Source organism: Mixophyes fleayi, chromosome 2, assembly GCF_038048845.1.
Source record: "Mixophyes fleayi isolate aMixFle1 chromosome 2, aMixFle1.hap1, whole genome shotgun sequence".
NCBI lineage: Eukaryota > Metazoa > Chordata > Amphibia > Anura > Limnodynastidae > Mixophyes > Mixophyes fleayi.
The window spans coordinates 47,660,010-47,732,098 of NC_134403.1; the positions used below are offsets into that span (position 1 = coordinate 47,660,010).

A 72,089-nucleotide genomic window follows, 5' to 3' on the forward strand; every position below is an offset into this window, starting at 1 on the left:
TATATAGCACCAGCAGATTCTGTAATTGTTTGAAAAATGGCCTTATAACGTTCAGACTCATGAGCAGCAGCAATTGCTTCTCTGAAATTTTAGCAGATGACTATTCTCCTTGGCTCGGTGTTGACACAAACCTGAATACTCCAGAACAAATTGCCAAAGCTTCTGCTATATAGGGGTAGTAACAGGAAGTGCATTTGATTAGCTACATTTGGCTTAAATTACCTTATTTATTGATTTGGAAGCAGTAAGAGTGTATATAGCTTCTTCATGTTAAATATGTCAGATGTATTATGGATTATTTGCTGCAATCGATAGATTTATACAATTCTGCATGTATGTGTTATAAAGTGCCACCATATGGTGAAGCAATGTACATTGAAGTTGCATTTAAGGTCTTATTTAGATCTACTGGAATACCATCTCTGTTCAGCTGCTGGCCAAGTGAATTCAACGGCCATCTCTATAACCCATCTCCGTTCCTCCTTTGGTGATCTCCACTGCCGCCTCGGTGCCAACTGCAGTCACCGTACTTTGGGGACATAAGTCATGGCTCTATTTCCTACAGCAAGCATGATATTAAAGAAAGACATGGACTACTCCAAACCGGCAAATGATTACAAGAGTCCCCGATCAGCATGAAGTCAAGCTTGCAAAACCCGAAGAGGAAGGAAGCTCATTTATGGTTAATGCTGAAGGACTGTATGGTTGTTAGGAGCTGACTATTCTAAGATGGCTACAATGACTTTCATCTTTCATGTCTTCACCTTTCACTGTCCCTCTTTATTCCATCCATACCTCACCATCAGTAGCTGCACAGAAATGCCAATTACCAATGGCTGCTTTATTATTGGTGGTGATAATGCTGTTCCTTACAATAGCCACACACAGTTTCTCCACCAGCAGCCACAATTGTTATTCTACTACTTTATGTATCAAGTGTTCCCCACACTTATTGAATTGTAAGCTCCTCTGGGAAGGGCAATCTTTAACTTCTGTTACTTGTCATTGTATGAATTTGTATGTCATGATCCCCTCCATGTACAGACATTTGTAGTATGTCACTGTTTTATAAATGAAGATAATTCAGGGGCTAATGCTGCAAGCAGATGATGTGAAACATTTGATATGTATTGATAAATGTTCAGGTATACAGCCACTGTGCTACTTCTTGGCTCGGGGCAGTTGGCGGATACGGGTACTGCGCCAGTTCCCGTCACTTGGTAGTTTGCAGGTACTGAGTTTTGTTTATTGGGCAGAACTACTCTTTGTACATGCGGTTATTTTAAATGACTCTTATGCCTTTACACTTTTATGATTATATTTTAGAGTACATAATACCGGGTAAAACAATTGCAGGGTTAGATGGATTAGGGACAAAAAAAAAAAGAAAAGCAGCACTGAATAGTGATTATATAGGTGTGACCTTAACTAGAAAAATCAAAGAAAACCATGTACGGATACATAAAACCAGAGATAATAGTATATAAAAAATATATTTTTAAGTCTCAATAAATATAATAAATACATAGGCCTCATAAATTGGTGATTGAAACCAAACATTTAAAAACACTGACAAAAAGCTGTATAAATGAAATCACAAATGGTGTCAATAAATGGATTAAATTGATGAGTATGTCCATGTAACTAGTAAATATATGGTAGTTCATATAAAGATATAATCACAATAAAAATAACAATAACATCCCTCCCAAGATATCCAGCAAATCGGCCCATAATTTGGAAGCTATATAGCAATCAAAGTAATGCTGGTATATTAATGGTATTCCACGTCCAGATCCTGATGGAATGTTAGTGGCAAAGTACTTGCATAGAAAATAAATTTTATAACTTACTTAATTGTATCAGTGGTTCCAAAGGTCAGTAGGTCTTTTAAAAAAAACAAAAAAAACACAAAACAATACATTTATTTTTGCTGCCGTCTCAAATTATTTTATACACTTGTACAAATTTCATTAATTTAAAGAAGCGTTTGGTTTTTGGGAGTTGACCACTCCCTACAGGTGCTGCAGGCTTTATAAGATGGATGTACAGGGAAAGGTTTTAAATGGAACGCCCTGAATGTAAATTTGTATCACTAGCTTCGGCACTCCCCTACAGGAGATGCCTTATTGTGCACAAAATTCTCCTTTATGTATATGCACAGTGATTTTTATATTTTGTTTGTTTCTGAGCGCTGGACAACATTTTTATTTTATTTAAATTTTAAATTTATTTTGTGTGTCTCACAGAATCAGCCCCTGCATGTGGTGGGGTTTTTTTTTTTAATGAAAACTTCAAAAATGTAACCATCATCATCATCATTTATTTATATAGCGCCACTAATTCCGCAGCGCTGTACAGAGAACTCATTGACAGCAGTCCCTCAAGGCATTATATGTTTAGATAGCATTGATTCATACTCAATACACCGGCAGTGCAAAGATTGTCAAACTAAACCCATTTTTATTAGATGGTTTTTATGTTGGTGGACAGCTAGAAAAGAAGACTATGGAATAGCGTTCATTATTGGAGTAGCGGTAAGGAATCGCATTGTATTGTGGTAGGAAATAGATAATGTACAAAACATCTGACTGCACATCTCGCTGCATTGCTGAAGCTCATACCGTGCATACTTCTGTCTGGTCACCTGCAATGCATCTAATTGAGGGAATTCACTAAAATGTATCTCAGAAAAATGTCTGCCTCAGTTACTATGAGACTTAATGTATTACCAGGGCTGCCGAGAGGAATTCTGGGCCCCGGTACAACAAATTCATGGGGCCCCCCTTAGAGTCGAGTATGATTAAAAAAAAAAAAAGGGAGGTGTGGTCATGCATTTGGGGGCGTGGAAAATGTGCCATTGGGGCATGGCTAACACATCAAAATCACTAGGCTCTTAATTCGCCCGAGCGTCACATATGTCCAAGCATTCCTGACTTTCAGGACATCTAGCACCACAGTGTAGTATAGAAAAAATGCAGTGTGTACACAAAGAGTTCAGTCTTGGCCTGCACCTTACATTGGGCACAACACTCACCAAAAATTGACATTGTCCCTACTAGAATCACAACATTTCACATACTGTCCTGCTCTCTCCTACCTGTTCTTCTCACTTTCATCCCCTGTGGCTGCATGTTTCTTTAGTTGCGGCTTTTCTGGATCCTGGAATGCTGGGGGCCCTATTTGGGAAAAAATAGCTACAATAATTCCAAACAACCCTGGCGTTAAATCAATACCATCTACGATTAATAATTAGGCCTTCCTCCAGCTCCAATATTACAATAATGTGCCCCTTCATCATCGCCATGCCTTATGATCACACTGTGCCCTCCATGCTGCTTTTGCCCCCTTCACCTGGCTCCCCTTCATCACACTATACTATGCTGCTCCCCCCCCTTTTTCAATCCCACTGTGCCATGCCTCCCCCTTTTTAACCCCACTGTGCCATGCTGCCCACCATTTTTTAACCCCACTGTGCCATGCTGACCCGTTTTTTAACCCCTCTGTGGCCCCCTCATTGTTTAACCCCTCTGTCATGCTGCCCCCCCGTTTTTAACCCCTTTGTGCCCCCCTAATTTTTATAACCACTGTCATGCTGCCCTTCCCCCCCGTTTTTTATCCCCTCTGTGCCCCCCTCATTTTTTAACCCCTCTGTCATGCTGCCTCCCCGTTTTTAACTCCTCTGTGCCCCCTCATTTTTTAACCCTTCTGTCATGCTGCCTCCCCGTTTTTTAACCCCTCTGTCATGCTGCCCCCACGTTTTTAACCCCTCTGTGCCCCCCATTGTCTTTTAACCCCTCTGTCATGCTGCCCCCCCCTGTTTTTTAACCCCTCTGTCATGCTGCCTCCTCCCCCCCACCGTTTTTTAACCCCTCTGTGCCCCCCTTGTTTTTTAACCCCTCTGTCATGCTGCCCCCCCTTTTTTAACCCCTACTGTGCCCCCCCATTTTTTAACCCCTATGTCATGCTGCCCTCACCGTTTTTTAACCCCTCTGTGCCCCCCTCGTTTTTTAACCCCTCTGTCATGCTGCCCCCCCTTTTTTAACCCCTACTGTGCCCCCCATTTTTTAACCCCTCTGTCATGCTGCCCCCTCCATTTTTTAACCCCTCTGTCATGCTGCCTCCCCGTTTTTAACCCCTATGTCATGCTGCCCCCTCATTTTTTAACCCCTCTGTGCCCCCCCCTCGTTTTTTAACCCCTATGTCATGCTGCCCCCTCCGTTTTTTAACCCCTCTGTGCCCCCCTTATTTTTTAACCCCTATGTCATGCTGCCACCTCCGTTTTTTAACCCCTCTGTGCCCCCCCTCATTTTTTAACCCCTCTGTCATGCTGCCCCCCCCCCCCCCCCGTTTTTTAACCCCTCTGTGCCCCCCCCTCGGTTTCCTCCCTTCACTTACATTTCCTTCTTTCCTGGTCTTCTCTGCTGCTCTGTGCTCCATTGCTCCAGACAGACAATGCTGGGCGTGACATGATGACGTCACACCCGGCATTCAGACAGTCTGAATGGAGCACAGAGCAGCAGAGAGGAGGGACGCCGGCTCCGCGATCACGTGAGTATGTTTTGATGGGTTTTTTTTAACTACCCTGCTTCCCCCACCAACGACTGAAACCCCCCCCCCCCTCAGCAAAAAAAGAAGAAAGAAAAAAAAATAGTTTTGAAAAAAAAAAAACGGCAGCGCAAGGGCCCCCTGACTTGCCCGGGTAATTAGTACCCCCCCCCCCCCCCCCTCTCGGCGGCCCTGTGTATTACCACTAGCTAAACCAAAAAACTAAGATTATTATTATTATTATTATCCTTTATTTGTTAGGCGCCACAAGGTTTCCGCGGCGCCGTACACAGTACAAAACAGTCGACTATACAGGGTGAAGCAGTACAAAACAATAAACAAAATACCAATACTTCAGAAACTCCAGGCAGATTTATGCAAAAAACGGAGCAGAAGAACAGGTAGGGAGACATGAGTGAAGAGGGCCCTGCTCAAGTGAGCTTACATCCTAAGGGAGGGAGAACAGAACAGGCACAGGGGGAGCCAGAAAGGTAAGGGGGAGAGCGAGTTGAGAGCGGGTGGCGGGGTTATGTGGATGGTTGGTATGCTTTGAGGAAGAGGTGGGTTTTCAGCGCACGTTTGAAGGAGCACAGAGTAGGAGAGAGACGGATGGAACGAGGGAGTTCATTCCAGTGAAGGGGGGCAGCGCGGGAAAAGTCTTGGATTCTGGAGTGGGAAGAGGTGATAAGAGTTGAGGAGAGGCGTCGATCATTGGCTGAGCGCAGGGAGCGGGCAGGAGTGTGAATGGAGAGGAGACTAGAGATATAAGGGGCAGTAGAGTTGGAGAGAGCCTTGTAAGTGGTGGTGAGGAGTTTGAAAAGGATTCTGTAGGGGAAGGGGAGCCAGTGTAAAGCGAGGCAGAGAGGGGAGGCCGAGGAGGAGCGGCGTAAGAGGAAGATGAGTCTCGCGGCCGCATTGCGTATAGAGCGGAGGGGGGAGAGATGGGAGTGGGGGAGGCCAGTGAGGAGGAGGTTGCAGTAATCCAGGCGGGAGATGATGAGTGCGTGGATGATAGTCTTGGTGGCATCCTGAGAGAGAAAGGGACGGATGCGGGCGATGTTGCGTAGTTGGAAACGACAGGCTTGGGCAAGGGCATGAATATGGGGGGCAAAAGAGAGAGAGGGGTCGAGGGTGACACCCAGGCAGCGGAGTTGGGTGACAGAGGAGATGGTGGTGTTGTTGACGACAATAGAGAGGTTGTGGTGGGATGGGAGTCTGGATGGAGGAAAGACAATGAGTTCCGTCTTTGAGATATTAATTTTGAGAAAACGCTCAGACATCCAGGAGGAGATGGGGGAGAGGCAGTCAGATATACGAGAGAGGAGGGTAGAAGAAAGATCAGGAGAAGAGGTGTAGAGTTGAATGTCGTCAGCATACAGGTGATATTGAAGACCGAAGGAGGAGATGAGAGCACCAAGGGAGGAAGTGTAGAGCGAGAAGAGAAGAGGGCCGAGGACAGAGCCCTGCGGGACTCCTACAGGGAGAGTGCAGGGCTACGATTACATTAATGTTTTGCCTGTAACCTAAAGGAATGACAGTGTTAATCTCATGTATGAGATATTGAACGGCCATCACCATATTATAACTGGATTCCTGTAACCAAATTGCCAGTGACATTTTATAGTGATAAGGGTAAGGTGGTAACTAAGGGTGCTGCTACTTCTTGGATATGCTCTGCATGTCACCTTAAGGACGGAACTAGCAGTCAATGGTTCCAAATGATCAATAAATAAAAAATATGATTTAATATAATATGCATTATCCACAGATACAAATGTCTATATATGACATGCTGTGCAAGCTATTATCCTTTATCTGCATATATTTTAGGCTCTTTAATTCTCTCAATACCACCCTTTATTTTAGGGTTTGTGCCCCTACAATGGTGTTTTGCCCCTTCATAAGCAGACCTGTTTTTTAGCTTTTTGGCAATGCACCGGTCCCCTTCCCCATCTCAAATTATGTCATGATATAGACTAAAATCAGACTTTACTTTATTCCAAATGTTTTCTAGTAACTCACTGGGGCATATTCAAATGTCGGCAGAAACAGCGAAAATCTCGCGGTCCGCGCATTATTACGGTAATGCGCAGAAAAACCGTTATTACGGTAGTTTTCTCGCTGGATTTCAGATCGCAGCTCCCTGAGCCGCGAGCTGAAATCCAGCTATTACCGTAATAATGGTAATAGTTTTAACACCCCGCGGAAACAGGACAATTGAATATGCCCCACTGTGTACCCTATAAGCAAACAAGGAGTTACTGCATCTTGCTGGAGGAAAGAGATGTTACTTTGTGTCAACATGCTTTGATTGTTTATTCAAGAGGTGCCCAGTTATAGGAGAGGATCTATCGACCCTTTCTTATTACCCAGAGGAAGCTAACACTGGCTAAAATGCCTTAGGCCAGAAATAACAATATGGGTCAAACAAGGTTCAAGCTCTGTGGATAATAGGAAATTATGATCGCTCAAAAGAATACATCACATAATAAATATTTCAAGACTCTTGTATAAATTTGTATCTCCTGAAAGTAATGGGATATAATGTGTTATTGAGATACATTGGCCCATAGGCAACCTGGAGGAATAACACATGCATAGGTGGCGCTGAGGAATTAGTGGCGCTATATAAATAACTGATGATTAAACCTGGTTTAGTGAAATTAATGCCATACTGGATGTGTCAGATGAAGTTGTAATATATTTTGGGGCAATGAATAAAAATTATAAGCATGCCAGCCAATCTTTCAGTGAAGTCAGAGGTGTTTGGGTAAAGAAGGATCAGCCTGCTGCTGAGAAATTACCCAATTCATCTAGACCCAAGGCCACAAATTCTATCCAATTCTGCGTTTCCAGTGTTTGGGTTTTTTTTACAGATATTTATTGAGGAAGACTGTTAATGAGTTCCAAAACCACAGGCTCTAAACAATGGCTTTTTATATAGTGGCAAATTCCCTTCTACAAATCAAAGGCTATAGTTACTTAGGTTGAGTTAGGATGTGTCGTAAGAGAACACCTCCACCTTAAGAGTTAGGATTCCAGACATCGGATTCTTATCTGGGTGAGGGGCAATTGGTTTCTTGTAATATGATGAATTCTTACATATATATAACAATTTACAGCTTCAGGAGTGGTCAGCAGTACGTGATATGGACTTTCTACATACGTTCCAAAGAGAACTTTCCCTGGTGCATCTTCACCCAATCACCTGGCTGTATCGAATTACACTGTTGATATGGTTCTTTAGGCAGTACAGTATCGTTTTATTAGCGTTTTGCAATAGTTTTGAATTAATCGTTCGGTTGAAAGTAAAGGCTGGATAATGGGGGCACCATGGGACTCTGGTCTTCCCATTAATATTTTATGTGGACAAAGTCCAATCTCTGTTGGTGGATCTCAGCCTCATGAGTGCAAAAGGTCACTTACTTGCTTTTGCACAAATTTTAGCAACCTTGTTTTACAAGACAATATTCTGTTTCTTGATCTTACCCTAAGCCTGTAAATAGTAAGGACAATTTGAGGATCAGACTATGATACACAACCATAAGACCTCCATGTAGCTTTTTCAGACCTCTGTTTCTAAAGTGGCAAGAGGAGAGGATGGTTGTTCCAACAAAATTAAATGTGGATTACTTGGCTTGCTATAAGACAGGAGTTTGAGCAGTGGAGTCAACATTGTGTGTATATATTTTATTTTTTTAAATTTGAAATGACAAAGACATGAAGTACAAAAGAAAAAGGTTTTCTTCAATACAAAATAAAAACATCAGTAAAAGAAAATAACGGAGAAGCACAATATAAGGGTATAAGGGAAAAATGGAAAACTGAGGAAGAAGGGGAGTGGAAGGGTAGAAAGACAGCAAATCGCCTGTTTGGAGGGAGTCAAAACCATGAAAAGAGCAAATGCACAAATAGGCAATGGGTACAAACATGTCAACCATACTGTATTTTATATAGGGTCAGTCAGATCTGGAGCATGGGATTGTCATTAAGCGTAAGAGGAGGAGAGGGAAAATGAAACGTAAACCAGGGCTCCCAAACAGGGTTATACCCTGAAGGAGACAATTGATGCGCTCCATGGTGGCAATTAACAAAATTTGGTTCTTCACAAGCTGCAGGGGAGGTTGGGAAGGGTTCTTCCAGAATTTGGCTAAGGAAGATTTAGCAGCATTAAGAATGTGGGAAATAAGTTTATTAGTCTTGTTCCCATTCCAGGAACAGGGAGGCACAATAGAGCATTCCAAGGGAAGAGTTGAAATTTAACATCTAAGATATTTTCCATCATCGAATACTATAGCACTTTACAATTGGGAACAAACACAGTAATGAAACAATACTGGGTAATACAGACAGACAGATGTAAGAAGGCCCTGCTCACAAGCTTACAATGTATGGGACAATGGGAGTTTGATACATGAGGTTAAGTGCTGCATATTGCATATTTGTTCAGACATTGTGCAAAAGTAAAAAGTACTTAGTGGGCTATATGAGCCAGTCACACAGCAATGTTGGTCAAAGGGTTGTTGTTTTGTGTTAACTGTGTAGAAGGAAGTAATAGGGTAACCTAGGGAAGATAAGACGGTGGTTGAGAAATATTATAAGCTTGTCTGAAAAAGTGGATTTCCAGAGAACACGTGAAGGTTTTAAGACTAGAGGAAAGTCTTATTGTGCTGGGAGGGAATTCCACAAAGTGGGTGCAGCCCAAAAAAAGTCCTGTTACTGTGAATGGGAGGATGTAATGAGACTGGATGAGATACACAGATCTTGTGCAGATGGAGGTGTCTAGTTGGGAGATGTATGTTGGTGCAGTTATGTTAATGGCCTTGTATGTTAGAAGAACTTTATATTGGATTTGGTGAAAACAGGCAATCAATGTAGTGACTGACAGAGTGGTTCAGCAGAGAAAGAATGATTTGCAAGGAAAATCAATCTAGCCGTTGGGTGCAAAAAAGATTGAAGGGGCGAGAATCTGATTCAGAGTCGATGTGTGGAACAAAGGAGAAGTCTGAGTTAAGGATCCCACCTAGGTAGTGAGCTTGCGATGTGGGATTTATCAGGTAGGTAGCTTCCGTTGGCAGGTGGCAATATTATTAAAGAAACGAACAGAACAAAAGAGGCACTCCAGTCTCTAAAGAGTATTAGTTTAGTAAAGGAACCATATCCTGAATCTTAATCAAAGCAAAATTAAAACATAACTTTTATGAAGTTGTTTTTTTAAAAAAGCAGCAAAATATTTTAAAAATTATTATGTATGTTGTGAATTAAAACAAAAAGTACCCAAAAGACGGTCGGCATATAAAGTATCATATAATAGTGATACACAAAATATCGTTATGGCAGATCATGTTCCCTGGGGCTATAAATCATAAAGAGGGGAAATATCTTGAAGGATATAGTTTTATCATATATTATCCTATAAATTCCTTCAGATAAATAAACTTCCAAAGAGAGATGTCTAATTCACAGGGACATTTGCGCACTCTCAATATGATGGTTCTTTATAATGGACTATCCCTATTGTGTGAAAGAATATATTGGTCAATATTAACCCATAAAGATTTTTGAATAGTATGTTGGGTTCCACAATGCACACCAGAATCCAAAATGATTATCAGAATCCCACTGTCGACCTTCTTACATATAAATTATTAATCCCATTCACCCAATATGGCAAAACGGTTGTAAATTATCACTCATATATTTAAAGTGTACTGCTACTTAATAGGTTTTCACGAGGCTAATTTAATTATAATCTTGCCTCTATCAGTACCAGTATCTAATGTGAGGAAAAGGGGTTCTACATTGAGTTTCCTGGGTCCAATGCCCCAACTATGCCTTGTTCACACATGAGATCTCATAGATATATGTAATTGCCCAATATCAATCTTCAATATCTAGTCCATGTGTAAAGAATTTTGATTCTTCCATTACATCTCTAAATGTCCATACATGCCTCTTATTAGTATCTTGGTGTGTATATGGGCATAGAGGAGGTCATAATTCCTCCATGGCTATTAGATCATATATAGATGTCATGAGCCCTTCCCTATGCACAGATGAATCCCCTATTGAAACATAATCTCCACATAGTAACTAACAATCAGATACCTTCAGCGCATATCTGATAGTTCCAAACACCGTCCCCGGCAAGGAACGCCGAGTCGGATGCCGCCGTCGGGTACTAGCGACGTCACTGCTGACGTCACTTCCCCTAACGTACGTTTCGCAAATAAGCTTTCTCTATGAGAAAGAGAGGACATCCAAGAAGAAATAGTAGAAAGACAGTCAGTAATGCAGACCAACACAGATGGTGAGAGAACAGGAGAGGATAGATAAATTTGGGTATCATCCACATAGAGATGATACTGAAATCCAAAGAAGCTTATTAGTTTTCCAAGAGAAGGACCTAGTATTGAGCCTTGTGGTACTCCAACTGATAAAGAAAGCAGAGCAGAGGTGGAGCCAGAGAAATTAACACTGAAAGAGCGACCAGATAGGATGATGTGGCTGGATCAGAGATAACTTATTGTATAACTTTATTTCAATTAGTGGCATAGTGTGCCAAGGTATATTATTGCAAATGTACAGATTTTTTGTATTGGAAATGTATTGATTTTGAGACACTATTTCAAGTTTGAGGAAATTAGTTTTTGTAACTTTTCTAAAGGAAGACCCATGCTAATTAGATCTTTTCATCTGCGTAACCAAAACATGTTTTTGGCTTGAATACAAAGGAGGGGGTCGTTAACCTTTCATCCTATGTCTTCGAGAGATATGAAACCTATCTGAATAATGTAACAGCAAGTACTTTAGGAAATCACAGATTAATATGAATTTTGTTAAGTTTAAATTGTGCTAAATCCAAATTTAGAGAATATATTACATCTTAATGCTAAACATTACATATAATATCTCAGACTTTGTGGTGCCAGGTAGGGAAGAGGACCGATAGTGTGTCAGGTCCCTTGAGCAATAAACATAACTGCTTGAAGATTCCGCCTGATGCCTATTGCCTGCTGTATCCTGTGACCAACAGATAAGAGCTTACACTCTAATCCATTCCCTGGCTGTCCTGTGTTGAACTCAGCATCTCTGTGTCAATGTTCTGCCCGCTACTCAGCAGTCCTGATCCATAGTAAGTGGTCAGGGGGTACCAGCCAGCCCACAGCAAAGAGGCGCTGTAGCAGCTATACCAGTAACCCAGAGGTAATTGGTTCTAGGTGCTGTGAAGAAGGCTAGTTCTGGTAGCAAGATTCTCCTACAAATATTGTGCAGTTGGCATTTGCATTCGGTGAGTGTCAGGTGGCAAGGTGACACCAGTAGGAGTGGTCAGTAACAGTCAGTTACTGATGGTGAGAAAGAAACCCAGATAAACTGTGCAAGAAGAACATCCCTTCATCCTCTCCACAGACTGAGTGGTGAAGTAAATTCAAAAAGAAATGTTGGTCTGGTGGATGTGCTATTCTGTCCCAGAAAAGAGGTTCTGGCATATTCATATGTATCAAATCTTGAAGGCATGTGGTGAGAACTGAAGCGTAACCCAGAATATACTGGCAGCTAAAGCTGGCCATACCTAAGGTTCTTAACCAGGAGACAGTGGTGAGGCTTAGCACCTTAATAATGACGTCTGTTCTTTCAGCAGAGCGGTAGCATTGTCCTGCTGAAATATCATGTCCAAAAAAGTGCATTTTAGGTTAACAAAGCTAAGGTTTTCCCTAGAGATGCTGTGCACCTTCTGAGCAAGACCGTAAAAAGAAATGAAACATCTTTTTGCAAGTTTCCAAAGATGCTGAGGCTAGTAACAAAGTATCTACATACTGGAGAAAGACTGAACCTGCTGGAAAAAAACCAATATTTATCTTATCTTTAAGATTTGTGAGAGTAAGTCTGGTATAGTTATGCTAGTGCCCCTGATAGGTAACTGCAGACAGGAAGAGGTTGCCAGAGTGAACTGGTATAGAAAAGAAAGCAGAGCACAGGTAAATCACCATGAAATAAGTATACTTGGGTCACATACAAGTTTGGATAGTTGCTGGATTGGAAACATCAGGAAAAACTGGTATCTACTTTGTTTACTGGTCTGTTCTAGAAAACAACCTATTATTGCCTGATTTCTTTAAAGGAAAAGCAGTTATGTTACAAGTTGATACTGTAGGATTAATGACACCTTGTTGTCCAAGGGCACGGAGGATACAGAGGTTCTTAGTTAGTGACTTATGGTGATTCAACCAAACTTGAACAGGTTGTTGTTGTTACGAGTCACTGCTGCGGCGACTCATCTATTGCTATTAGAGGCCGTGTCCCAGCTGTTGCCCTGACAGTCAGGACATCACTTCCGGGTTCCACGTCCCAGGTGTTACCAGGGGAGCAGCCAGGATGCTTTATCCCTCACTGCCGTGTACTGGCTAATTGACAGCGGGGCGCGTGCCCGGCTCCGATAATTAACATCAGACTGGGGAAGCTGATTATGTCTCCTGTGTGCCTCCTCTTTCATTGGCCAATCCATGTATTTAAGGCATTCTAGTGTTCACTGTGCTGCACAAATTGCTGACCTGCTTTCGTGTTTCTGTGACTTGATATCCTGCTATACTTGACTTGATTACCTGTTGTGACCTGTTGGCTTGTTTCTTGGACCCTGCTTGAACTCCTGTGCCCCTTGACCTCTGCCTGTTTCTTGGAATTTCCATCTTGCAACCTGCCCAGACCTTTTTGCCTGTTCTTCGGCTGTCCTGCTCGCTACTGATCCACAACCTTTGGCCTGTTTCCGGTATCTGCCTCCAGTATTCTTATTTCCTCCTCCCTGCGCTACGGTTATACTGATAAGCTTCTACTACCCTAGAGTTTAATTCCTGGGGGCATCCAAGTACCTCCAAACAATATCAGTTCTACGGAAAAGGCAGCCTCTAAGGGTGAAGACCTCTATTAGTCTGGTTCTAAAAGCTTTTCTAATAGCTGTAGTCCTAACAGTTGTGTAATGAAAATTTGACTACTTCATGTGCATATTATGACCACAAACAAGGTGGTTAATCTGTAAGAATCTCTTTCTATATTCCAGATGACTGTTGTACAGATGGGACAGCTTGGTCCTCAGAAAAGCCAGCACCTTATGTTGACTGGACCCAGCTACATATAATTAAATTACATGCATGGAGCAGAAAATAGTACAGCCTACTGTAGTGTGCCCAGTAAATCTCTTCCTAAGAGGTTTAACAGGAGAAGTATGACTTGGCGTAAAGAGCAGGATGATGAGAGATTGTCCAGTGGTCACAGAGAGTGGTTGAGAGACAGAATGGATGATAAGAAACCCCTACAGCAGTGATGGTTTCATAGCAGAATGGAACAGAGGACAAGATTTCATTACAGACTTGTTGATCTATTTGGATGTTGTGGTTACAAATTCCAGTAGTGGCAGTTAAGGCAGAAATCCTCATTCATTTCGCCAACCTCTGTTACTCTACCATGCCCTATATTGTCCTCTTTCTCTGCTCCCTCATGAAAGATTTTGCAATTGTAAGGCCATTAATTTGTTTTCTGAATCCACTTTTTCTTATCCTGATTAGTGATATTAATATTGTATGTGGTTTTGTCTGCCACCCACTGCAGTTATATGCACTTGGTTTTGGATGTCGAGGTCCCAATACAAAACATTGGCCACTCCCTGTTGCCAACAAGAATAAGAATAAAGAATAAATCATTGAGTTGAGGTATCAAATTTTTTTTTTTTTCAGTGACTCTGCAAATGATTCTTTAATCTGCTCAAATCAATGGTACCTTCTGGTAAAATATATATCTTTGATTATCTTTTTTGTTAAATCAGCTGATGTGACTGATGTGTGACATTTACTATTTGTCTCCATTTCATAGAGTCTCAATTCATGCCTTTCAATCACAAAAAGAATAGAAATTTCTGCAGTTATTACTGATGCACAAAATAATAAATCCAGATGTTATCCAATTTTTAATGCAAGCAGGAAGATGGAATGAAAAGTAAAACTACATAGTATTCCTCAGTTTAGGTCCCAGACATGCTCATTGAGAAAACATATTTCACTCAGCACATTCAAGGACTCTTCTCAATGCATACATCCATGTATTTGCCCCCACCACTTCTGTTTCACTGTAGTACTAAGCTGTCCTGTATAACAATATTTAACGCAACAATATGTGTCTGCAGGCAGCAGTGAAGCATGGTGGAGAGGTTCCTTGCAAATTTGGGGCTGCATTTCCGCAAATGGAGTTACGGATCTGGTCAGGATTAATGGTGTCCTCAATGCTGAGAAATACAGGCAGGTACCTATCCATCATGCAATACCATCAAAGAGGCATCTGATTGGCTTGAAATTTATTCTGCAGCAGGACAATGACCCCAAACATAGAGCCAATGTCATTAAGAACTATCTTCAGCGTAAAGAAGAACAAGGAATCCTGGAAGTAATGATATGGCCCCCACAGAGCCATGATCTCCACATCATTGACTCTGTCTGGGATTACATGAAGAAAAAGAAGAATTTGAGCAAGCCTACATCCACAGAAAATCTGTGGTTAGTTCTCCAAGATGTTTCTTCCAAAACTAGGCGCAAGTCTACCTAGAGGAATTGATATATTGAAGGCAAAGGGTGGTCACACCAAATATTGATTTGACTTAGCTTTCTCTTCTGTTCATTCACTTTGCATTTTGTTAATTGATAAAAATAAATTAACACTCATTTTTGAAAGCATACTTACTTTGCACCTTTTTTTCCCACACCTGCCTAAAACTTTTGCACATTACTGTAATTCTCACCATCACCATTGTAGGCACAAGAGAAAAAAAGCCTATAGCGCCTGATATTCTCAGGTGGTCTCCCATCCAAGTACTAACCAAGACCTACCCTGCATAGCTTCCAAGATCACATGAGAATGGGCATTTTCAGGGTGGTGTGGCTGTAGGCAGTGGTTCCATCCTGACATACACCTCTTCTACTTCTCACCACCACCATTATAGGAGAAAAAAAGCCTAAAGCTTCAGGTATTCCCAGATGAATCATTCACAAGAGAAAAAAAACTACAGCTCTTGGTATTCCGAGGTGGTCTCCCATCCAAGCACTAACCAGGCGTGTCCTGCATGGATTCCTTGAGAAGGTTTGTTCAGTGTGGTGTGGCTGTAGACAGTGATTACATCCTAAATTAAACCTCTTCTACTTCTCACCACCGTTGAAGGAGAGAGAAAAGCCTATAAAAGCTAATATTCCCAGGTGGTCTGCCATCTAAGTACTAACCAGGCCTGGCTCTGCAGGGCTTCAAAGATCAGACTAGAATAGGCTTGTTCAAGGTGGTGTAGCTGAAGGCGGTGGGTACATCCTGACTTACACCTCTTCTACTTCTCACCACCACCATTGTAGGAGAGAAAAAAGCCTACAGCACAAAGTCTGAGATACTACATCCGATTCGCACCAGAATATCCACGCCAGCACCTGTCTGAGGAGTCGGGCAACATCTTGTAAAGACGGGTCAGGACACAATATCATCTATACAAAAGTTTATATATGTTTTCTTTGATCTTAACACATATGGAACTAGAGGCAGCATTATTTCATTATTTTGTATATTTTAGTTCAGTTGTCATCGTCCATCGGATCACCCTGGTCACGTTCCTATGCTAATTCATGGGACTCCTGATTGGATTCAGTTGGGAGAGTGAGTTAGGAGTACATAGTGTAAAATAAACCAGACGGGGATGCTCTGCACATCGCTTCAATCGTGGTGAGGGGGTGAGCCAAGATAGGCAATTTAACAGAGGTATAGAGATTGCATATCTGCAAATATTTTTAGAAGTACCTAGTTGGTATATCTATTGCCGTTTGAATATCAGTGAATTGAGGGAAGAGGGTGGAGAGGGAGATATCATTTAGGTAGCGAACTCCTCGGGTATGTCAGGGGGAGAACGCGGAGGGTAATAGACCTGGTGGGAACTCCAGAGAATTGAACAGGGGAATTATTGGTGAGGGGTGCATGGAGAAGCCGCATCACAGAGATGAAGAATTCCAGATTGCTAAGGAGTGTGCGACTGTTGGATCAGCCTGTGGGAGCCAGAGGAGCGTAGCAGGAGTGAGTAAACCCAGACCTTCAGCTTCAACAGACACCCAGACACTAGAGGCTGTATGACTACACCATATGACACATGGAGCAAGATGGACAGATAGGTAATAACATTTAAAATTTGGGATACCAAGGTCACCACACAGAGAGTATCTCTGAAGGACACACAGCCTCACTCGCGGAGTATATTCATTTTCACAGCGTTGATGCCACCTATCCAGGGGATGAAATGATGAGACCAGGACTGGAGATCTGATTTAATTTAGGAAAGGGTGCGAGGGAAATTGGCTTGGAAAAGCTAGTGATGGCGCTTAGTCAAAAAGACACCTACAAATTTGAGTTTCTGTAGCTGCCAATTAAAAGGAAATTGATATTCTAGAAGGGATTTGTCCAGTTGCGGGATGTAAAAGTCCAGAGTCAGTTTTGACAGGATTAATTTTTATACACCGTGAAGTGCCCATAGGTGTCTAGCTCAGAGAGGAGGGGAGGAAGGGACGTGATGGGTTGAGAAATAATCAATAGGAAATCGTCCATATATAGGGACATTTTGTGGTCTGTCTTGCCAACTCAAATACCAGGGATAGTCTTATTGGCTCATATCCTTGCGACAAGGGGTTCGATCACTAAAGCAAAGATAAGTGGTGAGAGGGGACATCCTTTATGTATGCTGTTAGAGAAAGTGAAGGGAGGTGAGTAAAGCTCATTAGCTGAGACCGTGGCAGAAGGAGAGCAATATAGGGCGGAAACTCCCCTCAAAAACTTACCAGAGAAGCCCATCGTACCGAGCACCCCATACATGAACGGCCAGGAGATGCAGGCGAACACTTATTTGGCATCTATTAATTCTAAGCATCTAGGGAAGGGGTTTTACCACCATGGATGGAATGAATCAGATCGACTGCCCTCCTGGCATTATCTGGTGCCTGTCTCCCTGTGATAAATCTGACTTGATCAGGGTGGAGCAATATCAGGAGAAGAGAATTCAACCTAGTGGCTAATATCTTAACATAAAGATTTTGGTCAACATTAAGTAAAGAGATAGGTCTGTATCACGAACATTGAGTAAGATCTTTCCCAGGTTTTGGTATCACTGTTATGTTGGCCAGGGTGGTGGATGGGTCTAAGGATGCCCCCTCTAAAATTTGATAGAACAGAGACGTCAAATGTGGGGAAAGGGTCCCGGCAAATTTCTTGAAATACTGGGCAGTGAATCAGTCAGGTCCAGGGGCAGATGAGGGTTTGAGAGTTTTTATAGCTGCCAAGACTTCTCAGAAGTGATGTAAGCGTTTAGAGCAGCAAGTTGGGAAAGAGTGAATTTAGGTAGGGGTGTCAGCCAAGTATGAGTCAAGGGAGTCCGACATGAGGTTCCACCCGAGGCTGGGAAGCTAGGAGATTATAAAGGGAAGTATAAAAGTCCCTAAACTCGTTGACAATCTTTAAGGGGTCATAGGAAATGGAATTAGATGATTTCTTGTGTAGTTTATAATTAGGTGTACAAGCGCGTTTCTTTCGGAGCTTTCTGCCAGCATTGAATCTGCTTTGTCAAAGAAGCATTTTTGAAGCTTCTGCAACAGTGAAGCTGCTCTGTGCGACAATAACATGTTCAATTGGCCTTTCAATGAGTTAATCTGTGGTATGAGAGCGGCGCAGGAATTCCGTTTGTGTTCAGTTAAGAGGTCTGAAACACTTTGTTCAAGGGAGGATATTTCTAAAGCAGAAAGCTTTTTAATTTGAGAGGCTGTACTAATAAGTTGACATTGAATAGTCGCTTTGTGGGCTTCCCATATATAACACCTGGCACTACCTCTGGGGATGAATTCTCTTGAAAGTAGCTAGAGATTGCTGTTTTGATGTGAGAGAGAGCGGTAGAGTTTATTAGCAATGAGTCATCCAAGTGCCAATGTAATGAGCATGGATATTGTAGCATATGGAGAAGAACATATACACCCACATGGTCAGTCCAAGAAAACTGAGTGATTCCAGTTTGAGGCGACCATGGTCGACAATGAATGAGAGACGTGAAGCATGTCAATGCGGGGTACAGTTGGTGAGGGGCCGAAAAATGAGTGTAGTCCCTTGCAGTGAAATTTTTGAGGCTACAAGTGTCATAAAGGGTGTGTTGTTTCATTAGCATTGACAAAGTCAGAGAGTTCCTGGAGGGAGGGGCTGGTAGGGTTTGTGAGGAAGAGGAGGTTCCTAACTGTTGGTCCAGTACACCATTAAAGTAACCCCCCACTATAATATGACCCTAGACATCTAGACATAATCTACATCTGTTGCAGCTCTGCTACTTCTGATTGCACAGGACTTTACAACTAGGTAATTCTTTTAATTCCCAAATTTGTTGCTATTTTCCTTCTAAATACCAAAGTTTGCAAAATAATTTTACTTGCTTTGCTTTCATGGCATTATCTTTAGAATTATATCCTCATTCACCATTCCTGCAAGACACACCTATGTCCAAATTGCCCCATTCATTACTTCACTCACCTCTAGTTAACACTCATGAACTGTTAAATTCAATAGTTATAACAGCCTCACCTTGTCGCCATAAAACTAAAAGGAAACACATCTTACAATCATGTTTCCTATTTTTCTTGCTCCCTGCTTCTATTAGCTGGTGAAATATCACCTATTCCAGGTCCCCCACATTTCTCCCACACACATATATCTGAATGCTACCGAAATCCAGCAAACCTCAAATGCATCACCTGTCTCTCCTCTCTTCCAAAGTCCTTTAAATGTGTCCTTTGAAATGCACGCTCTGTGTGTTACCTCCCTACACAATCTCTTCCTCTCAAACAACCTAATACTTCTAGCAATAACAGAAACATGGCTCATGCAATCAGACACTGCCTCACCTGCAGCCCTTTCACATGGTGGTCTCCATTTCACCCACACCCCCAGACCAGGAGGGAGACAAGGAGGTGCAGCTAGATTACTTCTTTCCCCACAGTGCACATTCACAGTTCTACCAAATTTCCCATCACTCACGTTCACATCCTTTGAAGTACATACAGCGTAGCGCTGTGATCTATCGCCCTCCTGGACTCCACCAACAATTTCTTGAACATTTCTCTGCATGGCTCCCTTACTTCTTATCTTCTGACATCCCCACCATCATCATGGGTGATTTCAACATTCCTATTGCTAATTCACATTCTAATTCAAAACTCTCTAACCTCCTCACTTGACCTTTCCCAGTGGATTGAATCCGCTACTCATCAGGATGGCCACTGTCTTGATCTTGTTTTCACTAGACTATGGTCCGTTTCTGATTTCCTTAACATTCCTTTCCCCCTCTCTGATCATCACCTTATTAGTTACTCGCTCACACCTAGTTCTTTAACCTCCCTGCTGTCAAACTCTTCCAAGCCTCCTCATACCAGCAGGAATATTAACTCTATTGATTTTCAACAGTTTTACACCTCTCTCCAACACCTTCTCTCCCCAATTTCTACAGTCTCCTTCCCTGATATGGCAGTTCCTCATTTTCACTATACCCTAGCAACTGCCCTTGATCAAGTGGCTCCAGCGACTCTTTATACTCTGCATAGACTTCGTTGTCAACCGTGACACACTAAAGTAACATGAAATCTACAAAAACTCTCGTAAAGCTGAACGTCACTGGCGTAAATCTTGTACCTCTAATGATTTCAGAGCATATACTGCTATCTACCACTCCTATTGAAATTCTCTGGACACTGCTAAACAAGCATACTTCCAATCTCTCATCTATGCTCAGGCTTCTAACCCCAAACGCATTTTTTAACACATTTAAATCTCTTCTCAATCCTCCCACCCCAAGCCCTCCGACTACCATCAGTGCCCAGGATCTTGCTTACTATTTCAAGGACAAGATTGACAAGATCAGACTTAAAATGGTATCATCTCCCTCGACTAGCAATCAGCTCAATTTCTTCCCAGCATCATCTGACACCCTCTCGTCATTTGATCCCACAAATAAAGAGGAAGTTTCTACTCTCTTCCTTCTCTACCTCCTGTCATCTTGATCCCATACCCTCACAAATTGGTCAGTCCTTGTCTTGTGTGCTCATTCCACCTCGAACATCTGTAATCTATCTCTCTCTACTGGTATCTTTCCATCACTATTCAAGCATGCACTGATGACTCCTATTCTAAAAAAACACAATTCTGACCAAAACTCTCTCTCAAATTACCGCCCCATCTCTCAGCTCCCATGTCCCTCCAAACTTCTCGAGAGAATTGCCTACACTCTCCAAATGTTTCCTTTCTTCCTTTCTGCAAACAACCTATTGGATTCCCTTCAATCAGGCTTTCACTCTCAACACTCCAGATCATTCACATCCAGTGTAGCCTCTGTGATCACAGCTAAAACTAAAGGTGATTACTCTCTTATAATTCTCTTGGATCTCTCTGCTGCATTTGACAGTGTTGACCACTCTCTCCTCATACAAACGCTACAATCCCTAGGTCTTGAAGGCATTGTCCTATAATGGTTCTCATCCTATACCTATCTAATCGCTCTTTCAGTGTTAATTTCTCTGGAACAACCTCCACTCCGCTTCCTTTATCAGTTGGAGTACCACAAGGCTCAGTCCTAGGTCCTCTGCTATTCTCTATCTACACCACTTCTCTTGGAAAACTAATAAGCTCCTTTGGATTTCAGTATCATCTCTATGCAGATGATGCACCAATGTATCTATCCTTTCCTGATCTCTCTCACCATCTGTGTTGTCTCACGTTACTGACTGTCTTTCTGCCATTTCATCTAGGATGTCCTTTCGACAACTCAAACTTAATCTGTCAAAAACATCATTAATAATATTCCCAGCCAACAATCAAAGCTCCCTGCCTGACATTTCTATTTCTGTTGACAACATGACCATAAATCCCACCCCGCAAGCTCGCTGCCTAGGTGTGTGATCCTTGACTCGCAACTATCCTTTTTTTCCCCCACATCAAGTCTATATATACATCATGCTGCATACATCTAAAATACATTTCCAGAATACGTACATATCTCACACAAGACACTGCAAAAACTTTAATTCATGCACTTATCATCTCCCGACCATTTGTAATTCCCTTCTTACTGGTCTTCCCAAAATCAGACTCGAGCCCCTACAATCTATTTTGCATGCAGAGGCTAGATTGATTTTCCTTGTAAATCATTTTTCATATGCTGAGCCACTCTGTCAATCTCAACATTGGTTGCCTGTTTTTCAACGAATCCAATCTAAAATTCTTCTACTAACATACAAGGCCATCAACAAAATTGCACCTACATACATCTCCTCACTTGTCTCAAAATATCTCCCAACTCGAAACCTCCGTTCTGCACAAGATCTACGTCTCTCTTCCACTCTCATCACTTCCTCCCATTCTTGGTTACAGGACTTTTTTCGGGCTGCACCCACTTTGTGAAATTCACTCCCTCGCACCACAAGACTTTCCTCTAGTCTTCAAACCTTCAAGCATTCTCTGAAAACCCACCTCTTCAAGCAAGCTTATAATATTCCTCTACCATCCTCTTAATCTCCCTAGGTCACCCTATTACCACCTGCTACTCAGCTAACACAAGACAGCAACCCTCTGACCAACATAGTTGTGAGACAGAGCATACAGCCCCCTAAATACTTTATCTTTGCATTCTAGCTGGACAAATATACAATAAGATGTAGCACTTACCCTTGTGTATCAAACCATTGTCCTACAGATTGTAAGCTTGCGAGCAGGGCCGTCTTGCCTCTCTGTATGTATGTATTACCCAGTATTGTTTTATTACTGTTTGTTCCCAATTAAAAAGCGCTACGGAATCTGCTGGCGCTATATAAATAAATGTTGATGACACTGGGCTAATCGCTCAATGTGTCGATACAGCTTGGTGAAAAAGAGGCCTTGACCCTGGTTAGGGGCATAAATAGAAACTAATGTGATAAGTGTTGAACGTAGGGTACCTAGTACCAATAGGAATCGCCCCTCTGGGTCAGCATAGGAGGAAAAGGGCTGGAAAGGAACCTTGATATGGGTCAAAATTGCCACCCCCTCCACTTTTTGCAGTGTGCTGAGGCAAAGAAGGTCTGAGAGAACTGTTTATACTGAAGTTGTCTGTGAGTACCTGTGAGATTGGTCTCTTGAAGGAAGACAATGTCAGCCTTTTCCCTACTGCAGGCTTCTAGAACTGTGGTATATTTGCGCGGGGAATTAAGGCCATTAACATTGATGGAAAACAGTTTCAAGGCCATAGCATCAGATGGGAAGCAATAGCTGGAGGAGGGGCATTCTGCTCACTATAAGAAGAAAAGGAGTTAGGCTGCATGTAATTAGGTAGAGGGGGAAGGGGGGGAGAGGAAGAGGGAGCAGAGAAAAAAGGACAGTCAGAGCCTCTCAGATGGTGGGTGTGGGAAGACAGGCCAGACAGAAAAAGGTTGCCATCCGGGAAGGGAACAGAAGGTGGAAAGGGGAAGAGCCCAGAGTCAAATAATCTTTAAAGGGTTCAAAGACATAGTAAAGATACTATACATTTCAAAGAGATCAATGTGAAAGGGTGCATGGGGGGTGGTCCTGAGTAGTAAGGAAAGGCAGCCAGGATCGAGGAGCCACAATAAAATCTTTGACCATACTGATAAGAAAAATAATGAACCATAGAAAGCAGTGTTTGGTGCAACAAATCCTATCTAAGCATAAGACACAAGACACAATATATCTAGATAGAAAGGGGAGGGAGGAACAGGGAAGGAAGGGAAAGGGGGAGGGGGTAAGAAAGGGTGGGTAAGGAAAGGAAGGAGGGAGTGGGAGGGGGTGGATTGCAATATAGGAATCTCAAACAACTAATTGCGTGTTTTAAAGTACACTAATGAAGAGTGCTGAGAAACCAATTAAATGAAGAAGTAACAGTGGGCAAGGTAAACTTTAAATAGTCAGATGATGTCAAGAACGGGAAACCGTGAGCTCCGGTAGCTGCAGAAGATCCAACTGCAGGGACAAAAAATCAATCATATTTGACTGGCCTTATCTCCTCATCTCGGCCTCAGACTGTAAAAGTTTGGAGTGCAAAACTCCATGTCTGCCTTCTATTTCCCCCCAAGCCCATCGGATGGATATTTATCATTAATAGGTTGATTGAACAGCTGAGCGATGTTCAACTCCCGGGTGGCACTGGCTAGCAGCAGTAAGCAGAGACCTACCTCTTCCCTGCCAACTGGGGAGCATTGCCAGGACACACATGCTCATTGCACTGGAAGCCTGGTCTCGTGCTTTCAGTAGCCGATTCAAATAATAATAAAAAGGAAAAATAGTAAATAAAAAAGTTAAAAATATAATTTTTTTTTTAATAACTAGGCCTACATGAAAAAAATGCTTTAACTACATAATTAACTTTTTCCCCTCTATTACTGCTGCTTTGCATAGGAAAGCAATCACAGGAGGCGGCCGGCAATGGCCGGAGATAGCTAATGTTAGCTTGGCGGCTTGGTAAATAGGGATAAGCCCTGTCTCTGGCATAAAACACCAATTTTCACTGTTTAGCGCTCTTCTCTTATCATTCAATAATAAAAAACATCACAATGTCTTTCTCCTTGTTCTCTTTGTGTTACTCTACCACTTGCGCTTTGCTCTCTGCTGTTCTATACTTGGCACTATAGACCACAGTTGTCGAGTCGGCTTTTAAAATCGGGTGACAAGTGCAGGACGGGGTGTGGTGACACCATCGATTCACCGCTTGATAATGCGAATCGCATCATTAAACCCAGTCTCCACCAAATCCTTGGAAGGATGCCTACTCTTTTAGGAGCCAGGGAGGACTCTACAAATTTCGGGAACCTCACGGAAATTCTGGGAGAGTTGGCAAGTATCCTATACATACAGCTTTTATCCTCAACTTCCTTGAGGGATACCCTTTAACGGTGTGGGTAACATTGTCAGGATGTAAAGATCTCAGCCAAAATGTATACTCAAAGGTGGTGGTAATCGTTCACAATTACCACCATTCCGACACCGAGGAGTACTACACTTAAATTCCGAATGTGGGAAAAAAAAGATTTTAATATAAGCAGACTTACCTCCAAACCAACGTTGTAGATCTCCGATCGCAGCAGGATGGTGACTCGCAGTTATTCCGAGTAATCAGGTGTCCGTTTGCGACCTGTTTTGATTTAAAGCGGCAATGTCGGGTTAAGTGTTTAAACACTTAACCTGCAGGGTCCTGATATTGCCGCTTTAAATTAAAAGTGATACAGGTCGCGATGACGTGCAAAATCTACTGATGGACCCAGATTGGGTTGTGTCTCTGGAGCTGGACTGGTGACTGCGTGGACAAAGCTGGGTGGCCTGATAATGTTCCTCTGCATGTAGTGAATGGATTTGTGTAGATGGTGATTACACTAGCAGAGGAAAGCAAACAGGAAGTGGACTACTGGACCGGACTGGAACCGGAATGCTAGAAGTGGATCACTGTAACCGGAATGCTGTAACTGGAATACTGAAAGTGGATCACGGTAACCGGACTGAAACCGGAATTCTGTAATCAGAATGGATGGAATCAGAGTGCTTGAATCAGACTGGAGCCGGAATGCAGACTGCACTGTCTGAGCTGGATTAATAGCAAGACTGCAGACTGCTGGGAATCAGGTTGGCGTCTGAAATACAACGTTGCACTGGCAACAGCTAAGGGCTCAAGGAAGTCCTTTTACAGTTGTTGATTCCTGATTGGAGACTGCAGTCAGCTGGGCAGAAGCAGCACTCTGAGTTGCTGAGATGGATCAGGGGACTATATCCAAAATGGGAGCTCCCATGGACTGGTTCTGGAGGGAATCTGAAATGGAGGCTTTTATCACCTGATTGGCTGAGAGGAATCACGTGACTGAAGCCAAGATGGACACTCCCATACTCTGATTCTGGAGGGATCTCTTGAGTGGAGACAGACTGGGCAGCATCTTACAGAGAGGTCTGAAACTAGCAGAGCCTGAGGACCTTAGGGATAACTTGGAAAGGCAGCAAAGAGGTAAGTGACAGAACCTGAGATCCTGGTTTGTGACACAATCCCTCTGTGCTGAATATGGGGAAATGCCTGTCCTGTGGCCTATTTCCATACGAGCCTCAAAATCAAATTAATAGCATACAAATTCCCCCCCACATTTAATAGAGACCATTATTGTTAATAAAGACATCACTGTCTGCTTTAATATATTACAGATTTAATTTTTTAACCTATATCTAATTACTTTTCTCCAACCCCCTGAATCCCCCCTTGTTCTCTCCAACAACCTCTCCCACATTTTGTCTAGCCCTCTCACCCTATGTTCTGTAGCCCCTTCACCCCATGTTCTACAACCCCTTCTCTGTCATTTTCTCCAGACACTCCACCCCCCCCCCTCAGGGCCATCATAACAACATTATGGGCCCCCAGGCAAAGCAGTGCACCGGGGCCCCTAGATATAGATATATAGAGATAGATGTACTTGCTCAGTGACCCTTGAAGGTTTTTTTTGCAGGTTTTTTTCTTTTGCAGGATTATTTATTCTCATTAAGAGCCGTGCCTATGGGGCCTCCTTGCCTGTGGGGCCCCCAGGCAGCTGCCCATCGTGCCCAATGGAAAAGATGGCCCTGCCCCCCCTTGTTCTTTCCATTACCCCCCCCACACTGTTATCTACACCCCCCTCTCCCATTCTCTCCAGTCGCGTCTCTCCTCGTTCTTAATGGTGGAATGTTATTACCTTTTCTTCTTTTATCTCCTTGTCTGCTCCCTCCCTTGTCTTTGCGTCATGATGTTACAACATTGCAAGTAGGTGGGAGCCAGGTGCCGTTTCGTCTTTTGCCATCAGATGCTGAAATCTGAACTATGGGCATGTAGCGGGCATTGAGCCCCCACGGGATTGCGCCAGGTACATGGGTGCACAATAAATGCATTTTGCACTATGTATCAAGTGCGAAATGTAAAGTAGGTCTACAGTGTCCAGGATATAGGTAAGGGAACAGTGGGAGGACTCTTGCTAAATGGTGGTCATCAGTTACTTCGGCATATCTGCTAGTACAGGGACTGGCCCCAGAATTATATATTTCAATACATATACATGGCCTTGTATGTGGTTCGGCAGAAGACCAAACATTACAGGCCTGATTCTCTAATAAACTTAAATGACAATAAGTGCTGTATTTTTGCATAAAATCGCTCTGCACACACCCAGAACCGGACCATACGTCAGTGAATGCAAGAACATCCAATTCATATTCGAACGCAATGTACCCTTATGACAGCCTACGATTTCATGGGCAGAACGCACATAGTCAATGTTCAGTAAGGGCGTGTCTGTCTCTAGCACACCCAGCAGCGTCCGATAGTGATGAGGGTCGTGTGTGAATGCTAGAACATGTGTTTGGAATCAAGAGCAACTGTAAAAATATATTTTATGTACAGTAACCATTAATAACTGTTACGAGCCACGGCGGTGCCCAGCCGCCGCGACTCACTCACCCGCGTCCCGGCCGTCGCCATGACGACCGGGACGTCATTTCCGGCCATAACCCGGCCGTTGCCGGGGCAACCAGTAGACGCTTCAGAGCTGCGTCCCGGCAATAGGAGGAGGCCGGGCGCAGCGTTCTACAGCCTGTGGGCTAATTAATATGGGCAGATTATAGGAGGCAATTACAGGCATTAGCCTGCAACTGTGCAGGCCAGGGGCAAGCCCTGATTGGCTCTGTTAGTGACTGCTTTATTAACCTGCAGGAGTGTGTTCAACCTGTGATTGGTTCAGCTGGGTATTTAAGGCAATGAGGTCTGCTGCCTCATTGCCGGTTATAGCTCCTGTGTTCCAGTCTGCTAACCTGCTAGTTCCTGTCCTGTATCCCGATATCGCTATTTGACTCCCCGTGTATGACCCTTGGCTTTGATTTGGACCTTGCTCGTGTTTCCTGTGACCCTGATCTCTGGCCTGTTTACCCGTTCTGCTATTTGCCTGTGACCCCTGACCTCAGCTTGTTCATCTATACTCTTGTCTGCTGCCGGCCCTTGACCTCTGCGTGGACCTGACTCCTCTTGCCTGGGTTCTCCCCAGCTGGTACGCACTTCACGACCCTCTGTCAGTCTGCGGCCCAGTCTGTCCCCACCATCAGGGGCTCCAGTGAACACCTGACTGGCAGAGTAGATTCCGGGTTGTGTTGTGCCGGCTGGAGGGGTTCCTAACATTATAACCGGCCCACTCACGGAGACAAGGTTAGAATGGATACAAGTGGATCCACACCGTCTCCGGCACAAACCCTAGCAGGCCACGTTGAGTCCTTGTATCAGATGATGCAGGGATTGGCTGAGCGTATGTCTGTTCAAGAAGAAGCCACAAAAGCTTCACAACCGACTCCAGGTCCCATCTGTGAACCCAAAATGAACTTACCAGATCGGTTCTCCGGAAATAGAACCCTGTTTCGGAACTTCAGGGAGAGCTGCAAGCTCTATTTTCGGATGAGACCCCGCTCCTCCGGTTCAGAGCAGCAAAGAGTTGGGATTATTATTTCCCTTCTACAGGGTGACCCCCAGTCCTGGGCGTTTTCTTTGCCGCAGACCAGTCCGGCCATGCAGTCCGTAGACTCCTTCTTCGAGGCACTGGGTCTACTGTATGATGACCCGGATCGAGTGGCCTCCGCGGAAGCTCATCTACGGTCCTTGAAACAAGGCCGACGGTCGGCAGAAGAATACTGCGCTGAATTCCGTAGATGGTCACCTGATAGTGGATGGAACGACCCTGCCTTACGAAGTCAGTTCCGTCTCGGCCTATCTGAACAGATTAAAGATTCTTTGGTGCAATACCCGTCTCCTAGTTCTCTGGAGGATCTGATGCACCTCTCCATTAAAATTGACAGGAGATATAAGGAGCGGAAAACTGAAAAGGAAACATCATCACCTCCATCCGCCTTCGTTCCTGTTTCCCAGGATGGTGAGGAGCCTATGCAATTAGGAGCATATCGTCTCTCTTCTGAAGAGAGAGACAGGAGACATTCGCAAGGTCTATGTCTATACTGTGGCATAAAAGGCCACTTCTCCCGTTCTTGCCCAAATAAGTCGGGAAAAGACCATGCCTAGGGAATGAGGGGAAAGTTCACCTAGGTCTGCAAATTATCTCCCCGAAAAATGCTGTATTAATCCCTGCACAGCTCACCTTCCGGGCTCGCTCTGTGGACCTGTCGGCCTTCATTGATAGCGGAGCTGCAGGCAACTTCCTTGATATTGGGTTTGCCCGCTCTGCCGGAATTCCGATGGTAAAACTCAACTCTGCCATTACTGTCTGTGGCTTAGACGGAGGTCCGTTGCCTGGTGGCAAGATTTCCTGGGAGACCCCGCCACTACAGTTGAAGATCGGAGCTCTCCATTCTGAGTCAATCACCTTCTTCCTGATCGATTGTTCATCGGTTCCTATGATCTTGGGCCACCCATGGCTTTCCTGTCATAACCCTGTCATAGACTGGGTAAAAGGAGAGATTGTCAAGTGGAGTACTTATTGTACACAGTCTTGTTTGTCACTATCTCTGCGTATGATTCAGCCTATTCCGGAGCGGCTTCCCTCACAGTATCATGAATTCTGGGACGTGTTCTCCAAGAAGGCTGCTGATACCTTACTGCCACATCGTGACTTTGACTGTGCCATTGAACTTATTCCTGGTTCCAAGTTACCTAAGGGGCGTTTGTATTCCCTTTCTGCACCAGAAACAAAATCCATGCAGGAGTATATCGACGAAAACCTGGAGAGAGGCTTCATCAGGCCATCTAAGTCTCCCGTAGGAGCAGGATGCTTCTTTGTATCAAAAAAAGACGGAGGGTTAAGACCTTGTATTGACTACCGGGGATTGAATCATATCACAGTCAAGAACACCTATCCCCTTCCGCTCATCTCGGTATTGTTTGATCAGCTAAGAGGGGCTACTGTCTTCACTAAAATCGACCTTCGCGGAGCATATAATCTCATCCGTATCAAAGAAGGAGATGAGTGGAAGACGGCGTTCAATACGCACTCTGGCCACTACGAGTATCTGGTCATGCCGTTTGGCCTCAGCAATGCGCCTGCAGTGTTCCAGGACTTGATCAACGAGGTCCTCCGAGACTTCCTGGGTGGTTTTGTGGGCGTCTATTTAGATGATATCCTCATCTATTCCAAATCTTTACTCGCACATCAGACTCACGTCAAACAAGTCTTACAAAAATTGCGGGAAAACCATCTCTACGCCAAGCTGGAAAAGTGTGAGTTTGAGGTGCAGAAGGTATCCTTTCTAGGTTACGTAATCTCTTCTGAGGGATTTTCTATGGATTCAACAAAGGTCCAGGCTATTGTGGATTGGGTACAACCCAACAATCTAAAGGCGGTACAGAGGTTTCTGGGCTTCTCCAATTATTATCGAAGGTTCATTCACAACTTCGCTGACATTGTGGCTCCCATTGTGGCTTTGACCCGTAAAGGAATGGACCCAACTAATTGGTCGTCTCAAGCAGTAGCCTCATTCAAAAGTCTGAAAAAGGCCTTTATCTCAGCTGAGGTCCTTAAACATCCAGATCCAGCTAAAGCATTTGTTCTAGAGGTCGATGCCTCGGACGTCGGGGCCGGCGCCATTCTATCACAGAAGGATCCTCATACTAATCGTCTACACCCATGTGCCTATTTCTCCCGTCAGTTCTCTTCAGCAGAAGCCAACTACGATGTCGGTAATAGAGAACTATTGGCAATCAAGTGGGCCTTCGAGGAGTGGCGGCATTGGTTGGAGGGTGCTTCGCATCAGATCTCTGTCATTACCGACCACAAGAACTTGCAATATATACAGTCAGCCAAGCGCTTAAACCCTAGACAGGCCCGCTGGGCATTATTTTTTACCCGGTTCAATTTCCTGATCACCTACAGACCAGGTTCCAAGAATGTCCGGGCAGATGCCCTGTCCAGGAGTTTCATGGCACACCATGTTCCAGTTACTAACCCAGAGTCTATTATTCCTCCTTCCATAATCCATGCTGGGTTAACCCAAGATCTGAATGTCACACTGCAGAGATTCCAGAAATTAGCCCCAGATGCTACTCCGGAGCAACGACTTTTTGTTCCAGTCCACTTAAGAAAGGCGGTTCTTGTGGAAGCACATTGCAGTAGGGCTGCTGGGCACCCTGGAATTTACAAGACGCTAGAAATCCTTTCCCGCACGGTCTGGTGGCCATCCATGTCTGCCGACGTCAAGAGGCATGTCCTCTCATGTGAGATTTGTGCTAGAAACAAAGTGCCTAGGATCCGTCCAGTAGGCCAATTAGTTCCTTTGGCCCCTCCTGCGAAACCATGGACTCATCTGTCTATGGACTTTGTAGTGGATCTACCACCTTCTGCAGGACACAACACAATTTGGGTCGTGGTAGACCGGTTCAGCAAAATGTCACACTTCATTCCGTTAACCAAACTACCTTCTGCTCGGGATTTGGCTCTCTTATTCATTCAACATATTTTCAGGCTCCATGGACTCCCTACTGACATCGTCTCTGATCGGGGTTCTCAGTTTATAGCACAATTCTGGAGGTCCTTCTGTACCCTTCTCGGAATCAAGGTCAGTTTATCATCCGCCTACCACCCTCAGTCAAATGGGCAAACTGAAAGGGTTAACCAGTCCCTAGAAAAATTTTTGCGATGTTACACATCGGAGTTCCACGATAATTGGTCTTCCCTGTTACCCTGGGCGGAATTCGCCTGTAATAATTCCTGTCACTCAGCTACAAAAATCTCTCCGTTCTTCTGCAATTATGGTTTTCACCCCAGATCTAACTCCCTGTATTCACTCCAGTCCGTTGGTATCCAGGAGATCCGCTCCACTGCAAGAGATCTCAGAGTTATCTGGAAGAAAGTTCACTCATCATTGAGACAAGCCTCACTTGTGGCAAAAAAAAATTCGGACCGACATCGTACCACCTGCTCCCTTAAGGTTGGCCAGAAGGTGTGGCTGTCTACAAAAAATATCAGGCTTAGACAGCCTTGCAAGAAGTTGGGCCCTAAGTTCATCGGGCCGTTTCCTATCATCAAACAGGTGAACCCCGTCGCATTTAGGTTAAAAATTCCGGCGTCATTGAGGATTCCCAACACATTTCATTGTTCTCTGTTGAAACCGGTACTATTTCCTGGTCAAACCCAGTCTTCAAGTGTGCCTGGGAGAGGTTCCAGTGGACCACAAAAATTTGTGATTCAAAAGGTCCTTGATTCTAAAAAAGTTCAAGGACAGGTGCATTTCCTCATACAATGGAGGAATCGCGGATTGGAAGAGAGATCTTGGGTTCCGCGGAGACAACTCCATGCCCCAAAGAAACTGAAGGAGTTCTTCAAAAAATTCCCTAGAAAACCAGGATGTCGGGGTCCCTCGACCCCTCCTCAAGGGGGGGGTACTGTTACGAGCCACGGCGGTGCCCAGCCGCCGCGACTCACTCACCCGCGTCCCGGCCGTCGCTATGACGACCGGGACGTCATTTCCGGCCATAACCCGGCCGTTGCCGGGGCAACCAGTAGACGCTTCAGAGCTGCGTCCCGGCAATAGGAGGAGGCCGGGCGCAGCGTTCTACAGCCTGTGGGCTAATTAATATGGGCAGATTATAGGAGGCAATTACAGGCATTAGCCTGCAACTGTGCAGGCCAGGGGCAAGCCCTGATTGGCTCTGTTAGTGACTGCTTTATTAACCTGCAGGAGTGTGTTCAACCTGTGATTGGTTCAGCTGGGTATTTAAGGCAATGAGGTCTGCTGCCTCATTGCCGGTTATAGCTCCTGTGTTCCAGTCTGCTAACCTGCTAGTTCCTGTCCTGTATCCTGATATCGCTATTTGACTCCCCGTGTATGACCCTTGGCTTTGATTTGGACCTTGCTCGTGTTTCCTGTGACCCTGATCTCTGGCCTGTTTACCCGTTCTGCTATTTGCCTGTGACCCCTGACCTCAGCTTGTTCATCTATACTCTTGTCTGCTGCCGGCCCTTGACCTCTGCGTGGACCTGACTCCTCTTGCCTGGGTTCTCCCCAGCTGGTACGCACTTCACGACCCTCTGTCAGTCTGCGGCCCAGTCTGTCCCCACCATCAGGGGCTTCAGTGAACACCTGACTGGCAGAGTAGATTCCGGGTTGTGTTGTGCCGGCTGGAGGGGTTCCTAACAATAACATCATGATAAATGTAAAAAAATTACTTATTTTTTTTAATGGTTTTTTCATAATTGACTATATTATTAATAGGTGACACTCAATGAATACATGTGTATTGGACGGATCCTGCAGTGTATTGTGTCTGCCAGAGCAGAGTGGACCTAGACCCGTATTCAACAAGAGAGCAGCTTCTCCTGCAGGATGTAAAGGACATACTTTCCAACTCTCCCGGAATATCCGGCAGACGCCTGTATTTTGGGGAGTCATCCTGGCAGAGGTCAGGACCATCATGACGTCATGTGCAGCTCAGTGACGCAAACTGCGACATTGCACAGTAGAGGTAGGGAATGTGATGATGTAAATTATGTTGTCATGTCCACCGCACTTGTCACTTGGGATCTCCGGGAGGGGAGATCTAAAAATGAGGCAAGCATGGTAAAGGATGACATATTACCCACTAGAGCAGTGGTGGGCAACAGATGGCCCAATCTTATCAGAATGGGGGAAGCCATCTTCCTTGTCACATGACCTCCGCGGCACACACGGAGGAGGGAGTGCACTGTCCTCTCCCTCCTTCCTATGTGTGGCCCCTTTGAAGGCTGGAGGGCTGCTCCTGCGGTCCTCCAGCTACTTCATCATGCCCCTCACATTTAAAATTTAAAAAATACATTAACATGAAATGCCATAAACATGACATGATGGGGATTGTAGACGGTATGTTGTGCAATGTGCTTAGAGTCACAGGCTCAGCAGCAACATGTCCCTGGAAATTGTAAAATGTTGGCAAGCTGTTATAGCAAAAAAACAAGTTTTACATAAACTGCAGGATAGTTGTTCCAGCGAGTGCTACAAAACTAGGTTAAGGGTTTGGAAATATAGCTACATCCTCAGGAGAATGCTGAATCAGATGCCATCACCTATGCATTGCAATGTATTTAAATACATCAAAGAATCCCATAAGGTTTGCCCTGAATTTGAAATCCGTTTTAAAAAATGTTACAGCTTCTAATTTTCCTTCTCTAGTTCAAATTTTAAAAAAAAAGAAGAAGAAATAAAATGTAACATAAGTTCTGAAACCTGTTATCGGGCCTCACCGATATGTCCATATTTTGTGGCTCTTCACCCAGGAAAACATGTGAATTAATTGTAAACAAACACTTTTGTGGCAGATAAGAGCTTCATGTCCTCATTATATATATATACATATATATATATATATATATATATATATATATATATATATATATATATATATATATATATATATATATATATGCTTTAGACGCCATTACAATGCAGTTAAAATCAGATTCACTTACCTCCCAGGTATAGGGGCTGGCTATAGACACACCCAAATGAGCCTTAGATAGGCTTGATGGACAGCTGCCAAGACAACATAAGGCAATATTTTGAAACAAAACCAGAGAAAAAAATAAGCCCGCAGTCAGTATATCCCATATTGTATATGGTACCAGCTGCATGGCGGTAAGTCCGCAGTCGGTATATCCCATATTGTATACGGTACCAGCTGTATGGCAATAAGCCCGCAGTCGGTATATCCCATATTGTATACAATACCAGCTGTGTGGCAATAAGCCTGCGCTCGGTATATCCCATATTGTATACAATACCAGCTGTGTGGCAATAAGCCTGCGCTCGGTATATCCCATATTGTATATGGTACCAGCTGCATGGTAATAAGCCTGCGCTCGGTATATCCCATATTGTATATGGTAGCAGCTGCATGGTAATAAGCCTGCGCTCAGTATATCCCATATTATATACGGCAGGGGTGGGCTAGCCCGGGGGGCAGGGGGGCATCGGTCCCCCAGGCCGCTCGGTTTCAGCTCTTTTAGGGCTGGCCGGAAGGCCGGCCGGCTGCCCCTCTGATTCAAAATCTCCGGATTTCTTACTGCCGGCCGCATCTCATGACATGAGATGCGGCAGCGTCAGCACACAGGCGGCCGCATCACATGACACGCGATGCGGCCGCGTCATTGGACGGGGTCCCATCGCATGTCATGTGATGCGGCCACCTGTGTGCCCCCCGGACTGTACTATGCCAGCCCGCGCCTGGTATACGGTACCAGCTGCATGGCAATAATACATGCTAGATACACAGATATGCAGTTTTAAGGATAAACGCAGACAACTGTCTTTTTGTTTTGTATACATATGTAGACATTTATATTGCTACACAGCTGGTACATATAATATGGGATATATCTAGCGCAGGCTTATTGCCATACAGCTGGTACCATATACAATATGGGATATGCACATACTTATTTTTTCTCTGGTTTTGCTTCATGTCCTATATAGTCTGCGCATTTTTATTTCTCATATACTCAAACCCTATTTGATCCTTAGGTTTTTTTTCAGATTTAGGATACTTTAATTGTTATCTGATGCATGTTTATATTTCCTTACTGAGTTAGACTACCACCTCTACTGGGAGGCTATCCACTATATACTCTAAACTGTACTGTAATTCTTTATCATATTTCCCTTAAACCTGCTATCCTGAGGTTTTAGTGCTTGTCCTCTTATTTCAATACTTCTTGTCTACCTTGATATATTTGGTTATACTTACTGCAGTCCTTTAAGGGTCTATGCATCAAGGTAAGCATGCAGGAAAGTGTTGCATATTAACACTCTGTCCTTCATATTTTCTGATAGCTGCTCCTGGTCCCCTGACACTGTCTGAGAGGCTGCAGAGCAGCTCTAAATGTCATGGTGTCTGGGAGGTGGCGTGATGTGGCTGGGGGGTTGGCGTGATGTGGCTGGGGGGTTGGCGTGATGTGGCTGGGGGGTTGGCGTAATGTGGCTGGGGGTTGGCGTGATGTGGCTGGGGGGTTGGCGTAATGTGGCTGGGGGGTTGGTGTGATGTGGCTAGGGTTTGGCGTGATGTGGCTGTGGGGTTGGCGTGATGTGGCTGGGGGGTTGGCGTGATGTGACTGGGGGGTTGGCGTGATGTGACTGGGGGGTTGGCATGATGTGGCTAGGGTTTGGCGTAATGTGGCTGGTGGGTTGGCGTGATGTGGCTGGGGGGGCTTGATGTGGCTGGGGGGTTGGCATGATGTCGTTAGGGTTTGGCATGATGTGGCTGGTGGGTTGGCGTGATGTGTCTGGGGGGGTGTGATGTGGCTGGGGGGGCGTGATGTGGCTGGGGGGGTGTGATGTGGCTAGGGGTTGGCGTGATGTGGCTAGGGGTTGGCATGATGTGGCTAGGGTTTGGCATGATGTGGCTGGTGGGTTGGCGTGATGTGGCTGGGGGGTTGGCGTGATGTGGCTAGGGGTTGGCATGATGTGGCTAGGGTTTGGCATGATGTGGCTGGTGGGTTGGCGTGATGTGGCTGGGGGGTTGGCGTGATGTGGCTAGGGTTTGGCATGATGTGGCTAGTGGGTTGGCGTGATGTGGCTGGGGGTTGGCGTGATGTGGCCGGGGGAAGGGTGTGATGTGGCTGGGGGGTTGGCATGATGTGGCTGGGGGAGGGCGTGATGTGGCTGGGGGTTGGCGTGATGTGGCCGGGGGAAGGGTGTGAGGTGGCTGGAGGCTTGGCGTAAAAAATGTATTGTTTTATTTTATGTATGTATTATATACTGCGTGGTCTGTGTTATGTGCTGTGTTCACTTATTGCTCAGTTTTCCATATTTCATGTACCTTTACATTTTAGAGACAGGTCCCAACATTCCAAGATGCTTACAAGAATCCAGTATCAGGTTGTGAGAGCAGCAATAACAGGTAGGTGAGAATAACACAGTTTTAATACTAATATGTCATTGTGACAGGATGGACCACCTATGCCACCCTGTCTGTTGTTGCTGGGAATCGGCTGGGATTACTTTGCCACCATTCCCTTTCGTTATCCCAAATGCGCCCTCTCTCCGCAGTAGGAGGGGCTTACAAAGGCTGACACCACTGGACTGCTATAACAGCATCCACAACCGGGTTTCTTCTGGGTAGTTGACGTCGCTAGCGTACCTCGTTGCTGGTGTACCTGGGCTGGTACCCCTGACCTCTCACGATAGATCAGGGTTGCTGTGGATGGATCCCCCCCTGGCCTATCACACTGCTGGGTAGCGGGCAGAGCGGTGGTACTGGAAAAGCTTGGGTCTAAACCCCAGACAGCCGGAGAACGGATCAGTTTTAGGGTCTAATCTGCAGGTCACAGGAATACAGCAATATTGAAGATGTTTCCAAGCAGGTCTTTGAATAAATATGTAATTACTCTAGAATCATATCTTAGGGATACGAATAATGCCCTCCAGATACTACAAGATCTTAAATGGGAAAATAACTATTTGTGGGCTACAATTGATGTCCAGTCTCTATATACATCAATCCAGCATGAGAAGTGCATCAGTTCGTGTAGGGAATTCCTAGACAAAGATTCGTCTATCTCAATTAAACATAAAGATTTTATCTGTGACCTTATGTATTTCATTTTGTCCCATAATTATTTTAGTTTTCTTGAGTCCTTCTATTTACAAACATGTGGCACGGCCATGGGCACAACATTTGCGCTGAGTTTTGCCAATCTCCATATGGGGAGTTGGGAAAACAAGTATATATACCATTGTAGCGCTTACCTGGATAAGATCAAGCTATATAAGCGCTACATTGATGATATTTTAATTATCTGGAGTGGCAATTTGGAAGAATTCTGAGAATTCATGAAATATCTTGAGAATAATGAGTACAACCTGAAGTTTACTTGTAATATTAGTAATACAAGTGACTAAAGGGGGAGATGCTCTGCACAGGGATTAGAAGAAAACATCCACATGCAATGTATGTCAAGATATAAATCTATAGCGTATAGCTTGTGGGGGTGCTGGTCCTGTTATATTTGGACAGAACGAATAATGAACAGAGGTTCATGTTAGAAGGACAAATTAGCACTCCTTATGTTATTTAAAATATAACTTTTAATGATTATTGTTTAATAATGACATCCTCCCGGAAAACAAGGTGAAATATATTAAAATAACTTACAAATACACACATACACACGTGTGATAAAAACAAAAACACCAACTGATAGGGATCTATTATATAAGGAAATAGTCTGGTGGATACAAAGAGTATCTTGTATAAAACCTTTTTTAGCAAACCATTTACTGGTAAGTGGTGGTTGGTAAGAAGACAAAAATGATTTGAAGAGTAATTGAGAACCGTGTCTCTTATTGTGTTGGTGTTACAAGCCTTCTAGTCACCACTATAACAAATGTAGCAGGCAGATAACGGAGTAAGGTACTGGATCTTGGTGAATTTAATAAGGGGAACCCCCTAGCTCAAAAAGGTCTTAGCTTGTGTGATGCTATTGGTAAGTTTTAAAAACAAGGCTTAATCTGGATTATTGGCAGTATGAAGCACTACACCATAGCACATCTATACTGAGGCTGGTGTGCTTCCTGCACTGTGTAATATTGTCAGCAATAATAAAGGCAGATAGCTTATTGCCAGTAATGGCTCTATGTTACCAGAAAAAGTCCCTGATGTAAAACAAATGACAGTCTCTATAGTAGATACTGTTCACAGCAATTATACATTCAGGTGCATCTATGATAAGGCTGGTGCAATTCCTGCAATGTATGACCTTGTCAGCTATACCACATGTAATTAGCTCATTATTAGTAATACACAAGTTGAATACTTAGATCTAATTCTTACATCAGAAAACACTAGAATTGTGTCAAAGAATTTTATTAAAAAAGTGGATACAAACAGCTATCTCCACTATAAAAGCTGCCACCAGAAAAAGTGGAAAAATAATATACCTTTTTCACAATTCAATAGACTAAAGCGTAACTGTAGTAACAACAAGGATTTTGAAGAACAACTTACAATATATTCCAACAGATTTAGGGAGAGAGGATATCCCAGTGAACTTATTGAGGAAGCCGCCGTTAAAATCAAAGAACGAGATCGTTCTGAAACACTCAAATACACTATAATAAATACAGAAAATGAAATGGTTCCTTTTATAACAGAAGGAGATAGATATAAAAAATTATGCAAACAGGAGGTATACTGGATTTATCTCTTAGACACATTGTACCCTGTAGGTCTAAATGAGTCTCTTGAACTTAATGATATTATATGAACGAGTTCTACCAGATAACTAGATGTCTGCCTATGTAGTGATCTCCCTTTTTCCTTTTTATTATTTTATTTATATATTTTTTATGCTCTATGTCTGCCTGATAGTAATGGTAGATTCTGGTTTCTATAATATATATTTTTTAAAAAATTCTATACCTTTCTCATTATAGTCAAATGTTTATTAAAATATGGATCTAGTAAATAGCAATTTTGCTAATGTCAATCTATTCTCACGTTAGAATGTTAGCTAAATAGAATAAAATACATGTATATATATATATTTTCAAAAATGGTTGTGTGTGTAACTTGATAAATACTATGTATATATATGTATAATTATATGCATGTATATATGTGGAGGAACAACTAAGCACATGGATACTTGTATGTTTTTAAGAAGAAATGTTAAAACAACAAGAGAACATCACTACATATGAAAAATGTCCACTTGGAAATATGTGTAGAATTTTGTTTGGTTTGCTTTTTTATATATATATATATGCTTTTTCTAATGGATATAATACCCTCTACAAGTATAGGGACGAAACACTCATGCATGATTCACAAAGGGTTAATTTTTTACCAGGTGTTAATTGTTTGTAATTTGCTGTGGTCTTAAAAGACGACTGAAGTCAGTGTGGAAACTATCTCTGAGGAAATCGCCTATATGGGGATGAAACGCGTCAGATGAACAGCAATTATTTTAACCATTCTTGTGGACTACAGTCTAGTGCCTATACCAGTGCATCTTTCTATCACCGTTCAACTTTATACTTTTGAAGAGTCCCGAGGAGTCCCGGAGGAGACGGGGACGCACTTCTATGACGTCGGTCACTAGCGAGACCACGCGCTAGTGTTTGGAGTTCATGTGGTGAGAACAAGAGCTATCCATAGAGCTCCGTATATTTTCTGCATCTAGAGGAGGAGGATCCATGTCGGTTACACAGTACATAGTACAGAATAAGGTACTGGTCCTATAATACATCGCCAGAATTGGTAAGAGACCTTTGTTACCTTTTGACATTTCGTATTGGATTTCATCAGTTATTCCGGAGTTGGACCTCCCAAATACATCACTTTATTCTCCATTTAAATTCCCTGACAGGGTTTGGAAATTCCGTGAAAAATATATCGCAATCTCTATAATATTAGAGTGGAACGGTTTTTATACAGTTGCTGGACTGGTACATATAATATCTGGTTAAACGTGTAGGTGCACCTACCTCGCAACCAATTGTTTTGGCACAGATTATAGTCCTCATTGGTTGTACCTATTATGGTTTTTTATATGTTAGAATAAACATTTTATAAATATATACTTTGTGCATGAGTGTTTTTGTGGCAGACTCGGACATACCACCGCATACCTTGGTTGTTTAATTATCTACTTTTGGGGTGCAGATCCCCAGCGCTGGTACCGAGTCTGAGCAGTCATTTCAGTGCCGGACTAAGTTATATTTTGTTGATCCTTTTATAACAGAGTTTAATAAATATGAGAACATCATTAGAACAACACTCAATAAGCATTGGGGTATTCTAAAGAGAGACCCCATTCTATCTAGAATCCTTCCGGAGAAACCATTGATAGTTTTTAGAAAAAACAGAAATTTGAAGGAAATATTGGCCCTGAGTTTACTATCTAATACGTCGGGGTTGCAGAAAAAACAGGCCACCTTTCTTCCAGACAATGTAGGATCTTTCAGATGCAATCATTGCAACATTTGTAAATATCTCAATCCAGTGAAAACTCATTTTATGAATTTTAATAACAGTAGGAAATATGTCATCAAACAACGTATGGATTGTTTAACTTCCTCTGTTATTTATATGCTGGAATGTTCATGTCAGCTGAGATATATAGGTAAAATGAAACGCCCATTAAAAGTCCGTATCCAGGAACATGTCCGCAATATTAAACACAGAATGGAGAGTCACTCTGTTTCCAGGCACTTTTCCCAGGCACACAATGGAGACCCGAGTTGCCTTAGATTCTTGGCACTGGAGAAGGTTTCATTGTCTGTCAGGGGAGGTGATCTTCAACAAAAACTCTCATGCCGCGAAATGTTCTGGATTTTTGAATTGGGTACGCTAATTCCAGCAGGTCTTAATGAGAACTACGAAATAGCTCCTTTTTTGTAGTTACTCAGAAACTGGCTTTTATTATTTTCTGTAATATACTTTATTACAGATTTTATGTTTATTATTCGTCTACTCCCTCCTCAATATTAATACTACGGTAACGACAACTTCTCCAAATTGTTTTAGATAATTGTATATATCTTATTCACATACATTTTCTGCTCAGACTCCACTTAACTATTGTGGTCCATTATAGTTTCAGTGACACCTTGGTAGTACATTAGAATAGAGTGTGGATTATATGTAAAAATGTTGTGAGCGTTATCATGCTATACAGTAAGGCAACAGTATTATTTAATAATTCACATTATACATCCGTTTACATAGTCTAGACAACTTACTAGGTGCCTAGACGTAGGGCATAGCTAATTAACTTTTCAGATATATTTTTTATATAGATTTAAAGGACATATACCATAATAGGTAGGACCTAAGTATTTGTGGCCTAGTGATGACCTGGAATTATACTTTATTCATTAGGGTCACTTGTTTGTTTATGTTTATGTTGTTTCCGTTTTTTGTTCTTTGTTTCAGTTGTTATCGGTATTTGTATTAATAAAGTTATTCTGTGCTTTGGCGCATGTGCGTTGACGGGCTCACGCTGCGCATATATCAACTATATTGATAAAGTTATTTCAGTTTTGGCGCATGCGCACTGACGGGTTCATGCTGTGCATGTATCTATCCAGCATGGGTCCGCTACAAGCAACGTTAGATAACGTAAGTTTACATAATACTAAAAAAGGTCTCTATACAACTTTGGGGGACCTTCCACATTGTATTTATCTATTTATTTGACCATTTATCCATTCAGTGGATCACTTCCGAGTTTGCTTGTTTGTCCTTTATAACTGTAGCAATAAAGCTCTTTCTATTGTCCGCGCATGCGCGATGAGTGGCGGTCACCGCGCATGTGCTAATTAGCGTGGCTATGTTATAAATAGCTTCAATATGGTGTACATGTATATCTCATGCTCTTGATGAAGTCTTGAGTTGTGCAAGACGAAACGCGTTGAGCTGTATCCAGTGTGTTGTTCAGTACCTCATGTGAGTGCTTTTATTATATTTTATTACATTTTTTATATGCATACCAAAATATCTTCCTTTTTTTCAATCTTATGCATTTTCGCCATCTGGATGAGGTTGTGACTGTGAAGTCATTGGTGTTGCACATGTTTTAATATTCTCCAGAAATGGGATACCTCATGATATCTGGTACGCAGACTTATATGTTTTCTCTGTTTCACTTATATGGGTGTCATCTAATTGGTAACCTTGGGATACCAATCCCACACACCCCATAGGATTGTGGTGTTACTGGTGATATTGCCCTCACTAAAAATACTACAGAGTTATACTATGTTTGCTCTTTCTGCATTTTTGTACTGATCGGTGGAGATCTGGAGGACTACAAGTACAGCAAAGACTACTCCACTATTTCCTAAAAGACCCATCGCTGTTTACCTCACGGTACGCATGTTATTGCTCTGTCCCATGTTGCATATTTGATATACCACTGAAAGGCGCCCTGCTTGTTTTTCTGTTGCTTTGAAGAAAGATGTTTATATTCTCACACTGGTTAGTGATCAGGCCAAATGTTGAAATCAGAAGAACACCTTTCAAATACAAGCTAGTGCCTTTTATACATTTCAGACACAGGCTATTTTTGGCATCAGGATATACTCTATTTACACAAACATGGATTTACATGCATTGCAAAGCTAACAAAATTATCGCTTATTTATGAAATTCACTCTGGACAAAAGGCCACACAGTAACGATTCCCTGCTGGGCCTTTGGCCAGAGCAGGCATGACACTTAATCACAAAACCTTGTTAGCACTTCCTGCTATCAGACTCCCTTCCACATATGCCTAATTGGAGGTTTCCACTATCAACCTTACAAATGCCAAACAATGACACTTCCATACAAAATACATCCCAGTACACCCAAGACCTCCATCCACAAAGGCCTATTGTATCAAATATATGCATCAGAAATAAGGCATATCCTTTAGTAAGGTGAAAACAGGAGACAAATTTCTTCCCTTAGTCTCAGAAACTAAAGATTTCCCTATATCAAAACATACACAATTTTAAAAATAAGTGCATTGGCAATTTATATAAATCAGCGCCCTGCGCTATTTCCTTTAAATAAATTCATACCAGAAGTTATTTATCAGTGATCCAATCACAGTCATGTCTAAAGAGGTGCAGTCATGCCCCATGTTGGCCATACCCCCAAACACTATGTGGCCACGTCCCTGCAGTGGCACACTCCCTGCAGGGATTGGTCTATATAGAGTAAATAGAGTGGGGACCAGAGGAGGAAACCAAAGTAGTATTATTAGGAAGGAGGAGTATTTAGTAATCTTCTTAAATAAAATCGAAAATCCTTTTAACTGATATAAGAGGTATTTTTCAAACATGAATCAATTAATCCCAGGTTACTGTACTATGAGAAAAAAGCCATTTTGTAGAGGGTGAGACTGCTCATGTTGGAGGTTAAGTATATAGTTTCCATTAGTGTCTGTTGTACATAAGATTTTAGTGACATTGAGAACTATGGTCTGCGGTGATGTAGTGACATCTAGTGGACATACATAACAATAATCCAGCCTCATGTAATTTACATTTCTTGTAGTGTTGCATATTTCTACTACTTGCTGGAAACATGAGACAACATTTGCATAACATGGAGTGTGATAATATTGTGAAGGTGAGCATCTTCCAGCAGCATCTTCTTGTGGCACAAGGAGAGAAATGATTGGAGAAAACACAAAACAAATGCAAACCAAACGAGTTTGCATTGCTGTACAATACACTTAAGTACATTTTGGGATACATGGGAATACAATGTAACTATGATGAAATATAGATGGACAGCTGAACTAACAAACAGGGCCAGAACAACGTGTATGTTATGCTTACGTTGCTTTTAAAGTAACCTGCACACAGAAAAGTACTGCCTCATCAAACTACAACACACTGCTGGTTAAAATGTCGCACTTCAATTTGGACATGCCTGCAAACACTCCCAGGTACAGATCAAATGTCTCCCTAGTAAATTAACCTGGGCTGAAATAAGTAATAGATGTAAAAGCACCTTTAGCAATAATAAAATACATTCAGTCATTTATTTTAGTTACAACATTAGTAGAAAAAAACGGCAGCAGAGCACCGTGTCCTTAGGAAAACAAATGGTGTTGTTGAGGATGAATTTGGCACTCCTCCGAATCCTGCGGCAGACTTTGACCATTCTAATTTGCCCAGTTTTGGTCTGTTTTCTATCCAGTAAAGGATTGTTACTAGGTGGAAAACTTGCCAAAATTGTAGCCTTGAGACCATATGTAGCTTTTAACATTATGGCATTTCCTGTATTTAAATAAGTAGTTATAAATAGATACGATTTTGTGTTAATTGTAGTACACCAGGGGGTAAATGTATCAAGCTGAGAGTTTTCCGGCGGGTTTGAAAAACCAATCAGCTTCAATCTATCATTTATTTAGTACATTCTACAAAATGACAGCTTAGAATCTGATTGGTTGCTAAAGGCAACATCTCCACTTTTCAAACCCGCCGGAAAACTCTCAGCTTGATACATTTACCCCCAAGTCTACAATATTCTAAATCATGTTTTAAAAAAAAAAAAAAGGCCCTGTTCTTTTCTCACACTACCGCTTAATAAACTGCAGGACCAAATTTTGACTACTCATGTCTGTGTGTAAGTGATGTTATTAGCAGCCAAGCAATAGATTGCTTTCTTTATATTTCTGTTTTATAACTTTAAATATAACAGGTTCCCATTAAAATTAAGATGTTTAATTTTCCCTGGCGTAATGTTGTGTTATGGATACTCAAATGTATAGAATGAGTAGGGTAAAATAACAATAGTAACTATTGCTCTAATAGTTACTTTACTCTACTCATCCATAACACACACCATTGCGACAGGAAAAACTGAACACCTTTATTTACCAATTCTAGAGGTTAGGGGCCCACCTCTATCACAACTCGTTTTCCCACTAAGAAATATACCTACTCTACAAATGGACACACAGATTTCTCACATTATTTGTTTGGACGATATACCATTAAAATTATGCTATGAAGGGGTGGAAACCTGAATAACCCTGCCTTCCGAATGTTGTGATTAAGGAGTAGAAATATTCTTGTTTGAAAAGATGTGAATTTGTTTGTTTGGGTGTTTTTTTAAAAAAAAATTAATTTTTACTGGATCAGCTAGTGTGTGTAGTTTGGAAAATAATTGGACCTCATCTGAGGGTAACCAGCAGCACCTGAGCCAACGTCTAGGAGGTCAAATCTTGCACACATATTGATTTCCCACTCCCACACATGTCCTACAATTGCACAAAGACTACAGACTGGTCCTAGTTTGCTGGTTATCACACTTGAAAAGTAAAAATTTCTTCAGACCTAGCTCATTGATTTTGGGTACACCCACGTATCACAAGCAAGTACCGTTGAATCCAAGACTTTTTTGTAATGGGGAAAATGATTATATTTCCTAGTATTGGAGCATGAATAGGATAAGCTACTTCTAGCTCCCATATGTCCTAGGAAGACTGACCATTGCTTCTCAGAGGGGTCACTCCTCTTTCAAAACATTGCCTCTTAGGAAAGATGATCTTAAAATCTCCTTCCAAATGAAAAATACAAATGTTCCAAAGATACTATAATTAGCCTTCATTTAGTAGGTGTAATGCAAAACCTAACAATTAACCAAAGCCCTAAATCTGAAGCTAGCCCAATCTCTAAACCTAATCTTAGGGGCTGATTGAACTATGTGTTGCGGAGTGCATCAAGAATGGTCATGTGGCACTCTGCAGTGATGTAACATTGCAGATTTTGACTCCACCGTCTAGTGGTACTCAGGAAAATCTGCATTGATGGTTATCATAGTATACAAACGTGCACAGCCCAACATCACAGTGAATTGAATCAGCCCCTAAATGTCCTAGTCGTGCACCTTTATCAGGCTCCAAAGTCCTCATGGACTTCTTATCTAGCCCTACCAATGTCATAAATGCTATAGCACAGTTTGTACCAGTGGAAGTGACTTGCCCTGCTCTCTTATCATCAGCTATTTATATAGCGCCACCAGTTCCGCAGCGCTGTACAGAGAACTCACTCACATCAGTCCCTGCCTTTGGAGATTACAGTCTAAAATTCCTAACACACACACACACACACACACACACACACACACACACACACACACACACACACACCAAGAGAAAGACTAAGGTCAATTTGATAGCAGCCAATTAATCTACTAGTATGTTTTTGGTATGTACTTTAATATGCTTTATTTTTTAAATACAGTTGCTAATTGGATATTGCATATAGCAATACAGTCCCACTCATTTTTTCAATTGGCTCTGATTACTACAAGAAATTATAATAAAAAAAATGCTTGTTGTCTATCGAGTTATGTCAATCAGTTTAGTAATAACTAGCAAAATAGATATCGTTATCAGGCGAGGGCTGGCACATTTTAGCCTGAGGGGCAAGACTCAACTATTAGGAACATTTTAAAGGGAAAAAGAGGCAGGAGGCCCAGTGACCCAAGGTAGCCCACTATGGGACCTGCCCCTGATCGTTATATTTAACAGTTCGGTAAGTCCAACAATTTGAGAGTATTGTGTTAAACTATATGTTCATATATATCTCAAAAGTGTGAATGTTCATTTTGAATTATTTTTATATATTTCATAAAATGCTCATAAAACCAAAATAAGCTTACCTTGGATTATGTACTATGAACTCCAACAGATGCAGTCACAGAAAAATGCAGTGCTTATATACAGAAAACACGTGTATGCAGGCAGCTGATCACTGAGTTCTGTGTCAAGCACTAACTTTTATGGCCAAGCTGAGTGACATCACAAGTGACATCACAAAGCCGTTTGTCATTACATGTCTAACATTCTAATAGGGGCTACATTGTATTTATTTATAATTGTAGAATCCCAACTTGTGTTCCAAGAAATGACTGTAGTGAAGCCAAATACATTTTTCATGGATTTTGTACAAGAAAAAGGAATGTCTTGAAGGAGAAACATTATTTCATGCCATAGGAGTTATACAACTTGCAATGATGCAATTTGCTGGTCCGTTTGCTACTTGAACAAAAATTCAGATGATCAGCATTTTTATTATATCATAGGATTATCTCATGACAGTGAGGCTGTTAGAATATCAAACTACTTATTTAATGCTTTTTCATGTGGTGCCTTCTCAGAACATTTCTCCAGTCCTTTATACAGAACTGGATAAGAGCAAGTAATAGGCGATTAATTTAGCATACCAAACTATAAATATGTAGACAGTGACCAGGAGACTGATATTCAGTGTAAATGAGATTATTTAGAAACAGCAATATTCACAACTTGAACTTAATATGAGTTGTAGATGTGCGGCAGTGTGAAGGTCTTGTGATTGTGAGTATAAAATTCGACTTTTCCATGTTAAAGGTGGGAATGATTTGGAGATTACAGTTAATGGTTGACATATGCAAGAAATCTGTAGAAGGATTGAACAGCATTTTCACAAAAATATCATGCTATGTATTTGGCATCATCAAAAGATCAGGTCTGTGTCAAACTCACATTTTTTTTTCAAAATTGATTGTTCCTATCACCATATTTTAAAGGGATTAGCATAGCTTGGGACAAATCTAGTTCCTATGGCTGTACCAAATTTGATAAAGTTACTATTTTATGCAAATTTTAGGCACTGATAAACAGGGTAACATGTAAAATGTCAAGGATGTAGGTGCAAAGGTTGGTATGGGGAGTCAGATGACTAGGAGGCTGGTAAGAACTAAGTAGAGGATGATGTAATTCAAGATGGTGTGTTAAGGGGATTAGGTTAGTGTTTAAAGTGAAGTAGTATTGTTATTTTTTTATTGATTTATATGGCACCAATCAGATTACGTAGCTCTCTACAGAGAATATGTTGTCATTCACATTAGTCCATGCTCTATTGGAGCCTACAATCTTAATCCCCTACCACATACATTATAAAACTTATGCAAAATATTAGTCTGAATGGTAAATTAGGCTGCAGTTAAGTGGTGAAAAAATAACTTCAGAAAAAAAATCAGTGACAACAGAGAATAATGGTATTAGATAGAGATCACATAAGTGAAGTGAATAATATTGATTATCTCATTACGATGGCACCTGTCAAGAGGTGGTATTTATTAGGCAGCAAGTGAAATGAGTTCTTCAAGTTGATGTGTTGGAAGCAGGAAAAATGGGCAAGCATAAGGTCAGAGCGACTTTGACAAGAGCCATATTGGGATGACTGGGTCAGAGCGTCTCCAAAACTGCAGGTCTTGTGGGGTGTTCCTGGTATGCAGTGATTAGTACCTACCAAAAGTGGTCCAAGGAAGTACAACCGGTGAACCAGCGACAGGGTTATGGACGTCCAAAGCTCCCTGATGCACGTGGGGAGTGAAGGCTAGCCCATCTGGTCCAATCCAAAAAAAGAGGTACTGTAGCATAAATTTCTGAAAAAGTTAATGCTGGCTATGATAGAACACATAGTGCATAGCAGCTTGCTGTGTATGGGGCTGCGTAACCGCAGACCTTTCAGAGAGCCCATGCTGCCTCCTTACCACTGTCAAAAGTGCCTACAATGGGCATGAGCACCAGAGCTGGACCATGGAGCAATAGTAGAATGTTGCCTGGTCTGATGAATAGCTTTTCTTTCACATCACGTGGACAGCTGGGTATGCGTGCATCATTTACCTGGGGATTTCTGCAAATCATGTCTGTCTAGCTGTCAGTCACTATCTGACTCATTAGTTAGAGTAGTACCTTCATTCTAACATGACAACCTGCTGCATAGGGGTGAACTAGAGCATGATGGAGACATTCAGCTCAGTAATAAACAGCATTTGATTTTATATATATATATATATATATATTATTTTTTTATGTCAATGTACTGCATTCTTGAGCAAGCAATATTTATTGCAAATGGGAATGAGGGACCCACTGATGTCTTAAATCCTCCCTGATTAAATTATGCAAACAAAATTTGTAGTGGCCAAATCTATCCTTCAACCTGAGTCTATTCAATTAAGTCAAAACACAATCTGAATGAGTAATGGAATTAACAGGAGTACATATATATTCTAAACAGAATTAGAGATGGGCGGGTCCGGTTCTCCGAGAACCGAACCCACCCGAACTTTGGGTATCCGAGTACCGAGCTGAGCAGCTCGGTACTCTCCCGCCAATTCCGAATCCAAATCGAGGCCGAACGTCATTGTGACGTCGTCGGATCTCGGGACTCGGTTCTCGCGATACTTCAACTTTATAAATACACGCCTCCACAGCAATCCATCGCCATTTGACAGAGGGAGAGAGCAGGGTGTAGTCATAGGCTAATTAGAGCAGGGACAGAGAAAGAATACAATATTGTTCTTGCAATTGCTCTAACCAAAATCGCTAGTGCAGAGAGGAGGATAGAGGTTTATTATTTTTTCTTCATATTTGGCACTCCCCAGCGCTTTTGGGTTGTCCCCCATAATTGTGCATTAATATTTCTGGCTGTCAAAAGTCATATCTGTCAGCAGTATCTACTCAATAAATGTTAGCACTCCTCAGTGTTTTTGGGGTGTCCTCTCTAATTGTGCATTAATATTTCTGGCTGTCAAAAGTCATATCTGTCAGCAGTATCTACTCAATAATTTTAAGCACTCCTCAGTGTTTTTGGGGTGTCCTCTCTAATTGTGCATTAATATTTCTGGCTGTCAAAAGTCATATCTGTCAGCAGTATCTACTCAATAATTTTAAGCACTCCTCAGTGTTTTTGGGGTGTCCTCTCTAATTGTGCATTAATATTTCTGGCTGTCAAAAGTCATATCTGTCAGCAGTATCTACTCAATAATTTTAAGCACTCCTCAGTGTTTTTGGGGTGTCCTCTCTAATTGTGCATTAATATTTCTGGCTGTCAAAAGTCATATCTGTCAGCAGTATCTACTCAATAATTTTAAGCACTCCTCAGTGTTTTTGGGGTGTCCTCTCTAATTGTGCATTAATATTTCTGGCTGTCAAAAGTCATATCTGTCAGCAGTATCTACTCAATAAATTTTAGCACTCCTCTGTGTTTTTGGGGTGTCCTCCCTAATTGTGCATTAATATTTCTGGCTGTCAAAAGTCATATCTGTCAGCAGTATCTACTCAATAAATGTTAGCACTCCTCAGTGTTTTTGGGGTGTCCTCTCTAATTGTGCATTAATATTTCTGGCTGTCAAAAGTCATATCTGTCAGCAGTATCTACTCAATAATTTTAAGCACTCCTCAGTGTTTTTGGGGTGTCCTCTCTAATTGTGCATTAATATTTCTGGCTGTCAAAAGTCATATCTGTCAGCAGTATCTACTCAATAATTTTAAGCACTCCTCAGTGTTTTTGGGGTGTCCTCTCTAATTGTGCATTAATATTTCTGGCTGTCAAAAGTCATATCTGTCAGCAGTATCTACTCAATAAATTTTAGCACTCCTCAGTGTTTTTGGGGTGTCCTCCCTAATTGTGCATTAATATTTCTGGCTGTCAAAAGTCATATCTGTCAGCAGTATCTACGCAATGGATTCAAAGCAGTCCACATATGATCTAAATGAGCAACCAGGTTCTGTCACCAGTCCTGATGTTAGTGTTCCCAGTACGTCATCTGGCCAAGGCGATGTCAAACAACAGAGTGTTTTCAAATTAGTGCAAAAAACAAAAACCAAAAAAAAATTTACTGTATTGAAGCGAAAAAGAAGTGTAACTGAGCAAAAGTTAAGTGACGATAAAAAAAAAATTGCAAGCATGCCATTCTACACACGCAGTGGCAAAGAGAGAATGAGGCCTTCACCTTTGGCTATTAGTGGCAGATCCCAAAAAGTTACCCAGGCTACAATTGGTGCACAACTACTGTTACGCGTCAAAGCTGAGCTGCAAGATACCAGTGAGGCATTACAGGAGAATATTTGCTCTGATTCACAAATGACAACAATCCCTGTGGAGAGTCCATCCAACAGTGGGATGTCTAATCGTGAGCATTCTGCTGATGTGTGCCTTAATAGCCCGAGTGTAGCCGGTGATACCCAAATTGAGGATGCCACTTTGGAATTAGAAGAGGATGAGGGGGAGATTTGTGTAGGCGACGAGGGCGCTAATGATGATGTTGATGATTATGATGCAGACAGATACCAAATTGCCTTTCTCAATTTCTATTTATATTCTAGATTATATAACGGCTGAATAGTTTTCTATTTTACTCCTAGTGGAGAGAGGATCTGATGCAGACAGATACCAAACTGCCTTTGTCCATTTCAATTTATATTGTACAGTATATAACGGCTGAATTTATTAGTATTTTATACAAGTGGAGGGGGGCCTAGAGAGACAGAAACCAAACTGGCTTTCTCCATGTCAATTAATATTGTACAGTCTATAATGGCTGAATTTTTTGTTTTTTTAAAAAAGTGGAGGGGGGGCTATAGAGACAGAAAGCAAACTGTCTTTTTCCATTTCTTTACATATTTAACTATAAGTGTAGGGTGTAATATACATCCAAAGACGATGGCTGCATTGCCAATATGCATAGAGGGATAGGAAGACAATCTGTTTTGTGTGTAGAATAAATGAAGGCCTACCAACGAAGAATTAAACAGTTTTTTTGGATGATTTATTACCTCAACAATTAGATTACTTATCTCTAAAACAGTTGGAGCACTAAATTGGGTTATTTTAGGCACAAAAACATGTATTTTCCAACAAAATAGCAAAACAAAACCAAACAAAACCAAAACCAAAACCAAAACACGCAATGGCGGTTTTGCAAAACCAAAACCAAAACCAAAACACGACGGTAATCCAGATCCAAAACCGAATCCAAAACCAAAACACGGGGGTCAGTGACCATCTCTAAACAGAATGCACAATGCCTAAAGAAATTATAGTGTGTTGTCTCAATGGACCAGAAAGTCGAGTGAGAAGCCTATGAAGCAAACCTACTTAAAGAATATCAGACTGTGAAGAGTGCCTTATATGTATCAACCAAAGAAACCAAGAAGCTGCCTGTGGATGATTTGTGGTTCTGTAGGAAGATCAGTTCCTTCATCTCCATTATCCTATTAGTCATGCCACCCAGGAACTCCTCACAAATATACATTTTTAAATAGAATTCACCTCCAACAACAACCATTTGAATTTCCCCAGGTCGTCAATGCTTGGAGAAGCAGCACTGGATTATTGGGAGATGTTTGTTCCCCCAAACTACAGGGGGCACTGGCATGATACCTCACAATTCTGGTAATTGGTGAATAGGGATATGATAACCATACACTATACATAGTGTAAGAACATATAGTATACTATAGTGGGACAATGATGGCCAGGAAGCTTGCACTGTCCTTTACCGTTAGGAGTAAAATCAGCTCAAGGGTGCGAAGTTGCACCCAAACAAACTTTGTTGCAATGTCTTTTGCAGCCAGGGAAAATACTGCCTGATTCTGCAAATAGCATGCAAACACTGAGCCGCTTTATATTTACACTGCGATTTAGCGTTGGTCTAGGATGTGCCCCCCTTCCAACCTTACATCTGTCCCCACATCTAATATATGCCACCTCGCAGCACAACATTGTTTTATCACAGTGCAGTATTGCACACTTTTGCCAGATATCATCCTATCTCTAAAGGGGCTCATTTAGGTTTGAACGTACCTTAATTTTTCCATACTACTCATGCGCACCAAAAATTGGTATGTATTATCATTGTTCATTTTTATTTATAAGGTGCAACAAAATGTCTGCAGCGCTGTACAGGAACAAACAATAGGACAGTACAAGGTAAAACAGTACGATATAACAATAACACTATAACTCAGGTAGCTCAAAGCACAGCTAGAAAGTAAGGCTGAAAGGAGAGCGAGGAAAGTTCAGTAGAAGCTGGAAACCTGTGCCCAAGAGTCAGGTAACAGCTAACAGTTAAAGAGCCACTAAAAGGTGCAGAGAAAAGCAGGAGAGGAGTCGGTGGATAGATGGCCCAAGAAGGAGGTCGGTAGAGTAGCTGGAGAGCAAAGTTAAAAGTGGTGGAAACAGGAGGAGAGAGGACCCTACTCTGCAGAGCTTACAATCTAAAGGAAAGGGCAGACATACCAAAGACACAAGGTGTGGAATGGGGACAGAGTCACACCAAGGGAGAGGGGAAGGGAGAAAAAGGGATGAGATGAGGAGGTAACCAACAAGGTGGGAAGTTAAACAGATGAGTGGTAAGCTTTTAAGAAAATATGGGGTTTTTGATGTCCATCTTTGTAGAATTGTAGAATTTTGAGAAAAGTAGAATTTTGTGTGTCATTGACCTGCATCCCTTTCCACCTACAGAGGGGGAATGGGGTGTGCAGCCATAGGCTGAGTACAGTAAGGGATAAGATCACGCTATGCAGATACACCGTTTAGGAGATGTATCACTTGCGGGTACTGCAGGGCTTGTGCTACAATGCACAATGATTAGGTCTATAAGCACCAGTACTGTTTCTGATTGCGTATTGACCGATCTAGATGATAGTATTTAAATCATTATCTTCGTGCCTCTATTATATGAAGTTGCTGATAGTAATTTGAATTCCATATATTTCCCTATGTGAATGAACGAATTATTGATGTACATTAAAAATAATTGTTACGAAGGATGATCCTATTGATGATATACTTTGCTAGAAATGAATTAATGTTTTACTTTCTTTTGTTGATAAATATTTAACAAACAAAGAATTTTCAGTAAAGTGAGCTAGGTAAGATGACTATACAAAAGGTAAGGCATGTGGAAGTCGGGATTCAGTACAATACTTATACTGAGCCTAAATTATCCTATTACAGCATGTTTACAAGATTTGGCTACAAATTATTCTATGTTGTAATAGGTGAAATAATTCAATACTATAGGGTATATTCAATTGTCCGCGGTTTCCGTTGCGGAAAAACTATTACCGGTATTACGGTAATAGTAAGACGGATTTCAGCTCACAGCTCCTTGAGCCGCGAGCTGAAATCCAGCGAGAAAAGTACCATAATACCGGTATTTACGTGCACTATTACCGTAATGGTAATAGTGTGCGGGGTGCGTTAAAATTTGGCTGCAACGCCAACAATTGAATATGCCTCTGTGTATAATCTTTTACGCCATTTTCTAGTACTATTACATACAAGTGGGTACTGATGTACCTGGAAATTATGAATCTCTGCAGTTATGACAGTTGTTGGTCAGCACTAGGGGTGTGCACCGGTCACTTTTCGTGTTTTGGGTTCTGATTAGCTTGAGGTTTTGGGTTCGGATTGGTTTTGCCAAAACACCCCACTAAAGGTTTTGGTTCTGATTTTGGGTTCTGATTTTTTAAAAAAGCATAAAAAGTGCACTATTATTAACCTCAATAATATTCATTTCCACTAATTTCCAGTCTATTCTGAACACCTCAAACCTCACAATATTGTTTTTAGGCCAAAAGGTTGCACCAAGGTAGCTGGATGTCTATGAACGTAGTTATATATTGCAGTAGAAATTCCTTTTTACTGCAGGAACAGTGAACGTAGTTATATATTGCAGTAGTATTTTTTTTATACTCCAGGAACAGTGAACGTAGTTAGATATTGCAGTAGAAATTCCTTTTTACTGCAGGAACAGTGAACGTAGTTAGATATTGCAGTACTAATTTTTTTATACTGCAGGAATAGTGAACGTAGTTATATATTGCAGTAGTATTTTTTTTATACTGCAGGAACAGTGAACGTAGTTATATATTGCAGTAGAAATTCCTTTTTACTGCAGGAACAGTGAATGTAGTTAGATATTGCAGCATTTTTTTTATACTGCAGGAACAGTGAACATAGTTATATATTGCAGTAGAAATTCCTTTTTACTGCAGGAACAGTGAACATAGTTAGATATTGCAGTACTAATTTTTTTATACTGCAGGAACAGTGAACGTAGTTATATATTGCAGTAGAAATTCCTTTTTACTGCAGGAACAGTGAACGTAGTTAGATATTGCAGTAGAAATTCCTTTTTACTGCAGGAACAGTGAACGTAGTTATATATTGCAGTAGAAATTCCTTTTTACTGCAGGAACAGTGAACGTAGTTATATATTGCAGTAGAAATTCCTTTTTACTGCAGGAACAGTGAACGTAGTTAGATATTGCAGCACTAATTTTTTTTATAATTTTTTTAGACCACTGGACTCAGCAGGACAGAGCACAGGACACAGCACCACTGGACTCAGCAGGACAGAGCACAGGACACAGCACCACTGGACTCAGCAAGACAGAGCACAGGACAAAGCACCACTGGACTCAGCAGGACAGAGCACAGCACCACTAAAAAAAAAAAAACCTCCCGCTTCTCTGATCAATGTCCGAGTGAAGATAGTGGCGGCAAGCGGGGAATTTATAGAATCCGAGTATCGCGAGATCCGACGGCGGGATTTGGACTCATAGCCTCGTTTTTCTCAGCGGCGGAAATACCTGAACAGTGCTCGGATCGCCCTCGCATCCGCACTGTTCAGGTGGGCTCGGATTGCGATAATCCGAGTCCGCTCATCGTTAGTCAGCACTGGTATAATTTCTGCCAATTTTTCCTGAATATAATTTGGTTGCAACGTCGAGACTGATAAGATGTAGAGTAATTTTAAGGATTCCAGTTTGCTCACTTTGTTTTTATGTGTGCACTTTTATGTTATTAATGTGAATATTAAAATTGCTGATATTAATGAGAATGAATTACAGACATTGTTCTGTTTTATTATAATCTATGTCTTATACACTGCATGCTAAAAATTAAGAGGTGCTCAAAAACTCCTTAAACATATATATATGCGCAGCACAATGTCCGCGTGCCACATCGCCGACAATTGAATCTCCCCCATAGTGTTACTTTATAAATAAATTCGTTTGGAGTTTAAAATTGTATATAATTTTCTCTCATTATTATTGAATTTATGTTTAAGGGTTTTTGAGCACCTCTTAATTTTTATTGTGTTTATTTTTGTACGTGGTTGCAGAGCCCCTAGAGGCAGCAATTTCTCACCATTTATTTATATAGCGCCACTGATTCCGCAGTGCTGTACAGAGAACTCACATCAGTCCCTGCCCCATTGAAACTTAGTCTAAATTCCCTAACATACACACACACACACACACACACACAGAGACTAGGGTAATTTTTTGATAGCAGCCTATTAACCTATTAGTATGTTACAATTGTGTTTCATTATCTGACCATTTCCAAACATATAGATATCTATGATTAATTTTATCACACATATTTTGCTTATTATATAATTATATACTGCGTGATGTGTGTTGTGTACTGTGTTTACTAATTATGTTCCACATTTCATATACCTATACATTTTCCAAACAGGTCCCAACATTCCAGGATCCGTACAAGAATCCAGTATCAGATTGTAAAAGAATGCAATAACAGGTAGGTGAGAGCAACACCATTTTAATACATAATCGGGGGAAATCCATTGTCGTGGAGTGCACAGACATCACGCCGCACACATTACCGGCAATTACAGTAGAAATTCTGACCAAATCTTTGCCGTGAAGTGTCTCGTGGACGTATCGGAGACACTTCTTGGCTAACTGAATTCCGCCAATAATGTCACGGGTAGGGTACAAAATGACGATGAGCCAAATTGCGACGACTTATAGCTACATTAAAATGGTGATCACTATAATTCCGACATGTAGGAAATCCAAACTTACCTAAAAAGTGATAGGGAACATTTCCGACAGTAGTGGTATAAACGCTGACAGCAGAAAAATTCCGGCAGTGTGATTGTCCTCTCTTATAATGGGGACAGTCACATTGCTGGTCTTAAGGGGGCAATGCGAGGACCCGACGGCTGTATAAAGTCCAACCTTTAGTAAAAAAACATTTTAAAAAAACGCGGGGGTGTAACCTATAAACAACATTAACCCTAGTGTTGGCCAGTTGAATCGCGTTTATACCTAGCACTAACACTAAGGGGCATATTCAATTAGGGTTCCGGTTCGCGGTAACGCGCGTTACCGCGAAAAGTGCGCGTTCTTGCCGGTACTACGGTACCGCAATAACGCGGATTTTCGTTCGCAACCCTATGGGCTGCGAACAAAAATCCACGTTATTGCGGTAACGTGGATTAAGTACGCGGCCCGTTCCGGCGCGATCCCGCGAACCGGAACCCTAATTGAATATGCCCCTAAGAGTTGGACCATTTTAAGTGACGACAATCACACTGCCGGCATCTTCTGCGGTCGACGTTTATACTACTGCTGATGTTCCTTATCACTTTTTAGGCAAGTCTGGATTTCCTACATGTCGGAATTATAGTGTTCGCCATTTTAGTGTCGCTATAACTCTTGTCATAATTGTGGTCATCATAATGACGACTACCACTGAGTACCATGTGTAAAGAGGCACAACCACAGCCCACGTTGGCCACACCCCCTTCTACGGCTATGTGTGAAGGGGGACCTAGAAAGTTGCTTTATCGGGGCACCAAATTCATCTGGGTGGCCCTGCAGGTCTGCACAGATGAAGTTATAATGAAAAGGGTGCAGTAGGTTAATGGAGCCTATGGCTCACTGAGCAGAATCCTCAGGGCAAGTCTAGCTGTACCAGCTTCCTCCAAGGCATTGCTGGTGTCAGGTGATACGACAAACACTGAGTCTGCAGCAGCAGAGCGGCCACGCTATGCTAGTAAATAGGCATTCTCTCATCCGTGACTGCTATGTGCAAACAGTGAGGCTCTCGGGGCTCATGAGACTTGCACAGCAGGGCAAGTCAGGCACTGCAATCACACAGGACCTAATAGCTTTATGTTTATTTAATTGTGTATCTAATTTTTTTAGACTTTGTGTCAGCTTTCATAGGCCGTACGGTCTATACACTCGAGTGGTTTCTTCTGGTTATATTTTTATTACACTACCTTCAAGTTGTGAGTGTAAGTTGAGTATCTAAGCCCTCCATCCATACCCTTTGGATATTCTATCTGTACAACTGCACAGCATGTATCACACTTATTATGAGATGAGACACTAACATTTCATTAATATTTGTTTGCATTTGTAAGAACAATATGTGAGGTTCTAGAAAGATTGGCATTACAATGGATGGAGCCATTGGGCAAAATCACAGTTGGACTTATTTACCCAAATATATATTATATATATAGAATATAGTGATCCCCCCAAACTAGCAGAATGGTAGGGGCCAGATGTCCAGAATCCCTGCTGTTTGAATGGGGTGTTTTGGGTGTATTGTTGTCAGTAGATTTGTATAACAATAGAAGTAGAGAAATATATATTTTCCAGTGGCTCCCATCTTTGTCCTAATGCTTCACAGTACCAGTTTTCAAAGTAGAATTCCACCTTTTGGGTGGAAAACTTTGTAAACACCCCTGCTGTTAACTGTACGGATCTCTCCTCTGGGATCTTCTGTGCTGCAGGTGTCCCTGAAGAGTTGGTGTAGGCCGTATACAGCCTGGCCCAGCTTCTTGTCCTTTATAGAGCCATTTTGGGCCACTGATTGCTGCTCTGACATTGAAGATCGGCGGCTGTAGCAACCTAACTGGGAAAGGAGATGGGGCAAACATAGGTCTCTGTTTGCAGCCTACTCCAACTTAGGTCCTCCTTTCTGGAGATCCGATTTATTCAAGGACCACTACAGAACGTAATATGGAGGTACCAGAAGAGACAACCTCACAGTTAAGCAAGGGGGAAGCAAGAGGTCCGGTTAGTTTGCAAAATTTTCATAAAAAATGTGGAATTGTCTTATAATATGTATTTGACTAGGGTCTCATCATCATCAACATTTATATAGCGCCAGCAAATTCTGTAGCGCTTTACAATTGGGTCGCCTTTTAGTTACATTTGTGTACCCCCAGTTTTTAAACGAGGTAGTGCAGAACAACATCTGCCCAAACAGGTCACCAGAATGTTCATGCAACACAGATTATTTCAGGAAATGATCTGATGGAAGGCAGTGAACTGTCCACATATGAAAATATTAGCATGTGAGAGGGGCAATGTCATGATTTGGAGAATGTGGATATGGAATAGTCAGGAAGCCACAGAGTTAAATAGCGGAAGGAACAGAATCCTCCCAACAGCACAGAGTAACCATGTGAGACTCTTGACAAACTGATGCAAGAAGATTTGGTATCAAATAGAGCTCCTTATAAATCCAAGTGTATACATCAAACTTCTTGTTTTATGGTCTGATTAATGTTGTGCACCATCTCTTATCTAGTGGCTGCACAAGTCAAAATGTTGTTATTTGTCTATGTGGGCCTGAGAAGCATTTTCGTGTTACAATGGCATCATGTTTTATTGTATTTACACCCCTTTACTTTAATTTCACCATCCTCTTTTCTAGAGTTTTTTGCCAAAACTAGCAGCACATCTGTGTACTAAAAAACAAGATTAACCCACTGATGTCAGTTCACGCATTTTGAAAGTGTTCTGATGTTTGCTGATAAGGCGTTAACACCAATTCTAAAACAGTGTTATGAAAGTGAAAAAGTTAACGCTGTCTGAGGTGTAAGAGTGAGGCGAGGTTTCAGGAGACCTGAATGCTTTAAAAAGTGTGATTCAGGGCCCCGGGAGCTTGTAGAACCTGACAAGTTTGAGTATGAGACTCGATCAGATGATACTACTAAGTTCTCTTTAAGTCTGATCTTGGAAGTTATTCTTCCAGCAATGTTAATGCCGATAGTGCCTGGGTTCTGGGAGGGAGACTCCGGACAACTGAGAGACCCCAGAGGGGGGATTCAACTAGACACAAGGTGCCTCCCGAATGTCCATGAGACACTTCACGGTGGAGATTTGACAGAAATCTCAGCTTATTTTTCGGTGTGAGGGAAAATGAGCAGAAATTTCTACTGTCGTCAACTGAACCCCCCTCCCCCAACAGTGATAACATGGAATGTGAGGTCGGAGTAGGATACTACTAACATGCTAGTCAAGTGTTTTGAGGTTTTGAGCATGGGTGCTTGCTCCGAGAGGCACCTGAAGAGTTCTGAGGCTGCATTTATGATAATAGGGGACAGCTGGAAGGGGAGACAGTATGAGTCCACTGAGGTGTCGCAAGAGTGTGCAAGACAACCCCACAATGCAAATGTGTCAGCTCTGAGGTCAAATGCAAACTACTGCCATGTAATGTTATATACCCAGAGAAGAAATATGCCCGCACTCGACATAGCCCATATTATATATGGTACCAGCTGCATGGCAATATAAATGCTCATACATGTATACAAAACAAAAAGACAGTTATTGTCAGCACTCATCCTTAACACTATATATATATATATATATATATATATGTGTGTATCTAGCAAAATTAAAACATGAGGTATTATTATTTTGAGCAAAAAATTTAATCCTGCCTCCCAGAGTCAAGGGCACCTCATTGTATGCAGATTCTACACTGGGCTATATGGCTTGCACTCACCTACCAGGTACAGGGGCTTGCATCTCATTTAGGCTGGCTTGTGAGCCACACTCAAATGAGCCTTAAAAATAGACAGCTTCTAAGGAAACATAAGGCAATATTTGAAACAACACCAGATTAGAAGTAAGCCCGAACTCGGTATATCCATTATATATAGTACCATCTGCATGGCAATATAAATGCCCATAAATGTATACAAAACAAAGACCTTTGTTGTCAGCGCTTATCCTTAACACTTTTCATTTTTGCTAGGTACACACATATATGCAGTGTTAAGGATAAGCGCTGACAACAACTGTCTTTTTGTTATGTAATGTTATATGACTAAGTAGCGGGGAATCGCTAGCCACTGCCGCATGTCTGCGGCTTCTTTGTCAACCTTGTATGTACTTGTTCTGCTGTTATGTATGAATTGCTTTTTCATATACTTTGTTATACCCACAGTCCAGTGCTGCATTTATTTTGGGCATTACAAATAACATATGATGAAGATGAGGGGCAGGGACACCTGTTTCCTGATTTGACCCTGAGGTGTGGAGGAGACTGAGCAACAGGTCGATGCTTCACCCAAGAGTACTGTAAGGTAAGAGGTAAAGATAACACATTACTCCACCCCCACAGGCAAACAGAGGTTACATAAGATTGAATGGATCTATTGAAGGATGATCACGAGTCTGGACAAACATTACTTTATGCCTGCTCTTCACATAAAAGTGAATCTTTGAAAAAGGAGGGTGGGATACCCCCGCACAAGATAAAATAAAGTATAAACTAATCTCCTCCTATAATATATGTTGCGTAGCAAAACCTGGGATATAGAGATACCAACCCAGGGGGTGCGCCCTACACAGTAGTAATTATAACAGGCAAGACAGAGAAGTGTGTAATCGGGGCACTACAAAAGAGTGAATAAAAATAATCAATCTTTAATGGTATACATTAAAATCAGGGTAGAAAGATGAGCGAAATATAAAAACAACATATAAACATACAGTGATACAATAACAAGTAACAAGTTAAAACTGCAATCTCAGTTGCATGAGCTCCAACGATCAATTAAACACACAGTTAAGTGCAGCAAGGCTATAATAAGTCTTAGTGCAATAGCAGGGTCGCAATAAACCCTATTACATAAAACTGGTGTAACTCCTAATTGATAATATGATGAGAACAAATGCCCCTATGTTAGAATCTGTGTCCAAGCTAGATAAATTGAGGCACTATAGGCTACTATCTCAATAGATGAAAATGTCCCTGTAAGCATAGGCATATACGGGAGACCATGTAAAGTCAGGGCTAATGAGATATTCTCCCTTTGATCGCGGGATTTTGTGAGAAGTCCCTGCCTGAAATAACTGGGGAGCGATCGGGGGAAAGTAAGCTGCTTTTTCAAGGCCTTGAAAAAGCAGCCGAGCGAAACGCGCGTTGGCATTTCTGAGCTCCAACAATCATCTCCTATATTGGCTCATTATTAGCTTACTTACTTTCCCCCGATTGCTCCGTTATAAAAGTGAATCTTTATGTTGAATCTTAGTCAAAAGACACGTCCAGTATATTGTTCGTATAAGACGAAGGTGTAAATTCACTGCTAAATTAGCATCTTCCATACACAACATAGATATTTGAAATCATTGAATCAAGTGGTTACATACAGTATAAGTAATTTTATGTGAGACATATGGTTTTGGAGATTCCAGGATATTAATATCATGACCCAACCCTGTTCGGTCTATATCTGACACTTATAATCTATTAGCAAAAAAGTAATATACAATTGTCATCTTATGGTCTTTGAAGAAGTACTCTCATTTAATTTCCTGTGTAGAGGTGAGTTTATAGCTGCAATAAATCTTGTGTTTTCATCAACTAAGGAAACATGTCTTTGGATTCATAAAGTGGACAACCCCACCAAGGTTAATAAAACACACACACAGCATAAGAATAGGAAGATTTCCTAGAGAGGAGCCAGCAGCTGCATCAAGCCGTAACTTGCTCACTTCCACTGCATTAGTGCGGCAGATCAAAGCCAAGTCCAAAGACCTATTATCCAGAAAGCTCAGAAACCCATAAAGACAAAACGTGAATAACTGCTGGTGATTTGATAATGAAGAAGCACTCCTAAAAAAATTTAATGAAGATGGAAATGTCAGGGAATAGTGAGGACAGTTTAAAAATATAATTTAAATATATTTTAAACAGAGTGCTCAAAAGTACACGAAAAACCCTTCCTTTGAAAGAACCAAGCCCAGAAATTCCAGATAAATCCCTTGCCCGTACTATAATCTGTCCTCTAGTGAGTGCTACGCATGTAGGTTATAGGTTTTTAGTAAAGTTGGGGGGAAATGTACAAAATTGGACAACCCTTGTCTGCAATGCAAATATTTATCACATTGTGATTACGTGACGATCACCGGTGGTAGCCATTTTAACAACCTACAATTTGCCAACACCACCTACCCTGACATGATAATGCTTAAGGTCTCATTGCCGACTTTCTCCTATTCAAGACTGCTTGAAAAAGTGACCTTTAATAATTTAGACTGATTAGTTCCCCGGCACACACAGAATGACTGCCAACAGTGTTATTGGTGGTGTTAAAGGGGCAATGCAAGTGGACGGCACCTGTACAATGATTTTTACTAAGCCTTGTACATTGTACAGGCGCCACCTACTTGCATTGTCCCTTTAACATCGCCAATAATACTGTCGGCAGTTAAACTGACGTCATTCTATATGTGCCCGGATATCAATTAGTCTAAATTGTTAAAGGTCACTTTTTCAAGCAGTTGTAAATAAAAGAAAGTCGGCAATGAGACCTTCGGTATTATCATGTCGGGGAAGTCGTGTCAGCAATTTGTAAGTCGTTATTTAGTACTCAACTCACGCTCACATCCTACCTTAAGACAAACATTTCGGCCAAGTACATCCAACTGCTGCCGAGTCCCCCACATGCATCGCAACAATTATTTGCAATGTGGCCTTTAAAGGGACTTGTACAAAAGAGCTACTAAAAACTTGACTTATATATACGCAGATATTGCGGACAGGAAATCTTTTGTGTGTAGAAAATAAAAAATATCTCCCACACAATCATATATGTAAACATTCCAGAATCATATCACAACAAAGATATTTGAGATCAGGTTGTGATTGTGGTGAAGATACCTTCCAACATGCAGCAGACCTAGTCATCAAGACCGTTAAACGGCACTGAATTCAGCTTTTTATAATCAATTTTTGCAGAAGATGGCTCATAACAAAATAGCTCACACTCAATAGATCAGCAAATATCAAATATCTGAATTTTTAAAAAGGTATATAAACGTTTACATATATATTTGTAAATGTCATGTTTTATATAAGGCAACTTGTATTTGTCCTAAGGAAGTAGAGGGACACAGACAGTGAGTTAGGTTTCACCCCTAGGAGGGAGGAGTTACCTGGGAACTGGTCAATCTGGTCCCGCACTCGTCACTCGGCCAGCCAATAGCAGGAGTGCTGGGATAGATAACTAACCTCCTGAGCATTCCACAGGGTTCGAGTGCTACAGAATCCTGTATCTACTGTGGAAGTCAAATATCTGGACGAAGTAGGCTAAATTAGTATTAATATTGTTTTACTGATTGCTATTAGTACGCTACTTCATAACAGGGTTAATAACGCAATCAGACGGCTAAACAACACACACACTTACACTTTGTAAATAGTACACATTTATTAAAGTTCCAATCCACATTCATTTATTAGTATATATATTAGAGATTATTTATACATAGATAATACTACAGTAAAGGTAACTATGGTTCAGGTCCACAGAAATGTGTGGAGTTTGGTCTCATATTAATCTATATTTTACTAGCTAAAATCCGGTGTCAACACGGAAATGATCGCATAATGCGATCGCAAGTTATGAATGGTGTTAATTAATTCTTGAAAGCACTTTGTTTATGGCTCAATAGCATGAAGACACGTAGGCAGCAGTTGGAGTGAAGAGAACCCCTCATTTGGGAGAAAATCAAATGAACTGATCGGATCATCATTAACCCTGGACCAATGAAGACCTCTCTTAGTTTTATCTGTGTATATTTGTGACATTACCCCTGTTTATGTTAACTCAAACTGTATATAAGCAAGCCCTGTGTTAAATCCTCTTTGTCTGCAGACTACAAGACTGAATCTGGACCTGGGCCCAGGGGGTGCTTGCGTAATGTATTCAGTTATATACTTTCCTGTATATTGTTATACCTTTTTATGCATCATCATGGTTTGCTGTTCTCCTACTATCTTTTGCTATTAGATCTCTTTGTGCTTTGGAACCACATTAGTCACATCGGACAATATCTATTGGTAGCGACAAGATGAATATTACACTACTACAGTCTCCAGTGCTTGCAGTATCCAGATTGGATTCAGCCTGTACAATGACAACGCACCTCTACATGATGAGCACTAGCTCCTGCTCTCCCATTCCCAGGGAAGTATATTGTTGTTCTAATCTTGCTCTCTAGCCCGCCTGGTGGCAAGAGAGGCTCATACTCATATTAGAGGCTGTTCCTTTTGGGTTGCAGGCATATCCAATGCCCCAGAATTTATGCCCGAAATGAGGGTCACTAGGACCCCAATCTTGGTGGTCCAGATGTTATGTCTGTGCTAAATGTCTAACTTATTTAACAAAAACTGGGTAAGATGATGAAGAGAGACAGAAATAGTACATGTGTGTGAAAAGGGGGAGAGAATGGGGGGTTTGGAGGAGCCTAATACCCTATGTCCCACCTCTACTTGGTCTTGGGAGGAAGGAGAAAGGCTTAAAATGTGGGAGTATTCTGCAGAAAACAGTTGCATGTCTCAATCAAAAATTCCTTGTGACAGAGTATTCATTAACTTGTCTGTTTAAATTGACTGCATAATAAGTTTATTAGCCCTCCTGTAATATAGAAGTGCAAGATTCATTTGAGAAAAACACCCACGCTTAACAAAAGAAAAAGTACTTTAATACATATCTACATATGTACATGTGCAAATTTACCTACACACACATTGCACGTATATAAACAGAAAATATACTAAATAAATAAACGTATCCATATGAGGTCAATTGATTCACACAATGTAATAATCCAAAAAATCTAGCCATTGTAAATAAGAATTCTTTGTGCCTTTCTATTAAAATAAAGTGCATTGACATTTAAAAAAAGAAAACACAAGAAAACCATGTAACATTTTATTATCATGCCATCTATTAAATGATGGTTAACCTCAAATAAGTGGCTACTGCATCTGATACTATGCTGTATATTCATTAACAGGAAGTGGTTCAGCTATAAATCTCGCAGCAGACAAGAGAAAACCTCTACCACTGAATGGCTTCTGCAGTTGTAAATCAGCTCAGGATCTCAGGGGACTGTGCCAAACCAAGGAAATTGTAACCGTTTCAAGTGCATTTTTAAATTTTCAAACCCCAGGGGCTGTCATATGAAAGGAGCTGCATCCATTTCCATGTTTAGAAAACAAACTCATAAAGGGAAGGATTTCATATCATCAGATTTAAAGTGCACCCGACACCAAACGGCTATTATGTGGGCTGAACCCAATAATCATGAGAATGCAGATTATCCGTTTACAAGGCACAGATTAGACAGGCATCTAGTTCCATGTGAATTGATACTCTGCATTCTCATTAACATTGGTTTAGGCAACAAATTTGCTGCTTGTATGTGTTGGGTACATTGTACATAGCATGTGTACCGATTCCTACAGTCTTTTCATATTGGTGAGTAATGGAATGATCTGTAAAGTAATCACAACATTCTGCTAGAGATCCCGTCTACAAGAAGGGTACTGATCACACGCAGAGGCTATGTAACATTAACAGTGTTGAGTAGGCCTTCAAATTCTATGCATCGTTGTAGAAAAATCCATAGTTTCCAATGGTCCTTAACTTCCATGGACAGTCCCATATTTTACAGATTTGACCCTTGAAAAAATGGAAATGTTTAATTTCAATATTGATCAAAAGTAATGTAAATTTTCTAATGCGCAATTCCTACTATGCAGTCTCAATTGCTAGGCTTTATAAGATGATCTTTCTTTAAAATGAGTATTAAAATACAATACATGACATTCTAACCATGTTTACTGAACATGTCATTAAGGATGTTGTAACGGATCAACGTACACCAAGACAGCACAGTGTGCGATATACTGTACAGTGTATGATATACGTACATGCACCTCCCCAACAACAAAGTGTCCCTGGGAATTATATTTATATGTTGGCAGCTATGAAATGCTTAATTCAAGATTCACTCAAATGAATGAAATCCTGCAAACGTCTGTATTTTAAGTGTAATGCGGAGAAAATGAGCCTTTGGTTGCCCAAGTAATAGGATAATTACAAGCGTCCCGTGTAAGTCAAGATATAATTTTCTTATAGAAGAGGTTGTAAAAAATTCCATTGACATCTCTATAAATTCTATTGTTATAAATAGTGCATTTTGACTTCAGAATGTATAATAAATAGGTAATGTACTCCCTACTGAACTAAAAAGTTCTAATATCCTTATGTATTATCCCGACAAAGAAAAATAAAATACAGCTACAGCCACTGTAGCTGATTGAAAAAATAGTTAAATAATATAATTTCGGCTTCAGCACAAAGATAGCGAAACATGACAGCTCTGACAGCTCTATTTTACGTAATATTTATCATACTGAAACGAAACTAGAAACACTTTAATCCACATGTGTTATCGATCCCCCTAGTCAGTCTATCAGAAATAGATGGGCAAAAGAAAAACACTTCAACAATGTTTAGAAATAACACACGCACACACACATATATATATATATATATATATATATATATATATATATATATACTATATATATTATATTTGTGTGTGTGTGTCACTCTCTCTATATTAAATATATATATATATATATATATATATATATATATATATATATGTGTATACACACACACACATACATACATGCATATACACACATACAAATACACACTGGAAAATAGCTCCCATCCATTATTATATATGGGTTGCTTGTTTGCGGATAACAAAACAAGCTCCAGTACAGAATACTGCTACAGCAATATTACAGTCATCTTTTCATGTGTCAGACAGATAATGACAGGTTGAACACCAAGTCAAAAGCATATTATTTTTCACGCTCTCTACACAATCACAACTTATTTCCATAGCAGTCTGTCATGTGTAATGTGACACTGTACATCTGTCGCCTTGGTAAATGTGCCGTTTTTCTGAAAATCTGCTGCACAGAAAATAGAGAAAATGTTACTGACAGTAACACTAGTAAAAATGTGATGGCTGGTCAGTACAGAGGTGAAGCATCTGCCGCTCTTAGTTTGGTCTGCATTAAATTGGAAAGTCAAGAGTTAATATAAAAGGCCACTCGCAACGACTGAGATACAGAGATTGTAGAACTGATGTAAGATATAGGAGCACAGGAAATTCTTCTAAAACTAAAAATGCTTTATTGAGTTATATACAACCAGTTAAAGGAAGCCTCAGTCAGCTGCGGTACACACTGCTGCTACCAAGGCAGCTCATTTATTGATCCAAGTAAGTCACTAAAAATGTAAGACTATTTCAGAAATATGGCAGTGTTAAGTGAGAAACGTTATGATTAGAGATGTTCTCATCTACAAGTTAAATGTCTGCTAAACCCCAACATTGAAATGTTTAAATTCATGATGTTAAAATACATTGTTTAGTGTGAAACGGCTATTTCCCTGCAGCTCTGTTAAAATGTAAAGTATATTACCTCCTCACCTACTTACAGGTAGCTGAAGCTCCTCCCACATCTGTAGGACAGTGTCTAATATAGTTCAAAAAGCTGAGAAAGCACTTTTTTTTAAGACAATACAGCGCAGTTTACCCATTTCCACAACATATTCAAATATATTTTCTGGGTTAAAGTTTGCACATACACAATTGTATAATTTCTACATTAAGTGGTAGCTCAGCTGGGTTTCCTTGTACTTTAAGTAAACCTGCGGCTTACCGACAGTGGAGAGAGTAGGGTGAACCAATATTCCAAGAACGCTGCCTATCAACTGACTGGAAATAGTGACATCTCTGAGGCAGCAAAACTAGTTCCTGGTGAATGCATAGGCTGAATATTAGTGCAGCCAGCAAAATGGCTTCCTCCACCACGTAGAGGACAGTTATATTTTAACCTGTTGTGCAGCACAAACAAATCTACATTTATTTTTATGGACAATGTGCTTTTACTTCAAATTATGCACCAATTGCTGATTAAAATGCAAAATGGGCTGCAGACTGTATTCTCTTTCCCAGCGAAGCAGTTGAGCAAGATGCAGAGAGTAGGCGTGCCCTTCATCCCTAATAGTTGTGCTACATCAGGCACAATGATGGGATGGAAGACAGTGTAGCCACAGGCAAGAGTCAGCATGGAATCGCTCTTCTTAGTGAACATAAATTAATATTGGGATGGGGGCTCCTCTGAGTGGATTTATCAAGTTAACACTTTGATGCACATTTCTTCTAAGTGGACCCTTCCTGCATTCACGGTCACATGATCGCTTAGGGAGCGCGGTGGACTATTGAGAGTTTAGGACTATCACAGTGGACACTATTAGATGAATGGAGTGACACATGTAAGTGCAACCTAACACACTAAAACATACAAAGAGACGTTATGAAAACTGTTCTATAGGTAACCGTGCAGAAAAGGTGGCATTGCCCCTAGCAACCAATCAGATGTGATTATGTCAGAATAATAATACTTAGCAGAATCTTACAATAATAACACAATTTGCTTGGTTTCTATAGACACCCCCAACTTCTCTGCACAATTACCTGTGGAACACTTATCACAAATGACTCTCACTATTTCCTCAATATGCTTCCGTAAAATTAAGTATTGGGAGATGCCAGTAATTCCAAGCGTCGGAATAGGTCTGGTAGGCAAAATATGGGCACATTTAGAACTTAATTAAATAAGGCATTCATAGTATTCTTCCAGTAAGCTAAAAAGCTCATTAAACATTCACCAAACTAAAATATACCCAATATAACTAATATATGAAAAAACTGGATCTATTCTACCACGCAGCTGTAAAATGTATATCTGATTCTGGTGAGAGTAAAACAAGATTTACATCAAGTGTATACGATATACTTACATCCAACAAGAAAAGTTTTTTAACATATTTTATAGCGAAGGATACATTACTTATTAAGTTTGATTTTTTTTTTCTTTTAAAAAATACTCTATAAAACAGCAAACATAATATTCCTTCTACTGAAAGTATCATAGATTTCATTCTATTCATGATGAATGTAGGTCAATCCACAATCAGAAGTGTCTAGCTGCCGCTGACAACCGTCATGATCATCAGAGTGTCGTTGCACCAGCACTCTCACCACTGCAAGTGATCTGGCCACCGATAGGTGTAGGTGGGTCTTCGTGCAGATCCGCCTTGGTTCACCATCATGTGAACATGCCCTTGCTGTATTCAGACTGTTAAATTGTTGTGGCACAGGGACATTTTTACAATAGGTAATGGTACAGTAAAGCAGGTTGGGGGTAAAAGCCTAGGTATATTGGGTGTGTGATCAAACAGCTTGTAACTGTGATAGACCAGTTGTGTGGCCTAATGTGTACTGATTTATTTATGTTATGAGATATTCACAACATTCAACTGCCCATCGAAGTAAGTATTTCCTTAATTATTCTATATTTAGATACTAAAAAAAACACACAGATAAGAGAGACGTTATTCAGTTCAGCAAGAGGTTTAATCTGAAGAACGTTTACATGTGTTTTAATAGAAATACCCCCTGTAGTCACACAAGTTATTTTCATTTCCTCCCAAGCCATAAAGCTACTTCTAGATCAAAGTAAATGTAGTGACTGCTGGGGAGCTATCCCTTGCATGACGATGATGGAATCTGAATATAATGCCCCCAGGTTATTCTAGCCCATGAAGCCATGGCAAGAGGTTCAACAGTAATGTCTGCATAAAATCTACCCCCTCCAGGGGTAACTGTACTCTAACCCTCTAACCCCATAAGACAAGAATGTACATGATTGTCATTGCTTAATGTACTCCTGCATTGGTAGTATTATATGTGTGTGTATATATCCATACATCTAAATCTATATCTATACACACACACATTATATATATATATATATATATATATATATATATATATATATATATATATATATATATATATACCAAATATATATATATATATATATATATATATATATATATATATATATATATATATATATATATACATACACACACACACATACATATACACACACACACACACACACACACACACACGGATATGCTACTTTAAATGCACAATCCCTGTAGTCCATCATTACTGTGATGCTAAGTATGACAGTACAATCTCCCAGCCAGACGGGTGCATAGAGAGAAGAAAACACACACACACACACACACAGACATATAAATGAGATGTATTCCCCTACAGGTAGAATCCAAGTGCACAAGATGACACTAAAAGCGTACTAATAAATATAGTAATAAATGGTTGCGTTTAGCATACATGAGCTACGGACAGGACAGAAATAACTGTCAGTCTTCACACGATAACAACAAGGTTCTGTGTTCTACTACACACATCTATCTAATACGCTTTAAAGAAACCGGCTGATACTGAAAGAGTAATTTCTTCTATTCATAAATAAAAGGCCATGAAACCACATGACCAAAATAAATAAAACGCGTAAACACAACATCCAGTGACACAAAGTCAGCAGATACCTTGGCAGCAGAATGACTGAAAGAAGTGGATGTGCTTAGGCTACATGGCTTTGTATTAGAATCATGTGATACACACATCCATCGCCTACTATGTGAGGACAATTGTTTGTGTTTATCGATACCAATCCGCTTAGTGCTACTCATACCCTACACATCATACTATGGGGACAGGTGATCATTGTGTCTCCAACGAAACAGCCTCTCAGTTTTATCATGGACACTAACATGGTTAATAAGCAGAGAGTATGATTGATTGCTTCCCGGTACAAATAAGACAGGTATAACCAACATTTGGGATCCTAAATTCTGCAGAAATGAAAAACTCCCAAAATTCCCAGGCAGAAAATGATGTGGGATGTAGTTCTACTTAAAGTGGACTTGGCAAATAGAAAGTCACATTTTACGGTAAATCAGGGGCAAACGCAGGATTTGTAGAGGGGGGTTTCTACACCACGCTGCCAGTGGGCGTGACCAGCATGCATGGGGGTGTGGCTATAATATTAGACAGTGCTTGGCTGCTCTCCAACTCTTACTATCCCCCTAATATACACGGGCAATGCTGTGTGCACTACTGTTAGGTGCACACAGCTCTCCCTTTTCAAGCAGAGCCGTGTGAAGCGGGGGCAGGGTCCAGCCACCTCAATTATACAGTGCCCCAGGCTTGGAGGGGGGTTTCCAGGCACTGCCCCCCCCCCCAGAGTTTGCCTAGGTTTGCCTCTTTTGATGTGCTTTCAGTCACAATGGCAGTGACATGGAGGAAACAAACTGAGCTGGCATTCTA

At 41.4% G+C, this 72,089-nt stretch overlaps 1 long non-coding RNA gene and 1 pseudogene across 1 annotated transcript; both read right to left on the bottom strand.

Moving 5' to 3' along the window:
* Nucleotides 1–7,707: 7,707 nt before the first annotated feature.
* Nucleotides 7,708–11,328, bottom strand: LOC142140084 (uncharacterized). The gene is made up of 3 exons (XR_012688288.1): nt 11,260–11,328; nt 10,657–10,729; nt 7,708–8,189 (listed from the first exon to the last, which is right to left on the bottom strand). It is a non-coding gene; the product is annotated as an uncharacterized LOC142140084 (long non-coding RNA).
* Nucleotides 11,329–15,360: 4,032 nt separating this feature from the next.
* Nucleotides 15,361–15,479, bottom strand: LOC142142178 (5S ribosomal RNA; annotated as a pseudogene).
* Between the last annotated feature and the right edge of the window lie 56,610 nt (nt 15,480–72,089).